This window comes from Ctenopharyngodon idella, chromosome 5 (assembly GCF_019924925.1).
Source record: "Ctenopharyngodon idella isolate HZGC_01 chromosome 5, HZGC01, whole genome shotgun sequence".
NCBI classification, from domain to species: Eukaryota; Metazoa; Chordata; class Actinopteri; order Cypriniformes; family Xenocyprididae; genus Ctenopharyngodon; species Ctenopharyngodon idella.
In genome coordinates this window covers 4,993,636-5,065,724 of record NC_067224.1, presented here as the reverse complement: position 1 = coordinate 5,065,724, position 72,089 = coordinate 4,993,636, and positions in this window count along the sequence as shown.

Genomic DNA, 72,089 nt, shown 5'->3' with positions numbered 1-72,089 from the left:
ATGAACCCATTCTTGAAATTCCACCCGCCTCTACTACTAACCTTCACAAATCCTATCCCTACCCAGGAATAAGAAATCCTCAGTCTGAATTTACTCCCGACCAGCGAACCAAACCACACCCCAAGGAATTATGGTTCAATAATCCTGGCCAAGCATTGTACCCCCAGGAAACCGTTCTCTTTTTCAGACCCCCCTTTTTCTTAAAAAAGTCTTACGATTCCAACAGCCATCATTAACTCTACTATTAACAACAATCTCAAATCCCATCCCACCCATAACTATCCAGGAGTGCAAAATCTTCAATCTGAATTTACTCCTGACCAGCAAACCAAACCATACCCCGAAGAGTCATGGCCCAATAATCCTGGCCAAGCATTGCACCCCCAAGAGACCGTTCTCCTATGGCCCACTCCCCTGTAAGGGGTAAGTTTTAGTGCTTGTTTCAAGTACAAGGATAGCCCAATTGCATTAGAATTAAGTTAGGGTTAGGGAAGTGGTTAGGACTAACTTTTCAGATAGGAATCAACAAAATGTGTTTATCCAGAAACGTCTTACTTGGCAAAATCATGGTGAAATATAGGAAAATCTAACATATTTGATCGGCATGGGCTGATTCACAGAATTCGGGTATTAGAATCGGATCTGTAAATTAAAAAGTGCTATTGGTGCACTTATACCCTGAAAATTCAGAATTGTAATAATGGTATATTGTGTGAAAGCTTAAAAAATGCTGTTTTATCTGTTTAAATTTCTATGAGAGGGTTTGTATTACCCTGTGTCATTTACATATGTACAGTAAGTGTGCACTCTGATGCTAATGCAATTAAGTGTCGCAGTGTCTTTAAATTAAATGAGACTGAACTAATAGAGTGGAATTTAACAGTATGATCTTTCAAAAAAGCTAATATAATATAAATGATGGTTACACTATTTTATGGTGTCCTTGTTAAAGTGTAATTATGCATTTGAGAATTGAGTAATATTAATTAACTACATATACTTACAATAGGGTTAAGGTTAGGATTTGAGGCTTGGTTTAGAGTTAGTTGCATGTAATTATGCATAATTTATAGTTATTACTATAGTAACTATATGTAACCTGTGTAACAAGGATACTGTAAAATAAAGTAAATAAAACTGTAAAATAAACTAAATGACTCCTTTATGAGAACTTGGCAAGTACACCAGCCTTACTGTTAATAATGATGCTACTGTATATGGCAGCAAACAGACCATTCTCCTGGTTACGGTTGTTTACAACATGAATATTAACATATTCATAAAATTAATACATCTTATAAGTTTTGACCCATAATTTAGCTTACAAAATTTTGTCTACTGTTTTTTTCTTACTTTAATGTTAATATTTTTTTAAGTATAATAATATATCCTCTGGGTGCTCTGGTTTCTCACACAAACCAAAGATATGCAGGATAAGTGAATTGGAGATACTAAATTCCTCATAAGTGTGAGTGAGTATGTGAATGTGTGTTAGCCCTAGCTGTGAAGTACTGGCCATACATCCAGGGTAGTTCCCTGGGGATCCGAAATGCTGGGAAAGGCTCTAATATCCCTGTGATCCTATAGGAAAAGTGGTTTGGAGAACGGATGGATATCAAAATATCCTCATATTTTATGTGCAAATAAAACAAGTTTGACATACAACTCTTTACTGTTACATTAACAAAAATTTCACCAATGGTAAACAGTTCCACATTTTTCAAAATACAGCACTGAATATAAACTAGTGTAAAATATTTTGTTGTCTGGCTGCCCACCTTTGGTTAAAACCATGGAGAAAGGCATCGAAGTGGAACAGCAATGAAAAAAAAAAAGAAAAAAAAAAAAAAAAAGAATGCATTATAATGAACAGAACTGTCTTATTTCTACATTTGTTGCAGCTGAAATGCAAATTACTTTATTATTATTATTATTTATTTTATTTTTTTTTTTTTAGCCATCTTTTGCAACAATTCTCCAAAACAAAGGGAACATTTAAGAGGTGTTCCTCCTTTCTAGCCACACAGTACCAGGCTTCGGGACTGCACGCAGCTTGGAAGTTCCAGTACCTCAGCTGTGTAAATGTTTTTGGTCGCTGGGCGACTAAAGCTGGGTTCTTTTCTTTTTTTATTTCATACTCTCTTCCTCCTTTATTTTTCTCCTTGTCTCCTTTTTCTTATCTAGAGCCAAAATAAGCCTAGCTCAGGTTGTTCTTGGCAGTTGCTTGGAATGTCAGTATGACTTTTAAAATATGGTACTTTGTAATTTGGAGAGCAGAGTGAAAACTGAGCTGCCTGTACATTTTGTGATTGCCTCCTTTGCCTACACCTACATGGAGGAAATTCTGGCATCAAGAATATATTTAGAGAAATATGGTATCAACACTTGTCCAACACACGAATATATGCTTTTGTCAGAGTCTGAACTTTAAAAAAAAAAAAAAAAAAAAAATTATATGACATTTATGACGGCATACTTTTTAATAAAAGCATTATATAAAAACACACATGGCCATACTGATGACACACAAAAAGTTATAAACTGTGCATAACACCATATGTACATAAACTGTCTCACTGAATGCAATAATGCACATACAAATATGACCGATTTATAAAGAAATTCTTGAATAGGATTTTAATAAACAATTTTATATTATATATACATTATATGTTGATCCAGAGAGCAGGCCTTTAATTGAGTTTGCTTATAGATTAAAGGCATCTTTACACAGCTGAGTTAAGGCTGCTGTGTGTGTTTAATGAAAATGGCAGTATTTTTATTGTTTGTTTATTTAATTATTTATTTATTTATTTATTTATTTATTTATTTGAAAAATACTTAAATACTCCATAGTTACCGCATGTCCAGTCTTGGGAAAAAATGTTTTTTCATGTGGTCCATGAGGTTGGTGATCCTGTCTCTTGTTTTTTCAAAAACTGGTGTAGACAAACTCATTCCAGAGGACAGAGGCAGCCTTTGCAGTTTGGAGGCCTGTTTCAAACAAACAGCTCTGACAAAGTTTATCCTTATGCAGCAATCTCATAATGTTTAATTAATGTTTAATTGATGTCTGGGCAAGAGCTGACAGGATTTCTTGAAGCATGGTGGACTGCAGTTATGATTTTATCAGCTGCAGGTGCAAGATATAAATATAGAAAATAAAACAATATGGAAAAATGTAATGAAACAAAAATTGCCAGTAGGTGGCGGCAAATCATTGTCTTAATGAGTGAGTCATTTAATCATTCAGTCAAACGATTTCTTCAAAATGCAGACTCATTCAGTTGCTTGGAGATGCACAATAGATCTACTGGCATAACCTGATATTGCTGAGTTCAACATGTTCCTGGGTCAACATTTTTGTTGATCCTGGAACAACATTCAAATCAACCAATCAGATTTGAGGGACAAGTTTACAGATTATGTCAAGTTTAGGCTTAAAAACATGAATTGGTGCTTCTACATCAATATTATTCATCTATCATTTCCCTCTGATTTTTGGGATTACTTATGGGTAGGGTTAGGTTTAGGGGTAGGAATAGGGTTAAGACAAAATTTTCAGACTAGAATGTTGTTCCAGGATCAACAAAATATGTTGACCCAGGAACGCATCTAACTCAGCAATATCAGGACGTGCGATCTACTGAGGATTTGTTGCGAAACAGAGCAAAAACAGACAAGGTTCTAAATCTAAAATGAAAGTCACCTAACATTAACTTCTTGTTTATTGAAATGTTGTATAAAATCAATAGGCTATCACATTTGCAATTGTGCTGATATTCAGGAAAACAGCAATCTGTATCTTGTTACAAATATTAAAAACAAGAACTCATATACGGCCATTTTTGCCCATATATCTTGATTTTTGGGTGGCGTTTCTGCCCCAAGCCCCAGTTAATTTCTGTGATGGCAGGGGGCGGGGTTCTTTTTTGAGCGCAAGTGGACGGATGGAAATTGATGGGTATAGCAATATGTCTGAATATTTCTCACTGTAATTATGTTCTGTTTTTAAAGTTCTCAAATTGCATTATACAGGTGTAACAAAATGTAGTGTAAAGTCTTAACTATGCTAAAAAGAATTCTACAAGTGTACACAATGGAGAGCTGCAGACACTGCCATGAAACATTCAAGAACTGCTTACCATGTATGCAAACTATGCATGAATATGCGATCACTCTAACAATAGATACTTGATGACAATAAAAAAAGCAATAAAATGATCATTCACATAGCTGTGCATACAGGCATCATTTAGATCTTTTTGCAAGAAATTTCTTAGGAATCCTCAAGGCTACATTGGAAGAGGAAAATGTAGAGAGATGCTTCTACTCAGAAAACATCCATCCAGGCTTTTGCAGTGATTGGTATCAGTTGATTTTATTAATTCTGTCTTAAAGGTCTATTTCCATTTCTAAATGTGTGTGTGTGTGTGTGTGTGTGTGTGTGTGTGGAAGAAGAAACATAGAGAAGATGGGAAATAGAGGACAGGAAGATAAAGAAGAGGAGAGTTATGAAGTTAGGGAGGTAGGGATAGAGTGAGGCAGAAGGGATATGGATGAGTGTTAGCAGCTGATTAGTATTCGAACGGCGTGCAGCTCCAAAGAGGATTAATGGACTCTGATGCTTAATATCCTGGAGAACAATTAATTTGCCCACAGTTTTGTCATGGTTGAAAGTCAAATGCTGGAACGGATCGATGTGGCCCGGCCCGGCGGTGGAATCGTGCGAGCCCCTTCTGCTGGCTGCAGAATTTTAATTTCATCATCATCATTTCGCCTGCCAACATCTCATCCCCCCCCCCCCCCCCCCCCCCCCCCAACCCCCTCCCCCTGCAGACAGAGAGAGCTGTGCCTGACATGGTTGAAAGGGTTGGGGTGGGTGGGGCTTTGTTAGACGTACACACATACATAGATACAAAAATCCTCAAAGGGCAAATGCGTGCTTATATCCAGCTTGAAGGAGACATGTAAGTGTGTGTATATTTTGTGAAGTAAAACGAAGCAAAGCTAATACTCTCTTACACATATAATCACATTCAAATCTACAGAACAGAAATGACACATGTGGAGCTGGAAAGAAAATCCTATTAGAGCCATAATGTAACAGGGTTCTGTTCTTGTGTTTCTGTTGGGTGGGTTTTTCACGTTTTGGTTCTGTTTCTTGTGTCTGTTTTCTTGGTTTCTTATTGATTGATTATGTTCAACACCTGTGGCTTGTTTAGTTGATTGATTTGGTCTTGTTTATACTGAGCTTGTTTTACTTCAGCCTTTGTTCGGTATTTGTCAAGGTAAGTTGGTTGTTCAGTTCATATTAGTGATATATAGTATTCGGAGAGTTTTGTACCGTTTGAGTTTTGTTAATAAAGAACTGCTGCGAATAGATCCAGCTCATCTTTTCTTCCTGCATTTCAACCAGTCATGACACATAAAGGTGTAGTTTTGAATAGACTCTAACTCTCTGCATAAAGTCTGGTCTGTATTGCAGACACTTAGACTCGAAGGGTTCAACTGACTAACATGTAAAGTGAACAACCATGTTTGCATTTTTACAGTCACATTTAAGGGCTGATACAAGCATCAACTGAGCGGCACCCATTCACTTGCATAAATGGACTCACAGAGACGGACTGTTTTACTAAAAAAATAGTTTGTGCTTATCTGAAGAAAGAAAGTCGGGGATAGCATGAGGTGAGTAAATGATGAGAGAATTTTTATTTTTGGGAGAACTATCCCTTTAATTTGAACCCACAACATTTCTTCAAAACCTAAACGTGAGCTGAAAAAAAAGCAGCTTGTTTTATCTAACACCACTCTCTCTCTCTCACAACATGAGACATTCCTCTGCAAGTGTGGGTAATTACTGCTACATTAATGTGATAATGAGAATATCCTTTAGAACAGTGGTGAAAAATTAACCAGGGGTTTTGAGCTTAAGGGCTGAAGAGGGGGCTCTCTGGCAGTGTGTTTATTCCAGAGTTACGCCGAAATCCTGACCCCTGCCAGATTATTATTGCTCTCACTCCTAGTATGGTTAGGTTTAAAGTTAAGTGTGGGGGTTAGAGGGATCTTTAGGGATCGTGTGGCATGCTGCAGTGCAGAGAAGACCTAATCATTAGGGGGCAGTCATGTTTCATTCTTTGAACAAACACAGCTTGCTAGTAGATACAGTAGTTCTGTATTGTCAACATATCGTTAACTGTCCTCTAAGGGTATTTTCATTTAGATTTATTTAGCAAATGCTTTTATCTGAAAAAAGTACACTGCATTGATGGCATACATTTTTATCAGTTCATGCATGTTAACTTAGCTGGCAATCTACAGTACTGTCTACTGTTTGAGCTTGGAGTTTTTCCACACTTCTGTTTACAATGTTAAAATGTTTAAAAAAATAAATAGTTATAAAACTGTTTTATAAAATTTAGTTCTGTCAGACCACTATCGTCAAAGATTCATGAATGATAACAAAGAATGTTAGCAATAAAACAATTTAAACGATAGCAATATGCAATAATGATAGCAATTCAAGGTTGGTGGTATGGAACTGTTCTGGGCAAAACTCCCCGCTCATTCAAGCAGCTATATGCCTGGACAGAGCAGGGAGCACAGCGATACATTTCCCCCCCGGAACCAGAACAGTTCAGCAAAATAATAGAACACAGACACCTCTCAGAAAAATACATGTGAACATCACCTGAAAGAGAAATAAACAGACATGAGAAATTAATAACAACAAAGATAATATAATAACCCAGATTACCCGAGCAGCGGTGCGGTACTGAGCCACGGTTGCAGTCAAATATTGGAGGAGTAGGGGATGGAGGCGGGTATGACGAGTGCAATGCGGCGATCAAGCAGCTCTGAATGGCTGGAAGGTGTATTTGAAAGATGCGGTCTAATCTGAAAAGTATCTCTATTGGATGGCATGGATCAGCTGAGCTTGACTGACGTGCCTTGCCAGAACTGATGCTATACGCTTGATTTTGTAAAAAAAAAAATCAAACAAGTTCCTAAATTCAGTTTTAAACAATCATGTTCTCATGGTTTTTGTAATGTGTGAGAACTATTGTTAAGATTAACTGTTTTTACAAGATCATTTTCATAGTGTCATTTCTGATTAATTATATTGAATCTAATTATGGTCAATTTGACCCACTCCATAATAATAGTATTTTGATCATTTTAATTTGATAATACAATGGGTATGTTTTTTTCTAGAAATCAGTAGACAAAACCAAGAGACAAAAACAAACATAAATTAAATAAACGTAAATTGTGTGTTGTTCTCTAATATTAGGAAAGAGTCTTTTTTTATCTTTAGATATTCTAAGATGACTTAAACCATTATGGACCTAGAAACAAAATGTTTGTTGAAGAGTGGAAAGGACTTTTTTGTTCACAGATCCAGTAAAGTGGACTCGGTGCTTAGATCAAAATTAACAAAGTAGCCTGTAAACATAAAAATAAGCATTAACTGCATTTGATACTATTTAAATACTATTAATATTATTAATAGTATTTTTATATATAAGATATACAAACTCCTATTGGGGGATTTTTTTTTTTTTTTTCATTTGGGGGGAGTGGATGGCGTATTTTAGACATTTTATAATTAAAAATGTAATTAAACATTACAATTAACTCAAATTAACATTCTAATTGCACACACCTGGTCACCAAATACCTGCACATCAACAACAGCATTTATTCTCTGCTCACACACACATTCTTTGTCTAGTCTCGTCTACGTCACCCAAAGATGGTTCAGACTCTCTTATTAATTTTAATTTTGGACAAGCTCACTTGGATTACTTCATCTTCTGCTTTTTCACCTGTTCTCCATCATCTGCTCTCTCGAGGGTTGTACATGACACCATTTTCAACTAAAAACGGAAAACTTTTTATACGTTTTGGCCGTTCATTTACACGACAACGGCATTTTGGTGGCCTGAAAACATAAACTTTTGAAAACAGGTTTCAAAGTGCAAGACTTTGAAAATGATACCATTGTCACCTCCATGTAAACTGCAAAAATGCAAATCTGTGAAAACGTGATGGCATGCACATGCGTATTACGTGTTTAGTCTATCCACCTTATTTGTCAACGTGGAATTATGGTATTTCTGTGAATGTGCGAGGCTTCCGATTTATTAGCCACTATAGGGAAATAATGAGAAGAATATCAAAGTGCAGTAAACTATAAAAAGTGACATCACCAACTACTTGTCTGGCATGCATAATACAGCATTTTTAGTCATTTTTGCTGATCCGTGTGAACGGGGATAGTTTTGATAACTTTGTCATCTGTATAAAGAAAAAAAACTTTTCCGTTTTATAGTACATTATTGTCGTGTAAACGTACCCTAAGTCTGGTCTCCTTGTGTCTCATCTCACTTGCTAACATAGAACTGTTGAACTCAAGTTAAGTGCTTGTTCCACCCATTATCAATATACTTATCAGAAGACCAGACAATCACATTGATGGATCCAACTCAGCAGAGCTGGATATCATCACAATTCAGAATTCAGCCTCCCTCAAGGAACACATTTGTGGTTTTTACATCAGCCTAATGCATTGAATTGTGAAGATGAGACTCGCCTTAGTTTAGTTACTAATTCCTCAGATCACTGCTGCCTGCCAGTGGTCCTCGAGGGATGCTCTGCCAGTTTTAGGATCTGTTCCTTCAAATGAGTTGATCCAACTTCACCATGGGAGTAGTGGAGGAGGACCTCAGCCATGCTAATACAGTTTCTCCAGAGCCTCTACTCCTGTCATCCCAGAACCTCCAGAATCCACTCTAGATTTCCCTCCTGTTGACCCCTCTAGCTCTCCATCCTGCAGTCCGGACACCCCATTGACCCCAGTGCAGAGAAGGAGGCAAAAGAGGAAGTCCAGCTCGGAAAACTCTGGAGAACTGCCAAGTTTGGTGGTCCCAGAGCACCCAAGTCTGATGGTCCGGTGAACCAGGTGGTCTCAATTCAGGCAGTCCAGGTGGTCCCAAGTTCGGTTATCCCTGTCTCGGCCACGAAGGCCGTTCCCTCACCTCGAACTGAAAGGCCATCATGGCGACAGAGACTGAGTTCCTCTTCTTCACCAGAACCGTAGTAGCCCTAGTCCCTCCTCCTTCAGTTCCATCTGGTCCACCCTGGTCCTTGACTCTACTGGTTACCTTGTGGTTGTGTCCATCTTTGCCACTCCACCATGGTCTCCTGCTCAGCCAGCTTTCCTAAGGCTCCCTGCTCTGCTAACACAGCAGTCATCTACTGCTTCTGGCACTCCTGACATTTTACCTGTTGGATATACAGTACTCACCTGGATTACTTCATCATCTGTTTTCCAACATGTTTACTGCCTCATTCTGGTCTTCCCGTGCACTCATCTCACCTGCCAACATAGAACTGCTGATCTCAAGTTAATATCAAATGTGATAAGACATTACAGTTTTATTTATGTCACCATCTTTAATATGTCACAATGTTGAAAGTTGATAGTCACAAATAAAATACTCCCGTTGCACGTTCATACAGACAGTACTCGAGACGCTACTGTAAGCTGATGTGTGAACTGGACATTTCCGAGACTCACACCTGTAAGTAAATGCAGTTGCCAATCCTAAGCACAGACAGTGTGAACGTAGCCATAGATGTATCCTTCACTGCCTATGGCATCCCACTATCCTGTGTGTGTGATTTGATTCTGTGACAGTTGAGGTTACTGTTGTCAGCCCAATCCAGTCTGTATCCGGGCCAGATGGTGGAATTGCAACCAGCAAAAATGCTTTGATTAAGCAGTCACATCCAATGCTGTGTGGAAGAGTGTGTAAAAGGACTGCCTGATGAATTCTGGCAAATATAACTAAATTCAATAGATGATAAGCTTTACTTATCTTTAAAAGAGACATTAGGCTAAAACACTAGAAGACAGGACAGAAGAAAAAATATTTATAGAGAAGATGGTAAGAAAAGGACAAAGAGGGAGCCTATGGGATTTTGCCTGTAAGGAAACCAACCAACAAGTGGATCACATCCCTTTCTACCCTTAACCTCCTTTGCTCTATCCACCATTGATCAAATGATAGGAATATGTCTCAGATGACTGCAGTGGCCAGAGGCATTATATGTCTGCAGAGGCAGATGCTCTGAATGTGTATGTAAGCATAGACAGACACACTTCATATCAGAAGTAATCTTTTTGTCTGTTTCTTTAGAAGTCAAAGTCAAAAGTGGGATTCTTGTCAAAAGGAAATATGACTGAGCTCCTAAACAGGGATATCACAGTTAGGTAGTAATACAGAGTTTTACACAACAATAAAATCCCACATGTACACCATCAAATTCATGTCCAACAAATAAACACACACACACACACCGAGAAAAAATAAATAAATAAATAAAATACTGGTATTACTATTCTTGTGGGGACATTTGGTCCCCATAACGTAGAGGATACCAGGTACACACACACACACACAAACACACACACACACACACACACACAGAGAGAGAGAGAGAGAGAGAGAGAGAGAGAGAGAGAGCGAGAGCATTCACTCATTTTGTCCACAATGCAAGAACTCATTGGGTAGGTGTGGTTGGTAATAGGAATGGACCAGGATCAATAAAGTGGAGGATGGGCCAAATGCAGATGTAATGACTTTGGGCTTCTCAGTGATTAAGATACTGTCACCCTACTGACACTAGAGGTCAGTTACTCTTTAACCCCCTGTTAAGTATGCCTGTTTTTAAATAGATTGTCTCTATCCAATAAAAAGCCAAAAAGTGAAGAGGACAGGAAATTGCGGGGAAAAGAGATCAAGAAATACCATAAAATATATTCAAACTTGCATCACTGACATGAGCCTCACAGCTCCATGTGTCAAAGCACATGTACTGAAAGCAGCGATGCAAAAGTAGGCTGTAACTGCAACCTCACAAACTTGTATAGAATTTTCTCATTTCTTATACGTAACTGTGGATTTAAACTTAAAATGAAGATTTTTACCACACATTTAGAATTATATCGAATTTTCTTTAATAACTACCTACAATAATTTTATATTATATTATATTATTGAGAGTTGGTAGTTGAGAACTAATTTACATGAGATCTACACAGAATGGAACTCTATGTGTAGCTATAATACTTAAATTGTCTGAATTCAGTCAGACTTACTGAATAAAAGTGGCTGACAAACGTATTTCAAACAATTGCTAGTTCAGTCCCTTATATTATGTTGCTTCATAAAAGTCAATATTCCAAAAAACTTTATAGTTTATAGTGCATTTTCTTTTAGGTGCTGTAATTCTGCTGGCAATGTTTTTGCTAAGAAGAGCCATGCTGCCAAAATAGAAATGTTTGAGTTACAAGCTTCTTGTATATTATCATCAAAAGGATATTCACCATTTATTATGTCACAAATGTATAATAAAAAAGTACAAGTCCTGAATGTAACTTTAAATCACTATTTTATCTGTGTAATCGTAAAGATTTAGGCTGAATTGTAATGCTGCTTATTTGGGTTTTGAAGCAGCCATGTCACATTCCTGAGGCTTTCCATGCCTATGATCAATAATGGATTCAAATCTTCTTCCTTTTCCCTTCAATTTCCAATTTCCCTCACAGCCTGTGAATTGCATCTTGCCTCATACTCCCGCTCTCTTCTCTCCCTTCTACTTTGCCATTGGCTGTCACTTAATGGATTAAAGTGTCCCACAATAGGCTGATGCAGTCCGTCAAGACGCAAGGTCATGACCTCTCACTGTGAGCGTGAGAGAGGGGTGGGGGGGATGCAATTCATATCAGCCAAGCCAGCTGGCCCGCTAAACACGCAATCTCATCCAATTCCCAAACGGTCACAATACACAGTCACACACACCGCCACATCCCTGAGAGGGGGGCGGAGTAGGCAGGTTTGGGAAGATCCTGATGGATTTTAGATTGGTTTCTCCATTTCACTTCACTGGGGAAAGAAGTGAAGAAGATGAGACAGACAAAAAAATGGAAAGCAAACAAAGAAAGAATGTACTCCATTTTCATAAAATATATTTTCACAAAACACCATAAGAGCTCATCCTTATAGCTTAAAAATGATTTTATGCACATTTGCCTGTTGTCAATTAAGAACAAATATGAGTATTTTTTATTATTAACATGCACTTGAAATGTTTAAGATCACCTATTATCAGCCTGCACAACAGTTGAAAATAACCGACTTTCATACCACTTTGTTTGAATGCTAGTCTGCTGATGTATCTTTATAGATCGCCAATATTCTTATACACAACATGAGGTGGAATGCATAAAACCCCATTTAACCCCATTTTTGTCACACTTAGATGAACACGCATGAATCAGATACAAATAAAGAGTCTTTTAATAAGTAAGGAGCACACACAGGAGTAACAGAATCACAACAACACATACATATAAACAATACCAACAAAACTGAGGAAATGAGTAGGACAAAAACAGGTTTGTGGGAACTAATTAACAGCCAGGGAAACTAACTAAGGAACTAACGGAAATGGTAAACAAGCAAACAGAGTAAAAACAAAAACAAAATAGAATGTAACAGAGCATAACCATTACAGTATGCCCCCCTCCCATACTGGAGGGAGGAGCCAGGTGGGAGCCAGGAGCAGGAGGAGCTTGGTGGGGACCTCGAGCGCAGCCAGGATGAAAGCCCACAGCAGAGTCGATGGAGGGAGGAGTCATGGTGGAGTTTTGGCTGTCAACACCAGGGGGATGCCGACAGAGATGAGGCTGATGGAGGTGGAGCCCAAGGCGAAGACAGAGAGCAGATGGGACCGGGGCGACACCAATGGAGCCGCATTGATGAGCGTCTGAGGTGAAGCCGATGGGACTGAGGACCAAGGCGGAGCTGAAGGGAAGGCGAGACCAGACGGAGCCAAAGGGGTGGAGAGACGGAGTGCAGTAGACAGCTCGGAAGTTTGTGGCACAGGCAGAGTGATGTCTGAACAAAGCGAAGCTGTGAAGCTGTAAGGATGATGGTAAAGGAGCCAAGGCGGAGCCGACAGTTCAACGTGCCAAGGTGGAGTGATGGGGGATCATCTTGACTGGGTAGAGCTGGAGACCAGAAGACCCGAGGGGCTATAGGTGAAGCCAAGAGGCTGAAGGGAATCAGCAGAGGCAGGGCTGATGGACTGGCTGACTTTTAAAGCAGTGGTGGGAGAGGGAGGCTGGGTGGAAACTCTGGAGACACAGGAGACTTTGACCTGGGCTGAATCAGCGGGGACACAGGAGACTCTGAACTGGACTCGTTCTGGTATTCTGTACTGTTCAGATGAACACGCAATTCAAAGATAAATAAAGAGTCTCTTAATAAGTAAGGAGCACACACAAGAGTATCAGAACCACAACTACACCAGACAAAGAGACTGAGGAAACTAAGGGTATATAAAGCAGAGATATAATTAGTAGAACAGAAACAGGTGTGTGGGAACTAATTAAAAGCCAGGGGACTAAGGAAAATGGGAAACGAGCAAAAAGAGTAAAAATGAAACCAAAATAGAACATAGAGCATAACTGTTACAATATTAAAATCATTAATAATTATATTTTAACCCTTTCATGCATGGTGTCCACTACAGTGGACAGAAATTTGGAAGCCATTTTGAACCATTTAGGTTGTAGTACCATGTTCCAACGAATACCCAAAGCCTTGTCTATGATTCCATTCAATTAGTGTCTTTGTATCTCTTTGTTGTTTTGAGATATTACATTATATAATCAAAAAGGCAGAGGGAAGAGGAGATGCACCAAGTACCTCAGGAATAAGTGTTAAATCCTTTTATTCTCAGAAAACCAGACAGGTACAAAAAAATATTTTTCAGCTAAATAGTATGTAAGAAATACCTTTATCCAGATTTTAACAATATTTTTCTTGTACATTTTTTCCTGTGACACAAAATACATCTGTCCACTACAGTGGATGTCATGCACCAAAGGGTATATTATGCCAATTGGGCCTATATGTGGGTTCCTCCTTATTTGTATGTTTTATTTAAAATTATGATATAATTTACACTTAAATAGTTTTATTAAACAGCAATATTAAACAGTCTTCAGATTTTATAATTTATTTTAATGCTTAGGCCTATACAGTCCATATTTATTTATTAGGTCATATAAAAGTGTAGGCATATACGAGGACAGGAATATGTGTGCATGATTGCATTCGAGGGTGTGTGTGTGCTTGTGTGTGTATTTGTGCTCACGTATGATGCTGGTTTTAATAGTTTTAAATAAAAGTTGGCCATTTTTAAAGTAATAAAATGAGTTTCGAGACATAGAATGTTATGTTTTTCAAATATCCTCTCTATTGTTGTTATTTAACGTTCCAAGACTTCTGATGCAAAAGCCTCTAAAAGCCACAGCTGTCAAAAATGAGATAATGATACTGAGTGAATGCTCTCCGCACATACTATACGTTCATCAAATACTTTCACTTCAAACCCGCTAAATCCCAGCCTCATCCCATTCAGAAGTACTGGTACTTATATAGAAACCTATACATAGGAGTCTGATAAAAAAAATGTTAATTTCAAAGAAAAATGTCAGACGACAGAGAAAATGTTTTAAAAACATGCATGTTTTAAAATGTTAAAAAGTTATTGGCATGATTTTTCACTTGTTTAAAAGTAAAAACAAACATTAATATATATATATATATATATATATATGATTTAATAATTCATGCATGAAAGGGTTAAATTTACAGTTTACCATATAATTTGTTTTATATAACATTATGGTTCTATTTAATATAATACTTTATGTATAATACTATGTGATATAATACTTATGTATAATTTGGATACTAATGGCAAATGATTAACATGTTTCAGTGTTTGAAAAGTTGCAGACCTGCTTGATGCATTTTTTCTTTTAATACATTTAATTTTAATATGAATTCATTTAAATACTGCAGGCATATTTTCCTTCCTGTGCCATCCTTCTCAGGAGATGTATTTGTCACTACAGACAAAAAGGGTAAACTTGAGATTCCATGCACACAAATTAAAGCTATATGTCTTTTAGCGCATGCTGTACCAGCGAGGCTGTCAGCATGAGAAATGGTTGACAGCCGCCAACTGTTTGTGGATCATCAGAGAGAGACTGTGTGTGTGTGTGTGTGTGTGTGTGTGTGTGTGTGTGTGTGTGTTGTGTTTATGTGAGTAAGGATACATGTAGGTGTGTGGCGTGAACTTGCAGCACTGATGTGTTTGTGAACAATGGATGCGGCATCATTTGTTTATATGTGAGTGGCATACATGTTGAGGAAAAAATGAAAATGTGTTCCAAAGCAGTATAATCAAAGCCCCCCAAACCCCCAAATCATCATCCCCCCCAACACACACATACACAGTCCCCGTCATTCTTCTGCTAGCTTTTCCTCTTGGACAGTGTTAATTGGACTGCTGGGATTTGCTGCACTATTGTTTTATTATTTATATTAAAGCATGGGGAAGTAAGCAGTGGCCCATCGTTGTGTTTCTATCTACTTGCTGCATGTTATGAATATTTGATGTCCCATCTATTATTTATCAGAGGCAGGCTTTATCATTTATCGAGAGGAAATAAATCCCATATACATTTCAATTTCACCACAGCTGATTTGCATGTTAGGATCCCCTGCGGGCCTTGTTGCAGACTTTGGAAAGCTGGCATGAAAGGACTTCTAACAAATCCCCATTCACACACATATACACAAATTGGCATGGGATTGCTTACTCCCACATGAGAGTCTATGTGAAGTATAGTGGACAAACAACCAATCACCTGTGAGGGTTTGACAGTAAACATCTTCTATTGGAAATGCAAATATGTTTTTTTTTTTTTTTTCGACATGAGCAAAACATGCTAGCCGTCATTAGAAATAAATGCTTCATATAGTAGGAGTGAGCTCACTGGCAGGAAAAAATGGATATAAACAAATATTTGTCCTCCTGATCATAATATTGAGGATATGATATGATCCTCTAGGTCAGTGGTTGGGAACCTATGGCTCGTGAGCCACACCTGGCTCTTTGACAAAAATCAAGTGGTCAGGTCTCTCACCTTTTACCAACAAATGATCAATAAAAAAATTTGACAACACTAGAGATCAGCAACTCCTTTGTTGTAGAGCCTACCAAAGTTCATGAAAAGTTTAGAATAATAATATATTTCAAGCCTACCAGCCAAAGTGTGTGTTCTTAAAATACTTAATTATACTTTTAAGTATATCTCGATCAAAAGATTGAGTACAAGTATACTCCAAATATACTTCAAATACACTTTTCTGTGAGTACAAGTCAAGTATATTTAAGTATATTTCTAAGAAATACATAAAGTATATTTCTGTGAACTACATAAAAAGTAGACTGAAAATATACTTTCTTATTTTAAGCCTGATTTATACTCGACACGTCCGCAAGTTCACTTGGGTGCGCGCAACAAAAATGATGTCATTGCGGTGTTGGTGGAAGTGCACATTGTGCGTGCGAACCCATTTCGCGTGGCGGTGTGCATGGCAAATTTTGTAACTTTCCAAAGATGCACGAATGTGAGGCAAATCTGCCCGAGCATGTACGTCTCTGTAAGCGAATTAGCTCAAATGAAATTATTAATTAATTTATAGGGAATTTTAAACGAGTCACTTATTTTACGACCGAGCAACTGAATCGTCCAGCGTTCATTTGCATGAGCCGTAACTATAAGCTCTGTAGCGGATATGAATATCCAACTATCTTGAAAACACTATTTATCAGCAAGGTAACATAGATCAGCAGTTTAAGACATTAAATTTGTAAGCACATAACACAAGACACTTCTCTTTAAAAATATAAATGAGAATTTATTGATTATTCTAACACATAAACTAATATCTATAACACAAACACACGCACACACACAAACACACATTCACACGAGTTGCAGAAAGAAAGGAAGTGAGGAAAGAATGAGTTTTAAGAGAGTGAAATCATGAAATCCCAATTAAGTTTCTAGCAAAATATGTACTTCATAAGACCTGATCTGAACGAACAATCAATCGTTAATTTAACCCATTTATCGCTGCTTAGGTGGGATTATTAGACTTTATATCAGTGCACCAGTTCGGCTAGAATCTGGAGGTACTTGCGTTTATCGTTTGTGTCTTTAAATGGGGATTCCCTTTGTCAGCGTCTCTGGCTTGGAAAAAGTTGTTTCCTAGGTTCGTAGCTGAAGATCTTTTCGGGTCCGGATTGATGTTGTGGGAAGCCAATCACGTTCTGGTGTGCTAGCAGATAAATGCAGTCACCCTCGTGGCTGAAGTTTAAAGTTAAGGTGGCAAAGACTGTAGAGTCATTGATTAAACTTTGCAGCAAAACTTAACTTAGAGCATGAGACTCTCAACGGAAAAGAAAGAAAACTAAGTAAAACAAAGTGAGTGAGACGAGAGTAAGTTGGATGGCTTGAATGAAACTGCTTGTCTGCTCTTCATCTTCTGCTCGTCATTGTCTTTTTTATTCTGTCTGGTCTATTCATTATGATTCTAATTCTTCGTCAGAGTATTTAAACTGAGGTGTCTGTCCAACCTCTTTGAGGAGTTCTGACCAATTATGTATCGTCTTTGTTTCAGAGGTGGCTTTTCTCCTCCCCTGATCATAAATTAAATGTTATCTGTGGTCTCTTAACTTTCCCGCTCTCAGCAGAGAATACAGAGAGTACAGTTTAGACATGATTTCTCTAAAAAGAATATGATACATTTTACACAGATTTCAGTCAAGCCAAAATTTGAATTATGAATAGAGATTTACATTCATTCCACTTTCAATCAACCATTCAATAGTTATAACAATTACATGAATTGTGAGAGTTCTAAGCATAACTGGTCACGTGTATAATGTGTAGACATGATATAGAATTATGCAGTTGAGCGATGTTTGATAAGTCCGTTTAGAATTATTTTGGTTGGTAGACTGAATGGAGCCGCAAATGACAGATTCTCTGATTTTGGGTCCTGTGTGTTGATTTGGGACCTGGAGTGTTGAGATGAGTTTTGTATGGAGTTATGTATGAAGAGGAGAAGGAGGAGGAAAAGAGTTGAGGGTGTAGGAAGAGGAGAAGGAGCAAGAAGAGTTGAGGGTGTAGGAAGAGGAGAAGAGGGAGGAGTAGAGGGAGAAGAGATGGGTAGATTAGATGGCAATGGAAGAGAAGAAAATGTAAGAAGACATGAACAAAGAGGGAGGGGACAGTGTGGTGGAAGAAGAGAAGGAGAGGTAGAGGGTATAGACGGGTTTCAAATGAAATCAGAGCCACCTTGATTGGCTGAACTCTCTCATGATTTCTAACATGGTCAAACATAAACCGATCCACAGCGGCTTCAATTATCCGCATTTTTTAGATGGAAAACCGGTAAGTAATGATATCATTGTCGTTTTATGAGTCTTGTCTAGAGTTTTGTCTGTTTCTAGTTCTAATTCTCTAGTGTAAATGTTCCTACTTGTTCAAATTGAAGTTCGAGAACATTCAGGTGGACGAGCAAGACTATATTCAAATGAACAAGAACATGCTATTGTTGAAATGGTGGTCCAGAACAACACCATCTGCCTCAAAGAAATTCAGCTAAAAATAATACAGGACCATCAACTATTTCACAATATTCACCAATGCAGTCTTGCCAGGAGTTGCGATTTCAGTTCAGGTACGTGAAAAGCACAGAATTACTGCACTTCTACTGTAAATACAAAGATATGCATTTCCTGGACATTATATGTGCATATACTGTAACAATCTGGAAAAATTCAGGCACCTCTATGTATAGAGCAGTGTCAAAGTGGAAATTCAAAGTTCGGCAACAGTTACAGTGTCAAGTTTACAATCAATGCCATTACTGTAAAAACAACTAACATATTGTACCCTTTGTTTTTTTTGTTTTGTTTTTTTTTTACACTAGAGTATTTTGGAATTGGATAGCAGTGCAACTCATTATGAGTACCTGTATGTTGATGAAGCTGGCTTTAATCTCAACAAAAAAAGGAAACGACCAAGAAATGTGATTGAACACCAATGTCCCTGGACAACGAGGAGGCAACATCACCATGTGTGCTGCAATTTAAAATACTGGTGTTGTGGCACACAATACTGTCTTGGGCCCATACAACACTGAAAGGCTCCTACATTTTTTAAACTCCCTCAGTGAAATCCTCATTCCGCAGGTTGATCAGGAGCAAATGGAGCAAAATTTTGTAGTTGTTTAGGACAATGTCCAATTTCACCATTCAGCACTGGTACGAGAGTGGTTTGAAGATCACTCACATTTCATAATGGTGTTCCTTACACCATATTCTCCTTTCCTGAATCCAATTGAGGAGTTCTTCTCCTCTTGGAGATGGAAAGTGTATGATCACAACACTTACAACCAAGTAAGTCTTCTTCAAGCAATGGAAGAAGCCTGTGGAGATGTTGAGACAGAAGCTTGTCAAGGATGGATTCAACATTCACGCTGTTTTTTCCCACGATGCATGGCTCATGAGAATATATGTGTCACTGTCACCATCTGTCTCACCGTCCCCGGACTACAATATGTTATGATGTAGATGAAATTTTCTGGCCAGATGTAATTGAGAGACATGATCAAAAAAGTTAATTCAATGATTGCAGTACATTAATTCATTCATTCATTTTTAGGCGAAAAGTCATCATTATACAAATAAACTTATCATTAAAGACGGATCTTCTAATTAGGTAATCAACACAATCAATGCATAATTGTGTTAAAGGAATCCATTGCTAGCCTTGGTTTCTTGTAACAGTAACTTGAAAACTTGATGATTTGATTATTGATTGATAATTCTTTTTGTTAAATAAGGATACAATATTTTGTTTGTTACTCAGTAGTATCTAGTTGTTTATTGATTATTATTGTTATTTACAAGCTGCCTAAATAGTTGGTGCATTCATATGTCTGAACTGAAGTAATGTTATTAAGCAAAATCCCATTCACAATCCAGGTTGAGGGATTTTTTTTTTTTTTTTTTAATTACTCTTATCACTAAATGTAAAGCTCTAAAGCTCATTATTACTTCAAAAAGTCAGTGTGTCAAATTTGTGGACAAGATTTGAATTGCAGAGTCTCAGATTTCTTAAACACACTCACGTGAGCGCATATACATACTGTATAATCCCAGATAGCAGTGTGTTAACCTTTGTGGGACACCTTTTACGGTACTGATTTTACTGCCGAGGCTTTCCCCACTCCACTTTTTCTTTTTTTTTTTTCTTTTTTTGGGGGGGGGGGGGGGTGGGGGGGTTGAAGTTGAGAAACATCGGTGACTAGTATGGAGTTTTAGTCAAGAAAAACAGCTCATTTTATTTTGATTCAGAATTGGCAGAGACTGGATGTTTGAACTGGCATGGATTGAAATGTAAATATTATAGCTAGCTAGTGAGAAAGTAGCTTGAGGGATTTGGGGGTTCACTGGCACACAATTATGTATAGCTTTAGGTGTGTGTGCGTGTAGCATGAGAGAAAATCTTGTAACATGATTGTGGTCCGTGTAAATAACCTAAGACAAAATAAGCTAATTATTCTCCCTTTGCTTTTACAGGGAAGCAATTGGTGTGTTAAGCATTAGTTCACCCAGACTTAAAAAAAATCTTTGATTATTTACTCACCCACATTTCATTCCAAACCTTTATCATTTTGTTTTAATTTTTGAAGAATATCTTTGCCTTCATCTCCCTCTCTCCACATTATGATAGTAAATGAGAACTAGGTTTGTAAAGCTCCAAAATGAGTAAAAAAGCACCAAGTATCATAAAAGTGGTCCACCTGACTTTCCAGTCAGCTCTTTAAAGTTGTTTGAAAATGAAAATCTGATCTGATATGAAAATCATGACATCAACTCACTAATGCAAAGGTCTGGTCACAGTGAGTAAAAGCTCCCTAGAGGAGAAGGTTAGTATCAAATAACAACAGTAAATTCACAGTTATTGTATGGCTTCAGCCACATTGAACAAGGGACCTACCTAAGCCATATGTACAGACCAGAATTTAAAGACTTGGGAGTGGGCCTTTTTGATTTGGACTAGTAAACATCCATTAAGAAACCACTTAGAATTCCCCTATGAACCACCCAGAACAACCTAGCAACCGCATAACAACACACTACAACCCTCTAAACACAACAAAGTTATAGCATGTGATGATGTGACTGAGGCTTGCACTGAAAGATTTAAACACACAATTTTCTTCAAACACATTGCACACCTGGCACATTCCCCAGCAAATCATGACTAAGAAATAAGTGTTAAAATGGTAAAAATGTTTGCCAGGCATCCTATAGGGGAGAAATGACAGTGCAAGTGGAGTGTAGGATGCCAAGGAAAATAATTTCTTTTCCTTCCTACTTTGGCTGCTTTCCATTTTCTGCAAAAAAAAAAAAAAAAAAAAGGCGTTAGCCTGGAAAGCTATTAGCTCATTCTGTAATTAAATTGTATTTAAAATGTTATTCTTGAACTATTAATATATATATAGAGAGAGAGAGAGAGAGAGTTTTTTTTTTTTTTTCTTCTTCTTCACAAAGCATCATACAAAACCAGGGAATAATTTTCTGGTGAAGGTTTGAATCTAAGAGGCTTTGTAGTAAATGGATTGGCCACAAGCAAGGAAAACATCAATTTTGGTTTCATGGTTACTCATTACAAATGCAGGGTTTAACAGCTGGTTTCTGGATCTAAATGTGGTTGAAGTAGGTCAAAAGATTCAACATCTATGCCCAGTGGGAGTCAACCACTGACCTCCATGAGGCTGCTCAGTGAGATCTGCCATGAAGTCTGTCTAGTTTTATGTGTGTGTTTTTATAAGTGGTCGTGTTTGTGCAGTGTGCATTGGTATACAGACATTTATCAAATTCATCTGTAATGATACAGTTGTGGTCAGAATTATTGGCACCCTTGATAACTATGATCAAAGATGACTGTAAAAATGAATCTGCATTGTTTATCCTTTTGATCTTTATTCATAAAATTAGCAAAAATCTACCCTTTTATTGAAGGAAAAGAATTGAAATTGGGGGGAAAATCACATTATGAAATAAATGTTTTTCTCCAAAACACATTGGCCACAATTATTGGCACCCTTTTATTCTATACTTTTTGCAACCTCATTTTGCCAACACTGTAAACCCTAATGCTCAAAATACTTAATTGTTTTGAGTAGGACAAACTTAAATTGAACAAATTAGTTCAGTTAAATTAACTGCTATGAGTATTTAGAACTTTCTTTTTCTTTTGAGTTCACAGCACTTACATATTTCAAGTAAACTGAACTATTTCATTGTTTTGAGTTGTATGAACTCATTTCTTTTAATTTAGACAAACTTAAGTTTAACTGAAACTGGACTGGGATTTCTATTTCCCAGCATGCCTTGCCCATGGCACTCGAAAGGGAGAGTAAATGCTAAAATAAAGTATTATATAATGTTTTTTGCACAATATTAATGGTAAGGGAGATTTAGTAGTGATTAATGTTTTGTTATGCTAATTTAGTTTCTGTTAATGTGGGTTTTTGGAGAGTTACCATCATGGTGACAAGTAACGCATGTGGCTTAGTATGAGAGCAGGTAAGTTACATGTTTTAAGTTGCTGTACTCATTCAGTAAGAGCAATACCATGCTATTGTTAACATGTTAACAAATTAGCAAGTTGGCATTTTTTGTATTTTCTTAGGGTTTACAGTGAAGTAAATAAATCATTTGATTTGCAAGAACTCAAAATAAAAAAGTTAATTAACTAAATATTTTATGTTAATTGCTATCAAAATGTATGAATTGGCTAACTCAGTACTTCAAGTTAGGAACAATTAACATGCATGAGTACTACAAACTCAAACTTGATAGTTCTGCTTACTTAAAATTGAGAACAGCATAACTTCAAAAATTTGATGTAACTGATTACCTCAAATTTTTTGAGTTAGCCCAACTTATTCGGGTTTACAGTGAAGATAACAGCTCTGAGTCTTCACCTATAATGCCTGATGAGTTTGGAGAACACCTGACAAGAGATCAGAAACCATTCCTTCATACAGAATCTCTCCAGATCCTTCAGATTCCCAGCTCCATGTTGGTGCTTCTTCTCTTCAGTTCACTCCACTCATTTTCTTTAGGGTTCAGGTCAGGGGACTGGGATGGTCATGGCAGAAGCTTCATTTTGTGCTCAGTGACACATTTTTGTGTTGGTTTTGATATTTGTTTTGGATCATTGTCCTGATAGAAGATCCAACCACGGCCCATTGTTGGATTTCTAGCAGAAGCGGTCAGGTTTTGATTTTTTATCTGTTGGTATTTGTATACATGATACCATGTATCTGAACAAGATGTCCAGGACCTCCAGCAGAAAAATAGGCCCACAACATTAAAGATCCAGCAGTATATTTAATCATGGACATGGGATACTTTTTATCCATGTGTGCACCAAACCCATCTGGTGGGTTTGCTGCCAAAAAGCTCTTTTTTTGTAGTTTCATCTGACGATAGAAGCCGGTCCCGAAGTTCCAGTCGTGTCTGACAACTGAATATGCTGGAGATTGTTTCTGGATGAGAGCAGAGGATTTTTCTTGAAAACCTCCCAAACAACTTGTAGGGGATGTAGGTGCTGTTTTTATAATTTTTTTTAGGCTTTCTGAGACTCAAGACTCAACAAATCTCTGCAATTCTCCAGCTGTGATCCTTGGAGAGTCTTTGGCCACTCAAACTTTCCTCCTCACCATGCATTAGGATGATTTAGACAGATCTTTAGTTGATTGGAACTTCTTAATTATTGCCCTGATAGTGGAAATGGGGATTTTCAATGCTTCAGCTATTTTCTTACAGCCACTTTCTATTTTGTGAAGCTCAACAATCTTTTGCTGCACATCAGAACTATATTCTTTGGTTTTACTCATTGTGATGAATGATTACGGGAATTTGGCCTTTGTGTTTCCTCATGTTTATACTCTTGTGGAACAGGAAGTCATGGCTGGACAATTTCATGTTTATGATCACCTTGGTGTGCTAAAAAAAAATGTAAATATGAACGAGAATATACTTCAGAGATATTTTACTCATAAAAAATACTTGTGGCCAACGTGTTTTGGAGAAAAACATTTATTTCATAATGTGATTTTCCCCCCATTTTCAATTCTTTTCCTTCAAAGAAAGGTTAGATTTTAGCTAATTTTATGAATTAAAGATCAAAAGGGAAAAACAATGCAGATTTATTTTTAAAATCATCTTTGATCATATTTACCAAGGGTGCCAATAATTCTGACCACAACTGTACATGTACTCACGTTAGATAAAAAGTCTTCTTTAAAGAGATACTTTTGTTAGGGTTGGATGAAGGAGATCGAGGACTCAAGCTCAGTGGCTTACTACACAAAGCCAGTTCTCTTTAAAGTCAACATTAATGTTGTTGTTTTTTTGTTTTTTTTAGTTTTTTTACTTTTAGTATGAATATGTTAGCCTTACTGTTATCTATAAGCTAGTGTGCTCCAAAACAATGTCAAAATTGTATTTAGAAGATATAAGCGTTCAAAACTTAGTCTCTCACTTCCGCCAGTATGGATCAACGATTTTGATGACATTATACTGCACTTCAGCTTCTCATCAGATTTTCTGTCCAATCAAATGCTCTCTAGAAGTGAAGTCTGGTTTCACGTTAGTGTCACACGAACCACCGCAGCGTGCACACAGTCTGCTCCGGTCCAGACATACAATAGCACAGAGCGGATCATATGCGTGAGTCGGCTCAGACCACAAAACGTATTGTACCCATTTGAATTCTGCACAGAATGCTATATTTTAAAGTAATATGGTGGAGATTAGGAGGAGAAACAGTTAGAGAATAGAAGTAAACTGAGGCTTTAAAGAGCTCAACGGCTCTGGTTGAGCTGTGATATAAACGAAACACTAAAAGGGGAGAAGCTGTTCAATATGTCCCGCGCTGTCTTCCTGTTTCAATGGAAATTACGTCAACACATTGAATAATGTTGCATGTTCCAAGGCACTATAGTGGGCCTTTAAGTTTACACTGTTCCTGTCCCTGAAAGAGGACTCAGATCCTTCTTTGGTCTACTTAAGTAGTCATGGCATGGGATCTCAGACCGCTTTGTGTTCATTTTGGACCTAGTCCAATTCAAAAGATGATGGCTGAACCTATACCCTCCAAAATGTTCCCCCATTTAATTCCAAGTGCCTGTCACAGTTCCTTTGTCTGCCTGTTTGTTCCTACACACTCACAGCCCTCACGATGACCCAATTACTGATCAGCTGCACCTGACAATCAGCACCTTCATCAAGAGCTCAATATAAGCACTTCACATTCAGTCGGGATCTGGTCTACGACAAGGACTATGAACTACTTACCGGAATACTTACCTCCAACATTTCTCCAGCGATCGCCTACCTGCTCCTTGTGTCTCTGATTCCCCAACGACCCTCTTCTCTGCCAGTAAGCCACTTCCTGTACCTGTATACTCAACTGTTCGGCCATCCCTGGAAATGTGTGCTCTCCATGTTCACCATCCACGAATCCACGATCTCCAACACAGTAAAGACTGGTTATTATCATTTATTCACCCTCATACCATCCCAGATGTATATGACTTTCTTTTTTTCAAATTAATAGCAAAGATTTTTTTAAGAAAAATAATCCATCTCTGTGACTCCATGTAATGCAAGTGTAAAGGACAGTAAAATTTGATGCTTCAAAAACCACACAAACAGAACATGATGGTAATCCATGCAACCCCTGAGCACAATAATTTTAAATAAAATATCCACTTTCTTGATTCATAAAATGCATGCAAGAAATTATATTTTTATACCAGTAACTGTAATGGGATCTTATCTTAATAATATCCTTTACATTTAGACCTACATTTACATTTAGACTTTTTATTTCCTTACTAGTTCTTTAAAGTAAGGAAATGCTATTGAACAAGTACCTTATTTTAATTGTTGGTCCCACTTTATATTAGTTGTCCTTAACTACTATGTACTAACATTTAAATTAATCATTTGATATAATGCACTTATTATGTACATACATGTTTTACATTGTACTTATGTTTAAAAAATATCTGCATATAATTACATATGTAGTTCATTTCTGTAATTACATCTATAATTACACTGTTGACTCTTCCCTTACCCCTTAAACTGAACCATACCACCAAACCTTCCCCTAACCTTACCCGTATCCTATAGCAGCAAAAGTGTTTTACAATATAACATGAATACAATAAGTACATTGCACTTATTTTTGGGTGTTAGTACATAGTAGATAAAGCCACATAATATAAAGTGTGACCTAATTGTCAAAATAATGAAAATTCTTTTGAATTATCCATCACTGTCACAAATTTTAAAAAGTTAACTCGAACACTCCAACTTGATGTCCAGTGTACAATCTAGGATTTGAGGCAAAGTCAGCTGAAAACCACTGTTTTGTAAACAGAAAAAAGTGGAAGATATACGTATAATCACTAACTTTTGGTTAGGACTATGAAAGTAAATAAAATGTGTGAATCCAAGCTAGTCCCAACTTTACCATCATTAGGGTAAAAAAGATTATCTGACAAACCAAAGGCTGTAAGCCTAAAGAAAAACAGAGGCTTGTTTTGAAACAAATGTCTTTGAGAACTGGTGTACATGCAGTTATCGCAAACTAAACTTTGTTTAAATAAGCAAAGGGACCTTCTCTTTCCCCCATTCACTGCCATATGCGCGCGCACACACAGGTTTGTGTGGAATGTTTCAGAGTTCTGAGGACCTCCGCTTGCCAGGTCAGTCATCTGTGTTTATTTGGAAAGGAAAGCATCAGGAAATTGACCCAAAGCCCCCTACTGATCATGGGGCTACCCCTGTGAATTCCTTAACAATTAGACCTCTGTGCCTATTTGGCTCAAAATCAGAAGAAAAATAAAGTGTTGGAGGGGTTTCTACTCTTGACATGGAAGCAAATGTTCTATAAGCCAAAAAAATATTTTAGCTACATGCATGCATAGACATACTTTTTTTTTTTTATTCATTGAAAACCTTCCTTTCTCCTGTAACTCTCAACTCATATACAGGGTCAATAGCATGTTGGACTTTTTTTTCAGTGTTGTATTGCGCTATTCACAATGCACATTGTTTCAAAGCAGTTTACAGAAAATGTATGTCATTGTTTAACAGGAGAACTGTATTATAGTTGGTTAACCCCCAGTGAGAAAGCCTGAGGTGACTGTGGCAAAGAAAATAAAAGAAAAGAAAAGAAAAGAAAAACACCTTAAGGTGGGTATTGAATGGAAAGACCCTTAAGAGGAACCCCATCCCCAGTTGATCTCCATATGGCAAAAATAAGTAGCTCTAAGATGAATAGTGACAAAACTTTCATTTTAGGGTGAGCTTTTCCCTGTATGTATGATGGCACGAGTGTTTCAAACGCACAACCCTGACTGATAAATACATCGAGAGAAAGAGACAGAAGAGATTAGAAGAGATGAGGGGGTATTGATGCAGAGGTAGCACTGATGGAGAGAATTTGGCTCTGGTTCAGATCAGATAAAGCCAGTTTGAGTAAAATTTAGCTGCAGCAATAGTGTAAAAAGACTAAGAGTACAATTAATCAATAGCATTAGATACTTTTAGGGGAAACATGGCATGAACTTATATGGGAACAATATCATTTGGAATGAGAAAATGAAAACTAAAAATGTACAGTAATATGCTTAGTAGGCCTACTCAAACATGCTACTCAAAGGTTTATCCACTATCCATATGGAAAGTGTTACAGCAATAGTTCATTCAATAATACAAACTCTGGGTTATACTTTATTTTGATAGTCCACTTTAGACATAAGTATAAGTAGCTTTGCAACTACATGTCTACTAACTCTCATTAGAGAATTAGACTATTAGGTTAGGGTTAGGTGTAAGGATTAGGGTTAGTGGAATAAGTTGTAGTTGCAAAGTTACTAATAGTTAGTAGAATGTCTGTTGGGGGACCATCAAATTAGTGTTAGCAAATATTAAGCAGACAGTCTACTAATATTCTAATACTCTAATGAGAGTTATAGTTGACATGTAGTTGCAAAGTTACTTATAGTTAGTAGAATGTCTAAAGTGAACCATATATAAAGTGTTACCAAATTCTGTCATTATTTATTTACTCTCATATTGTTCCAAATCCATTTGATGTTCTTTCTTTATAAAAGTTTCATAAAGGTAGACTTTGTGACTTGTATACTATTTTCCAATTCTTCTAAAGAACTCTGAGGAAAAAGTCATTATTTACAGAAAATCATTACCACTGCTAACAGAAATCATGCTACATATAAGAACACCTTTGTTTGCACATAGCCAGATGAGTAATCTTGATACCATAAGATTGGAAGAGGAGGAAACTGTACACAAACGTGACTTTTTGAGTGTATTGATTATTTGGTTGAGGGTATAACCAGGCAGGTTTTTGAGCCCATAAGTCACGACTTCAAATCACGACTCACGACTTTGTAGCGTTCCAGGCAAGTGAAGCCAAACTGCCTGAGTATAAACAAACCAGCATGGCGGACCGTACGGGGCTTATGCTCATTAACAATTATTCCTATCGCCAAAGGTGCTTACTCCTTGCTTAAATGAGGGAAACGGAGGAGGAAAACGACGCATAAGGCAAGAGAAGCTGTTATACCTTTTATTTTGCATAAACACCGCATCCATAGGGGCTGCCATTGTTGTTTCGCGGGCTATGTGACATCAGAACCTGTAACTGGGAGTACATCGATCTAGTACGAGTTCACGGGTGGGAAGTCACGGGTTTGACTGCTGTTCCAGTGCACTTTCACGGGTAGAAGGTTGGAAAAACACGGGTTACGGCATAAGTTATATGGACCAGTTTTGTGGTGCCTTTTTTTTTTTTTTTTTTAAGGAGGATTTGGAGTGTAAATGATGGCAGCATTTTCACTTTTGAGGGTTGATAAAAGCACAACAGGATCTCACAAAATGAGAAAAGTTTCCCACCATCTCTCTTTTTCACACACATGCCGAACAAAACCAAAATGTGCACACACTCACTCCAATTAGGGGGGAAACAGTCCGGTAGCGGTTAGGATTAGAAATGAGGCAGAAGATTATAGTCCTCACTGAGTGTTTGAAATAGAGCTTTATATGGAAAAATTGGATTAAGGGCTCCTGCAAGTGACCACACACACACACACACACACACACACACACACACACACACACACACAATTTACAGTCAGACTGGATTTGCTCCTGCAATGAGTCTTAGGGCCATTGACATTCATATACATCCACATTTAAAGAATACACAAAACACATAAAATGTCTTCACAATGGCAAAACAGGTCAATATTATAAGTCAAGTAATTTGCTTGTGCATGTTGCATGGTTAGAACATTAAAATGGCATTGATATACAGTTGCTAAGGTGTTCTCAGATGTTTGTTGTTCATTGCAAAGCATTTGCTGGGGTGTTCTGCATGGTGTCTGTCATTGCATGGTTGTATTGCTTGGTGGTCAGGTGGCAAGACAAAAAGCCCACTCTCAAATCGCTATGAAATTCTGGTACTTGGTCGTTCACCGGGAGATAATAAATCTGATCACTGAGTTCAACTTTTTTGTCTGAATCTGTTAATTTATTAAAAAATACATATAAAAAAGCAATTCATACTGACAATGACAATACGTACACCTCTTTTATAGTAAACATTTATTTCTCAATTAAAATACATTCTGATATTTGTGGGCATAAAGTCAAAAATGTCTAGATTATCGAACCACAAAGTAATGTGATTAAACCAGCATGAAGAATAAGATGAATCCTGCAGCAGACCACCGTGATTTTATGTCAGCAAATATCTCAGGGTTAGTTCATCCAAAAGTGAAAATTATGTCATAATTTACTCATCCTCAAGTTGTTCGAAACCAATAAGACTTTTGTTCAGCATCAGAACACAAGTGAAAATATTTTTATATTCATCATTTGCCCATCCATTGAAAGTCTAAGCAACCAAAAATTTTCAATGCTACAAAAAGAACAAAAAGATAATCTAAAAGTAATCCATATGCGTCAAGTGGTTTAAAGAGACTAGATCACTTTACATAATGAACAGATTTAAAATGCATTTGTATATTCACATATGAACACTGGCTAACACACATACATAGAGCACATCAAAAATGGTAAATGGATGCACAAATGTGCACTGCTCTAGTTGTTTCTGAACCCCTGAACTTGTTTCCTTCAGAGTGACTCTGTGTTAAGAGCTCTCTTTTTTTGTTTCTTTTCCATTTTGTTAACATAAAAGCACACTTTTGTCTAAGAGAGATCCTTTTAATCCTCCTTGAGCAAGAGGGATTTGCAAATTGGCGCCTTTCTGATCCAGCGACGTAGTTGGCTGTTGATGTCGCACGTCCTGATTTTGCAAAGTTAGAAGCGTTCCTGGGTCAACATATTTTGTTCATCCTGGAACAACATTCATGTCTGAAAATTTAATCCTAACCATATTCCTACCCCTAAACTTAAACCTAACCCTACCCATAAGTTATCTTTAAAATCAGAGGGAAATGATGGGTGAATAACACTTTGCACTTGGTAAAATCAAGTTCTGCGTTGATGTCAAAGGGGTCCACAGTATGAAAGTTTAAAGTTCACAGTAAGTAAAACTTTACCCATGCATTCATGCATACCTTAATAGGTAAGTTTGCATACATTGTTGTGTCACAAACAGCACTCATTAAGTGTATACAAACCTTGCCTTCTTTGCCAAAAGTTTCTCTAAGGCAGCCTTTTAATGCTTTTGCCTGTGCTACCCACATCACTCTCACTAATTAGCTAGAATTGTTAATGTCATGCATGAGCAGTGGTCAGCAAGCACTAATGGCACATAGACTGCTTGCTCAGCAAGCTCTGGACCAATTTATTAGAGCAGCAAATGGTGTGCAGGATTAGGAATTAATGAATACAAGAATTTAATCCCCATCCGGATATATTCTCTAACTCTAATCTTTTCATTGTTAAATCTCTTCTTCACATTTCAGGGCAGTGGTGTGTTCTGATCTAGATGGATGTACTCCTGCAGGACATCTGAGTAGTGTAAGGGGGGATAGTCAGTCCAGAGAATTCTTAAATTTAAAGCAAATTATATCTGGTTAAGTGCAAATTAGACATGACACATTAACAGACAAAAGCATTTATTTGCATTTTGCATTCTAAAAACTAAATTATTAGCACGATGAACAGAATTGATATGACATGACCTGTACTGTTACAGAGATGCACAGCATGGAATTTGCAGCCTTCTGGTTGAGTGTTCACCACTTGTCACACTGTGCCACATAGAAGACACACTTTTACCCTGATGCCGATGAGACCTTCAGGTTAAACGGAACATACAAAAGCAATGCTTAGCATGCTAACCAATGATCTAATTAACATAGGACAAGAAAACACAGGCATGGCCAACTTCATAAAGGTTTTTCTCAGGAACGGTAGTGAAAACCAAAAATCCGTTCTGTTATTTCTTTGCCGATTTTGGCCAAAAAGATGACAAGATTTGTAGAAGTAGTGAAAAAATTTTTTTTCGTTTACTTCAAAATGAAGGAAAATTACAAATGAGATGTCGTCCGAATTGGCATAAACCAATGAATGTAATGACATAAAATAAATTTTGGACAAAGCTTTCAAAAGTTATAAGTGTTTCGGTAAAAATCCTTATATCTCAGGAACACTAGGTGGTGTTGTTTTCAAATCTCTCAGGAACCTTCAGGGCGTGGAGTCAATTATGTTTACCAAATTTTGTGCCGATATGTCAAATCGTTTAGTAGACACTGCAGCTTATGACAGTTTTCAAAATGGCAGACAGGCGGTTCATCTGCTCCTGGCAAAATCGATATAGATGGATTCAGCATGACCTAAGGAATCCACAGACACAGAGACCACACTTTTCTGGCAAACATTTCACAAACTATGATCAACAAGAGCAATTTTTCAGATCTCATGACCTGTTGGTGGCGCTGTTCCCAAATTTGGCAGGTACCCGTATGTTATGGTGCTGATGAAGTATATCAAGTCTCGTTTTGATAGACCACAGTATTGCCGAGATGCATGCTACCTCTCATCCAATTTTGGGTTGACATTAAGTTTGCGTCACCATAACTGTTGAACCAAGATGAATATCAAAATTTGGTTCAGTTATTTCTGAGCAGCTGAGTCCAGACAGTCCATCTGAGCCAATTTTGAAAAATTACAGTGACTACTGTAATGGGTGGAGTCTTAATGTAAGATATTGATTGTGATCATCATGAGAAGAGTAATCAAGTGAACAAAGGGTTCAAAAGTTATAAGCAATAGAAAAGTGAATTTTTAAGCTGGTGCTGAGGATTTGGCCCTAGAGAGCCCAAAATTGGTAAAACTGCTTTTGAGGACCACCAAAAAATTACAATAGGGGCCCCCAAAAAGAAAAGAAAACAAGAAAGAAGTCACAAGAAAAGAAAGTGTTGTTATTGTGCAATGAGCATGAGGGATAGTAAACTAAAAAATAAAAACCAGTCAAGAACAGAAATACAGATTGATCTATGATTTTATGCATTAATGGAAGAAGAGAAAAGAAGTATGCATGCACACATGTGCTGTGTGTGAGTAGAATCTGAAGAGATCTAGTTGGATTTGTCTCCCTTTGGAGGAGTCCATCACAGAGCTTAATTACTTACGCATGTGGAAAATTTTCAAGCCTTTAAAAATGTTCTTCTCTCCAAAAAAAAAAAAAAAAAAAGTCAGACAGGAGTTCCAAACAAATACGGTCTTACAACTATAGCCTCTCTGTCTCTCCTCTGGCAAGTGTCAAAGTTCAAGAGGATCAGACCAATTGGACACAGCCTTCTTGTCTCAAAAGTGGGGGTATGCTGCAGCTGACCTGTAAAGAAATACCCCTCCCTGGATCAAAGCTTAAGAAAAGTTTCATTTCAAACTCCAGAGCCAAAAGATCTGCTGGTTCCGCTGTTTTAACATCTATTCTCCTCCTCTGCATGTCAGACCCCACCCTGCACAGTTTACTGACATATTTCCAGAGGTTTGAAGAGTAAATATGAACCATTTGTGCTTTGAAAAATGGAAATTCTCTGGTTACAATTCCAACCCATTTTTAAACATTCCAGGGAGAAGTGGAGAGACATAAACAGTTACATCTTTCGATTGGTAGAGTTGCTTTAAATTGAGGGTAACAGGAGACCAGACTACGTGACTTGGAGAATATTGTTAGAAATAGAAAACTTTCAGTTAAAGGTGAAGTATGATTTTTTTTTTTTTTTGCATTTTAAAATACAATCTCTTAACCCAGTTTATTGTTCATTGACTACTATTAGTATGCCATTCAAGATTTTATCTTCCCCAAAAGTGTAAACATTGAGCCTCCCAGGCACCATCAAAACATTGAGAGCAGTCCACTCAGATCCGTCAATCTCTTTCTAGCTCAACCTATAGCGTTTGGGGCGTGGTTACTGTAGCAGGCTGAGCCAGAGAGTGTTTAGCCTGTGTGGGACCATGGCTGACACGTTACATGGGAAAAGATATTTAGATGTGCTGAAAGATTAAACAAGTCATGAACATGTCAAAGCAAATGGGGCATTGCTATGCAATGCTCTGCAATGGACACTTCAATAGCATACGACATCGTCATGCATCCGTTCAAAAAGACAAATGTACCAGTTTATATTGCTTACTTTGATGTGCCCAGTGTAGACAGACTCAAACAGTTGTGGCGAGTCATGTCAAAAAATGTGTCTGGTGCAGATTGATGGGTTTATTAAGACACTCACATTCACTCTAGAAAGGGTGTTTTCCTGCTCAGTTGCTTACTCATGACACATAGCAACATAGCTAAAAGAATACCTAATATGTTGGACCTTTTTTTGAAAGTAGCCTACGTTTACCTGTTGAGACATGCCTTCACAAGCACCCATAAGAGATGTTTGAGATGGGGGAGGCACAAGATGCAATAGAGGCATTTGTAAGTTTGTTTGAAAAAAAATGCTTTATATTGCTTTAAGGTAACTGCATGATGAGATGGACCATCAGGGTCTTGACTGCACTAGGCTTCATTAGGGATCTTCTTCTGGCCCTACATGCAGAAAATCATTGAACATTACTAAGAAAAGCTTGTAGAGAGACAAGATCGCCCCTTAAAACCACCGGGTTGAAATGGTGTCCATCGACTTCTCTTGGGCAAGCAGTGGCTGTGAGTGTTTATTCATTGAACTTAAGTTTGGAAATCAACTCTTTTTGAAAGTGAACTCTTCAACTAACTCAGAAATTACAGATACATCACTGGCTCAAGGACCACCCTCTAGAAAATTGGCAGGTGGAAAGATTTTACCAGACGTTACTACAGATGCTCTAAACCAGAGAGACAAAAATCAGACAGGAAGGAGACACTAAACAAACTAATCTTTGCCTACAAATGCACTAAATGTCACTACAAAGTCATTGGCTTCTCACCCCTCTCACATTATAACTCAGGCCACTAGATTTAAGCTGTCTGGTAAAGTGACCAGGTACACACAGCTGGTGTGTTTTACACACTGACCTGCACATACCAATTGGTGTCTGACTTGAAGCCAGTTGGAAATGTTTTCAGATTTGAGACGGCACCAATGCCACATCACTGTGTTTGTGTACTTTGATAAACATGACACAAAGTAACATTAAGACTATTATGAAAATGTTTACAGTTATAAAAACACGGATTTGTGAGCATTAGCAAAGCCGAAGGTGTCAGAATAATCATGTAACACACATCATTAGCAAGTGTTGTTATAAAGTTACCAATGGCTTCACTATATACTTCCATACTAATGAGTGATTTAAAAACAGCAATGTTGAATAGGAGGTGAATAATTATGACATAATTAATTTAAAAAAACAAAAAAAAAAAACAACCTATAACTCAAAAATACTACATTATATGGAAACACTTTTAGGGTCTAATTGCCACTATTAAAGGAACACTCCACTTTTTTTAAAAAAGGGCTCATTTTCCAACTCCCCTAGAGTTAAACAGTTGAGTTTTACCGTTTTCGAATCCATTCAGCCGATCTCCGGGTCTGGCGGTACCACTTTTAGCATAGCTTAGCATAGTTCATTGAATCTGATTAGACCGTTAGCATCTCCTTAAAAAATGACCAAAGAGTTTCAATATTTTATGGCCTAGAAAAACTTTTCATTTTCCGTCGGTCTTAGTACACTATGTAACTACAGAAGAGTCAAGTTTTAAATAGGAAAAATATCGAGACTCTTTGGTCATTTTTGAGCGAGATGCTAACGGTCTAATCAGATTCAATGAACTATGCTAAGCTATGCTAAAAGTGGTACCGCCAGACCCGGAGATCGGCTGAATGGATTCGAAAACGGTAAAACTCAACTGTTTAACTATAGGGGAGTTGAAAAAAAGAGCCTATTTTCAAAAAAAGTGGAGTGTTCCTTTAACTAGTTGCTTTTTAGCATGCATATTACTAGGATATTGGCTGTTTATTAGTACTTACTTATAAAGCACATATTAATGCCTTATTCTGCATGACCATATTTTACATCCATTAATCTTACCCAATACCTAAACTTAATTATCTTACTAACTATTAATAAGCAGTAATTAGGACTTTATTGAGGCAAAAGTCATAGTTAGTAGTTAATAGTGTAGTGACAATTGGACCCTAAACTTAAGTGTTACCCACTAAACTGTTATTTGCATTAGGATTAGTCTATAGTATGTAGTGGTTCTGAATGTTCACCTCAAACACCAATCGAATACTGATATAACTTCAAAGGCTTCCATGGTGACCATATTGCTCAACACAATTATCCTGTAGAGCCCCTTGCTGCATGCCTATTGCATTGTGCCATTTCTGTAGATGTCAAAACTGTAGTTAAAATACACAGACACACACACACAGGTGTGAGGGCTGAAAATGCTGAGACGTGTGATTATCCTGACACCTTGTTCACACTTGACCTAGCAGTCAGAAGTAGATCAGTCATAGCAGTGGAATGCTCTCACTGTGGTTTAATGTACATGCAACACCCTACACTGTGTGAAAAAATTCCCTTAACTCTAAAGGGAGTGGAATTTATAGTAATGAGAAGTAACTGCTATAATGTGAGAATTGCTAAGCCACCAAAGTAAGCAGTTTTGGGATAATGATGAAGGCTTTCTGTCTCATAATCCTGTGTGTTTGTAAGATTGTTTCTATGTGTGACATGCTAAGCCTTGAATTTCTGAATTCATTTTTCCAACGTACATATAAATAAAGTTATGCACATCAGGATTAGATGTGTTCTCTTCCATGTCAGGAAGTGTTGTTGGCGCTCAACTGATAAGTGGAACTGATAAGTGTTTTCCGAATTCCTGCTCTAACAAGATAACCACACAAGCAGTGCTGGTCAGTAGTGTCACTACAAGCAGTGAAACCATAAGTTTAAGTATATTTCTCAGTAGTGAGGTGCCATGTAGCTTTTCAAAGACTCAAACAATTGAAAAAGTGAATGGGGCTAGCAACACTGTGGTCTTGGGTAAGGTTGCAAATGAATGATAGCCTGAACTTTGAATGAAATGAGAGTCATTTAGGACAAAAGGTGCCTGCCAAATGGATTAAAGCAAATGTATTTAATGTACTAAGACATTTTAGCTATTAAGCAACAGTGTAGTATTTACGCTTGCTACAACAGTGAGTACTGCATGAAATTGTCTTTTTTTTTCTTTTTTTTTTCTCAAATCCAATGTAAATTCGTGTTCAATTTACACTTAATGTTGGCACACTTTCCAGGTTAAAAAAGGTAACACTTTATTTTGATGGACCCCTTTAGACATTCTGTTGACTAAGAAATGTTGCACCTACAAGTCAACTAACTCTCATTAGAGTATTAGTAGAATATCAGTAGACTGTTTGCTTAATATCTGCTAAAATATTATTTTGATGGTCTCCCAACAGGCATTCTACTGACTATAAGTAACATTGCAAGTACATGTCAAATTAGAGGAGCCAGGGAAAAGACGACGGTGGGAGGAGCCAGGGAGTAACCCCCAGCAGGAGCACCAGGATTCAGGGGAAAAAGAACTGGGTAGCTCAGGCAGGGGGTTACAAAATGGCCTCCTTGGCCGATAAAGGACAGGCAGAGAGTTCAAATGCAGCCTCCTTGACTGATACAGGTGAGCATCATAGACAATACTAGCTCAGTACTGGGCAATGAAACAGGCTTGGTACTGGGCGGGATCAGTGATGACAAGAGACTTTGGGAAACACCCTCCTCCAATTTCTCACATACACTATATATGTGGACATTAAAAACTCCTCACCTTTAGTAAAGGGAGTATGGGCAAGGCTCCACGCCATGCCCGCAAACTCCACTAAAACCCCCTCTGGGATGCACCTGGTCAGACATTTTGATGGGCTCGGGCTCCAGGATGAAAATTGGCTCAGGCATTGACTCAGGCATAAGCTTTGTGGTGGGCTGGGGCTCTGTGTTTGCGGTGGGCTCTGGCTTGCAGTCCGTTGGGGCTGTGGCTGACGCTGCAGTGTGCGCTGCAGGCACTAGCATTTTGCAGTAGCACCCAGTCCACATATTCCTTGAATGTCCCTCGCAGAGGCTGGCGTCAACGTAATAGAGGAAACGGGTATATTTCTTATTAATGCATTTTAAGCATTTACATTTATTCTAAAATAAGAACTTTATGAATGCAGTAACACATTTCAGATTACATCTATATTTTATTTGTAAATAGTCAACTTATTTTTGGATAATCAGTCATCAAAGCTTGGTAAACACTTATGGGCTTCAGACAATTGTCACCTGGGGGGTGTTCTCATAGAGGCAGCTACTGATGCTGCGTCAAGTAAACCTATGAAAAGGAAACATTTATGCAGTTTTCTTAATATGTTCTACCTATTTGCCCCATGTTGAGAACCTGCAAGTTTGGTATTCTCAGATAATGTGACTGTTTCCTCTCATGTAGCTCATTCACAGAGGGCTTTGGCTTTTTGTTACAGCGCACTGTGGGAGATAAAAAGATGCAACAAGTAAAGTAAATTATCTATTGGCACATTAACTTATATCAGAAGGACACAATAAGCTTTCTTATTTTTGAACAACATCCACAACAGGACTAGGAGAGCATATCAAGAACATAAACATAACTCAGTAGTCTTGATACACAGTTAGAACCTCCTTACTTTAACCAATTCTCTCCACAGTAACTGTTTTTAATAAGTCTTCATATTTTCCTGGTCCTGAAGCAGCAAAGCAGCTCTGAGGAATGTTAAACTCCAGCCCTTCACCATAAGCACATCATTCGCATTCCTCTCCACAAACACAACAGCCATAACCATGACAACCTTTGCAAAAACATGGCGGCTGGTTTGACTTTGTTTAATTGCTCCCCCTCACTTTGCTTCATCACTCCATTACTGCACATACATTTAAATGTGCACTCTCAATATGACTTTGGCAAGTTCATTCAAGAGGCCCAGAAGCTGTCATTTACTTCATTTCAAAGTACTTCTGTGATTGGAATGTTTAGATTTAGTTGCAGTGATTCAAATGATTTAAACGACACCATGAGCCAAATGTGACAATACTGAATTAATTGTGTCATACTAAAGAGCAAGATTTTGTCACAATCATTGATAGTTATGTGTGGAAATTATTGCCAGCCAATCACAATGTCTCTTCCATCTTTAAAACCCCCACTAACACTTTCTCTGTGCTAGCAGTTCGCCGAGGCCGTCTTCATCCGACAGGCTCTGGTGGCTTTTCCGTGATTCATCAACTGGCTACTTAATGGGGACCTGCATCAAAAGACTTTGTTTTATCATGTTCTAATAAAAGAAAGCTTATTACACAAATTTCAATCATTATATATTACAATATTGTTATGACTTAGGCATACACAAACACACCACTTCATATGAATCAGTAAAAGTACAACAAATTGTTTTTCCGCATAAAATGTATTCCAGTGACTCCGTTGTGCTCAATCCTAAAATCTACAATATGCTTTTAACAACAGTCTAATAGTGGCCTTTCCCACACTTTTTCCTAGAGCCACTCAAGTACAGGAGAGTTAATTTACATCTGCTGCTTGGCTGATGATGGGTCCTCATGGGAAGAATAGGCAGATTTTTGGAGGGATTGACTTTCACTACTTCTTTCTAAACCATATTAATGAGAACAGAAAATGAAGGCATTTCAAAACCAACATCATTTTTTCTTGGATATACATCTATTCATATTTTTCTGATGTGGAGTAAGAAGACTTATAAGGGGGTATCAATAAGTCAGGGCTACATATATAGTATAGTGATGTTCAGAACAAAAAGTTTTAGGCTAGATAAGTTGAGGTTATTGCTCTTAAAATGTGCAAATTCTCATCAATTTTGTGTTGTTTTACATGCATTTTGATAGTAACCTGTGTGTACATGAAGTGCGCACACTTCAAAAACTTGTAAGAACATGCTTTTGTGTTTACATGTCCACATAAGTCACTGCTTTCTCATCCTTTAAACGGCATAAACAAAACAGCATTCATGTTTACATGATGTTTCAAAAAGCTGCTATCCGCAAAACTCCTTGAATAAAAGGAATGCTTATTGTGACCAGGGGCTGTCAAGCTCCAAAAGCACAAAAAGTTCTAATAAGGTGTCATTAATGTAGTTCAGCTCATGCAGTTTATTCTAAGTCTTTTGAAACCAAACTTTCTGTCAGTATTCACTGAAAATATTGCCTCGGATATTGATTTCCTTTATACAGTATCGAGAGCGCTGTGGTTGTATATTGATTAGAACTCAGAGGCGTAAGATTACCAGTGAAGAACAATTTGTGGACTATTTGGTCATTACACTTATATTTCTAAAGGAGGATCATGAGAAAATTGAACACCTTTGCCACCTTTGCCTTTGTCACAGTTGACTGGCTGCCATAAAGCACACGACGATTAGAGAATATAATAAGCAGTCTTTATTAAATCTAACAGGTAACACTCAGGCGATTACTGGGGAAAATAAACACAACCACATATAACATAGACAATACTGGAACAAAGGACTAAGGAAACTAAGAGTTTAAATACACAGGGACAGTTAATTAACCAGAACAGAAACAGGTGCGGGATTAATTAACAACCAAAGAAACTAACCAGGAACACAGAACACAGGCAAATGAGCACAGGGAGAATTACCAAAACACAAAGACATTAAATATAACTAAACATAACTCCATCTTATAGCACTGACCAAATGCATCTCCAGGCACTTCCAACAAACACCGGAAACAGAAAAGGGTTTTAAAGAACACTTTGGCATTCTCTCGCTAAACTCCTCCCCACAAGTGATAACTGTTATTCAAACAAAATCAAAATATTTCACCTGAAAAGCACAATTAAACTTAATGTACCCATAATTAATGATATTGCATATATCAATATATCATTTTGCCATTAAAGGTGATAGAGTCTTTCAAGTTGCATTTTCAAAATAGGAAAATCCAGCGGAGAATATAGCACAGAAGAAAAACCCGGCCCATCAACACCACAATGATAAATAACAATTAGAATAATTTGTCAAATTAATCAGGGACCAAACCAATCAATGAGCTGCATTCTTAAAGAAAGCTGATTGATTGCTATATGAGGGCAAGGTAATTGAAATGATTACCACAGGCACATCGTACATGGTTGCATTTCCCAACAACAATGGATTTTAACTCTTAAGAATGTTTTCTATATGTGAGGTTACAATCTTTCATAACATTTTTATGCGTTTCCCAAAAAGTACACTTAAAGGGGACCTATTATGCAAAATTCACTTTTGCATGGTGTTTGGACATAAATGTGTGTTGGCAGTGTGTGTACACAACCACCCTATAATGATAAAAATCCAACCACTCCTTTTTTTTAATCCCCATAAATCATAAGCAGTGTCTCAGAACAAGCCGTTTCCAGATCCCTGGCAGTGTGACATCACATTAGCCACAGGCCCCGCCCACGAATGTTGACAGACACTGATGTTTGAACATAGAACCGCCCTCTCCATTTACTCCCTAAATCTGAGCCGCTGAAGACGAGGTGGATTCATTTTGTTTTCAAAGAAAATGCTCCCTCAACTCTACCGAAATTCGTTTATGTCTGTGCGAATCATTTCACACCGGACTTCTTTGTGAACGACTGTCAATACAAAGGGACAATACAAAACAGAGGTTGTGCTAAAAATTTGTTACTCAAGGATAGATCAGTAAACTGTTCATGATCCAGCTTACAGTCTCCAGAGTGATACTGGATATGGCAGTAATGAAGGTGAGAGCACTTTATTACAGTTCATCGGAGTTGATTTATGGATATAAAGTTTACCAGTTTATTAAGCACCACCCAAAAAGGCATAAGGTCTTTACATATTTGTTTACTGTTAGTTGTAACGAGTGTTTCTGTGTACTTCGCTGTGTATGTTGATGATAATGCAAGGGAGAGAGAGAGAGTTTATGGATAATATTTGAATGCACACTTGCATTGTGTTTCATTCAACTCTTACCGTGATTTTCTAGAATGAAAACAGACGCTTCATCTTTTGTGTGAAGTACAATAAACATCATAAAACTCATCTGTAAAGTTTTGGCCATCATTCGGACGGGGTCCGGTACAACAGGCTTGTACTAATATAGTGGAAGAAGACAATATAAGTTATAACTGTAATTGAACTAAACTATACCTGTTCTATCTCCATGCAGCATATATTCACAGTTTCTGACATTATAGCACGTCCTGACTGACTCCTGACACCGGAGAATCAGCTCTTGAAGCTCCGCCCTCTTAGGCCGAGCGCAGCAGCAGCTCATTTGCATTTAAAGGGCACACACTGAAACACACTATATCAACCTAATTCTCTACATAATCTAATTTTATGTATAAATCATTATTTTGTGTGGAACAATCTATTACTTATACATAATTACCTTTTTTCATCTAATTGCAATTTGCAATATTTAATTTTCTCAAATTCATGTGTGGATGAAGGCATGAATTTCTAGAAAGAGGGGAGACAGGAGTTACCCACTGACTGATTGCCCTGTGACTGATCCTGGCAATGACAAGAATACTGAGTAAAGAAGTTCACAGTGTTGCCAGTATTGTGAAGTAGTTTCACGTTAAAGAAGTGGAAGCTGCACTTTAGTAACATATCAAGCAGTGGTCTGCTTTTTAAAAGTGATAATAGTGACATCAGTGCTGGATAACATCACAGTGATGGCAAGAGTGTCACAGAGGAAGAAGAGAGGTTATTTTTGTTTTGTTTTTTTTTCCAGTCTGCAAAGCCATTGGAACATTTTTTTAAAATATAACGTCTCCACTGCCTTTGAATTTCATGTATAAAGTTGTCTGTAGCAATCATAACACAAATTTGTTTGCGTCACACTATGTCCACACACACACACACATACACACACACACACACACACACACACACATTAAAACCAAGAGTACTTTACCCATTCCTGGCTGGGATAGGAATAATCAAGAGTGAGGAGTTGGGGTGGAGGAGGGATGCTGGAAAACTGCTTGGGGTGGAGGAGGGATGCTGGAAAACGGTAAGTTAGCTCTCTTTATATGCCTCCTCTTGGGCTGTATTAAATTGCAAAGTTACTTATAGTTTGTAGAATGTCTAAAGTGGACCATCGAAATTAAGTGCTACCAAACATAGGTAACAGAATATCACTAATGAAAAGGCTTAGATCAGCATGAATTTACAAGCTGATCAGCTCTGGTTTGGTGCTGGTCTATCTAGCAGACAAGAATACCCTTGCAGAGGCATCTTAACATATACTATTAATGTCAGTGGGCAAACGTTGCACTGAGGAAATAGCCCTTGCAAGCAGAACCTCAATGTTTTCTAACACTTTCATTGTTCTTCAAGTTTCTTCAAGGAAAGACCTTCAAGAGACAACCTAGGCTGCTTATTTAAGAAGTGCTGGCTTGTTGACAGGTAATTGAAGGGCCATGTACTGTTAGTAGGAGGGAGTAGTCGAGGTTCTGTCACCTTGAAGTGTGACCTTGCTGACTGTTCTGCAGCACTCTGAAATCAATGAAGAGAAGGCCAAGTTGATGTAGGGTTGCTGTCAGAAAAACTGATGGTGAGAATGAGAAAGAGAAGGAGATTTAGTTTTAGATTGTTGATTAGTGTTATAAAGGTGTTAGCATTGAATCCATGTACCATCGTAAAAAAAAAAAAAAAAACAAAAAAAAAAAAAACGATGTATTGGATAAGTTGGGATTTGAGTTCTATAGTGGAAGATTTTCAGTGAATAATGAATTAATTGCCGTCCCAGATCTATATGTCTTGCTTTCTTCAGATGAAGACAAATTAAGATTTTTAAAATAATCAATCTCTGTGAGTCCATATAATGCAAGTGGATGGGTCCAAGCAAAAGAAACACAATGGTAATCCATACCACCCCAGTTGATAAAGCAAAACGTGTGAGAAAAATACAAATATTTTAAACTTTTTACACTATAAACCATCACTTCTGACAAATGGTCAAATGTGGATTCATGATTTCATCATTGACGTAAACGTCTGCACGTTGTGAAGCATGATGTCCCTTTAAGTCAAGTGGGAACTCATGAACCCACGTTTGACCGTTGGTATATTGACTTTGTGGGGCCTGTATTTTAGACATTTAAACATTAATATTAAAAATGGAAAGTTTTTAACTTTACATGAGAGCAAATTTAAATTTTCCATTTCTCTGTTCATCTTCCCATCCTATTGTTAAAGGAAAGAGTGGTTATGTCTCATAGCATATACATTAGCTAATAATAATGAATACCAATATCATTAATATGGAGTGTTGTTAGTTAAAGGTGCAATAGGTAATTCTCTACAGAAACATTTTTATACTGTTATACTGGTTGAAAGTCTCCTCATATCCTGATAGCAATCACTGATGTATTTTTATAAATATATATCGTCTGTGGAAGTGTAGGACCATAAAATGTTCATCCAATTATTATATTCGGCCCGAAAGAAATATTTTATGAAACGATGGTGTCATCACACCACATGTCAACCCTAGTCAGACACCGCTAACAGCACAAAACATCAACAACAACAACAATAGCGGACTACATGCTTGTGTTCGTTCTGCAGAAGCTACTGAGCCTATTAACTTTACTAAAATAAAGCTTTATTTCTAAGCTGTACTAAAGTTTGTATACAGCACTCCAAGTCTTATTCTCCATTTTTAGTGTATCCCTGTGGCAGAATTACAGCGCCACATACTGATCTGGCATGTATACTACATCGTTTTGAGTCGGTTTCAGTGGTTTCGTGTGTACGCAGATATTTCTTGACACGAGGGGAAAAAAAAAGATCGGATAGGGAAAGCTCTGGCTTCGTGTGGATATAGCCTCAGATTTATGCATCTCCATGTCAACACCAGTCAGGTACAAGCTCTCTAAGTTGTTTACATTCATTATTATTTTATTAATTTTATGTGCTTTGAGACATGAGGTAGTTTAACGGTCCTGTGACGCTTTGCAGAGAGCAGCTGTGTGTGCTCGTTCATGTGTTTTGGATGAGGTGTGGCTTTGGATGGCCATTTGCAGAGAGGGTGGAATCGTATGCTTTCAGTGCTGGCAGGCTAACGTTAGCATTTCCCAGATCACTTACTGCACCTATAAGGTGTAGAAAGTGGAATGGAGTAAAAGATAAACATCAAAGGTAAATCAAAATAGACAAACACACACATAGCATGCTGAAAATGCCATAGTCTGCAATTCAGTTTATGACTGACAGAATTTTGATTTCTTACAGAAATTACACACTTCAGCTCTCACTACAAACAGGTTAATATAATACAGGGCTGAGCTTCTTCATCTCTCAATGTATTTCTAGTAATTCTGGATTAGCTTGTTCAGGTGTGTTTAGATTTTGTGATTTAGAGTTGGAGTTAAACTCTGCAGGACAGTGGATCTCGAGGGCCAGAGTTGCACAACCCTGATAAACGTATTGGATGTCTTGCTGAAAAAGCTTGTGGTGTTTTAGACATACTGTATAGTTGTTTGTTTTTTTTTTGTTTTTTTGTTTTTATTAATTTTTTCCAGAATGTTGGACATACATGCCAGTTTAGCTTAATGTAGTTAAGATAATCTTTAGAACATGGTGGCCAATCAGTCAATGATTAGCTTAGACCACCTAATGACCAGCTACCATCCTAAAGTAATATGTCCTAAAAACGAAAACTATGAGTATGTTTATGGGCGTTCAATAAGAAGAGTAAGGACTTAATGTGAGCCCAGCTGATACATATCTGATTTTCTTGCTAAATGGGGTTAGAGAAAAGAAATAAGGAGCAAAGGGAAGAAGCTTCACAATGAGACAGGGAGTCTATTAGAGTGCTATTTTGTACAGAAGGTAGTACAAAATTGTATCATATGCATTTGTTGTTGGCTGAAGAGGGAGGGAGAAAAAGAGAGAGAAATACATTTTAATTGGACGATCAGTGGGAGAAGGCAAACCCAACCTTATTTTAAAGTGAACTGCCTAAAGCTTGCATGTTGGCCCCTTGGCACTGCATCCATGACATGATTACTAAAGATCTCTCTCCAACCACCTGCTCCCTCTGTGTGTCTCTATTCTTTGCTCCACTCTACACTCCACTGCTTGAGTGCTTAATAAAGCATCATCAGCCCTGATTGAGATAGATGATTCCATGGCTGAGAGAGCACTCACATGTGTGTAACAGTAAATTAGAAGAGGGAAATGAAGTCTGCCTGAGTGTGTGACTGTACCAGTTTATATGTCAGTATCTTTGTGGGGATGTTTTACACCAAAAGCATTTAGGACTCAAGTGCCTTTTTTCTTATACTTCTTCAGAATATGCTTTCTTTTTGAACCTGTGAAGAAAGATAGCCCATATTCCACATAAGTTCAATGACCAGAGATTTAAAATTTACATTACATTTAGCAGTTACACTTTATTTGGTAACACTTTATTTTACAGTGTCATTGTTACACATGTTACATGCAGTTACTGTAGTAATAACTATAAAATATGCATAATTACATGCAATTAAACCAAAACAAACCCTCACCCCAACCATAAACCTAGTGCATGCAGTTAATTGTTATTACTCAGTACTTAAATGTATAATTACACTGTAATACTGACACCTTAAAATAAAGTGTAACCCTTTATTTTAAGGTGTCCATGTTACAGTGTAATTATACATTTAACTACTGAGTACTTACTATAGGGTTAGGGTTAGGAATAGGGGTTGGTTTAGGGTTAATTACATGTAATTATGCATAATTTATAGTTATTACTACAGTAACTACATGTAATGTGTAACAAGGACACTGTAAAATAAAGTGTTACCTATTTAGCTTCAGAAGACTTGGAACATGTTGTATGGACTTTTATGTGTATTTCATGGAAATTGTCATTTTTGGATCTTGACAGTCCCTGTCCCCATTCATTTGTATTTTTCATTGCATGGCAAACAGCAGCGTAAATATTCTCCAAAGTATTTCCTTATATGCTTTACCAAAGAAAGCCATATGCTTTAGAAACAAATAATTAAATAATTTACATTTCTGTGTGAACTATACCTTTAAAGAACTTATATATTTAACATATAGATCTATTTCTTCAAAATGGCTCTATTTGTATTCCATAAAAAAAAAAAAATAAAAAAAAAAAACCCTGCAACATATAACATGAGGATGCATAATGACAGAATTTTCATTTTCATATCTTCAACAGCTGCATATTTATATTTCTTAGTGTGAGTCTATCTCTTTTGGCATTGAGTTTCTGGCCTTGTTCCTATCTTGTGTTTCCTTCCTCAGAGGAAACTGAGAACCATGCCAGTCCCGAGACAGGAGGCATGGGCTTGCAATGATAATACAAATGAATTATCCCTACAAATAAACAAGTACATAACAGAGTTGTGCAGGAGGTAAACACAATGCCTTGGCATATCTGACAGAGCACTGACCCAGAACACTGATCATTGACGTTTGTATAGTTTATATAGTATAGTTTAGTATAGTTGTATAGTAGACCAGAGCAATGCCTGGGTTTGCCATGACAGGAATAAATTACATTTAAATATATATTGAAATATGAAATTATTTTATTATGAATTATGAAATTATTTTCTTCTTACTGTATTTTTGATCATATAAATCCAGCATTGGTAACCAAGGGACTTCTTAAAAAAACATTAAAAAACATAATTATTCCAAAATTTTGAGTTGTAGTGTACACAGAGATTATGCGATTTTGGACGCAGCCACAGCATAGAACACACACAGACAATTTTACCATATACATCCTGGATATATGTAAGCAATAAGGTACGAGAGGCTGTGCTGTATCGTGAATAAGTCAGCCGTGAATTATTCATGATACAGCACTAGCCTTGAGTACCTTATTGCTTTTATAAAACGGTTACCATACAATACAAATATTAAAGCCAAAAATATGTATCAATGCAACTTTCATGAAGTAAACTCACACTAAACGCCTTCCTTCCGCCAGGAAAAATAGTCCCTGACCGTGAACAGCAACAGAAGTTACATTATTACGCCATTAGATGGCAGCAAAGACTGTCTTTATGAGAGTGTCAGTCAGTAGCGAAGACTTTTACATTAAAAAAAGACTGAATTGTTGTGAACACGGAACACGACACAACTGACAAATGCTTTGACTTGTGCTGTCAGTCACGGGAAAACCCCATAACTGTTAAAAGGATAAGATGATACATCGGACATTCAAATAGATTTTTTTATATAGGACTGACCTGAAGGAAAATGCTAAATCTGAATGCAGGTAATGAACTCGCTCACTCGATCTCTTTCTCACAATACTCTTCTACAGTAAGCTTCAATGAACAAAATCAATTGAGAACAAACAGTTTACATTGCTAAGAGTGGTTGCTAAGGGTGTTGTGTAGTGATACACACAACAGTTGGGTGAAGCGGTCATAACCGTGTTTTATCGTGAATAAAACACAGCTATTGACCAATCAGAATCAAGGACAGGAACTATATTTTATAAATGAAAATAACCATATGAATATGTTTGGAAATGTAACACTGTTTAAAAACATGATGATAATGTTTATCACACTGTATTAGCCCCAAACCACATGTACTCTCCTTTTCTTTTTAGAACATGACAACAGCTTAGGCTTCTAATCTTGCAAACTCAGATTTTCCTCCAGGTTTAGCTTTCGTGTTTTTAGACATGGTGGTTATGTATCTGTGGAATGCCCCTAAAAAACTGCCACCCCTGTTTGCGCCTGGGGGCTGCATTGTCATTTGCATAAGTTCAAATATATTGGTCATGCCCAATTACTGTAGCTACATCAATGGATTTGAATGCTTGCTTAATTAATTGCCTACCCCAGAGAGAATAGAGAGGTTTTTTTTTTTTCCTTCATTTATGCAAGGAAGTAGTTATAATTGGCTTGGGAGGTGTCACAGACTAGCCTAGTAATGTTCAGATTCTTATATCGACTCGATGCACACACATAATCATATCACATATTCTGATTATTGCCAGCACTGAACATCTTGATCATATCAGAAAAATGTGATCATTTGTGGTGTTTTGTCCTAGTAAAATATCATTGTTATTAATAGGCTTTGCTTTTCTGTATGTTTTTCTTGTCTGCAATATTTAATACATCCAGATATGTTTTCAGACTGCAACTCCTACCACCTAACATGACGTATCCCGATCTTCAAGCAGAAGGAGCTGGATGAAATATTTTGAATGATATTAATCCACAATCTGACTTGTGATGCAGCCTGGATTCATAAATCATACCATGTTCATTCATTTGGCCAGAGGAGACTGAGCCTGATTTTTCCATTTCACCTGATGGAGTTTTGGGGCCTCATTTATAAAATGTTGCATAGAAACCATCCTAGATTTGATCTTACGATCATTTCTCAAATGTGTGTACGTGTGATTCAGTACCTTAAACTGAATTGAGCTGAATGACACAACTTTTTTTCTAAAGCAAGGCTGCTTTAAAGCTGATTCGACTTCTTTTTACAATTGACGAGTTTTGTAACATCAATACTGTTATTGAACTGAATTGACTCAAAGTGAATAATGACACTGACTTCTGTAGAGCTGCATAGATTTCATAACTGTAGATTTCATAATTGATGAACTTTACACAGTTATCGAACCAAACTAAAACACTGAACTGACTTCAGCTGAATGATGACACCATTGTGTTTTTTAGAGCTGCTTCACAGCAGAATTGAATTCTGTTTGCATTGATTCTGTTGTTTTCCTGTTTATCACTGTAAAGCTGCTTTGAAACAACATGGTATAAAGCGCTATATAAATAAAGGTGACTTGATTTGATTTTCTTTTCAGGTAATGCCATAAACTGTCTCATTTTAGTCAAATTACTTTTACAGTATACAATATGATTCAAAATGTACAAACCCGATTCCAAAAAAGTTGGGACACTGTACAAATTGTGAATAAAAAGGAATGCAATGATGTGGAAGTTTCAAATTTCAATAGTTTATTCAGAATACAACATAGATGACATATCAAATGTTTAAACTGAGAAAATGTATCATTTTAAGGGAAAAATAAGTTGATTTTAAATTTAATGGCATCAACACATCTCAAAAAAGTTGGGACAAGGCAATGTTTACCACTGTGTGGCATCCCCTCTTCTTTTTATAACAGTCTGCAAACGTCTCGGGACTGAGGAGACAAGTTGCTCAAGTTTAGGAATAGGAATGTTGTCCCATTCTTGTCTAATACAGGCTTCTAGTTGCTCAACTGTCTTAGGTCTTCTTTGTCGCATCTTCCTCTTTATGATGCGCCAAATGTTTTCTATGGGTGAAAGATCTGGACTGCAAGGCTGGCCATTTCAGTACCCGGATCCTTCTTCTACGCAGCCATGATGTTGTAATTGATGCAGTATGTGGTCTGGCATTGTCATGTTGGAAAATGCAAGGTCTTCCCTGAAAGAGACGATGTCTGGATGGGAGCCTATGTTGTTCTAAAACTTATATAAAGGATATACCTTTCAGCATTGATGGTGCCTTTCCAGATGTGTAAGCTGCCCATGCCACACGCACTCATGCAACCCCATACCATCAGAGATGCAGGCTTCTGAACTAAGCGCTGATAACAACTTGGGTTGTCCTTGTCCTCTTTAGTCCGGATGACATGGCGTCCCAGTTTTCCAAAAAGAACTTCACATTTTGATTCGTCTGACCACAGAACAGTTTTCCATTTTGCCACAGTCCATTTTAAATGAGCCTTGGCCCAGAGAAAACGTCTGCGCTTCTGGATCATGTTTAGATATGGCTTCTTTTCTGACCTATAGAGTTTTAGCTGGCAACGGCGAATGGCACGGTGGATTGTGTTCACCGACAATGTTTTCTGGAAGTATTCCTGAGCCCATGTTGTGATTTCCATTACAGTAGCATTCCTGTATGTGATGCAGTGCCGATCACGGGCATCCAGTATGGTTTTCCGGCCTTGACCCTTACGCACAGAGATTGTTCCAGATTCTCTGAATCTTTGGATGATATTATGCACTGTAGATGATGATAACTTCAAACTCTTTGCAATTTTACTCTGAGAAACTCCTTTCTGATATTGCTCCACTATTTTTCGCTGCAGCATTGGGGGAATTGGTGATCCTCTGCCCATCTTGACTTCTGAGAGACACTGCCACTCTGAGAGGCTCTTTTTATACCCAATCATGTTGCCAATTGACCTAATAAGTTGCAAAATGGTCCTCCAGCTGTTCCTTATATGTACATTTAACTTTTCCGGCCTCTTATTGCTACCTGTCCCAACTTTTTTGGAATGTGTAGCTCTCATGAAATCCAAAATGAGCCAATATTTGGCATGACATTTCAAAATGTCTCACTTTCAACATTTGATATGTTATCTATATTCTATTGTGAATAAAATATAAGTTTATGAGATTTGTAAATTATTGCATTCCTTTTTTATTCACAATTTGTACAGTGTCCCAACTTTTTTGGAATCGGGTTTGTATCAATAAGTGTATTATTTGTAAGTTGAACTGTAGGGTATTTGTTTTAATAACAGAGATTCAAATCTTTTATTGTTTAAATACTTTGTATATCTACCTTAATTTTTGATGACAGACTCAATCCTCCCCTGTGGATATTAAAATTACACACATTTATGAAGATATTTCTTTTCTAGCTCTTTGCTGCAGGGTTGTGCTGCTCTACCTATCCTTTTAAAATACCCCAAAGTGTGTTATTGGATTTAAGTCAGGTAAATACTTGGCCCGGTCATAGTTCCCATTTTTTTTTTTTTTTTCTTATTTAGAAACTGTTACGTGATTTTGGCAATGTGCTTTGGATCGTTATCATGCTGGAATAGTCCTCTTCTGCCAAGCTTTTGGAGACTATAGGAGTCATCTTGTCAGCCAGAATTTTGAACATCCACAGGCATTCATGGTGCAATCTATAAATGTCATCTCCCCAGCACCTCATGCCGCTCCATATCATCACACTCCCACCTTCGCATGAAGGCTGCATTGTGGTGGGCTATTGTTGCACTCTCCTGATTTTTCTCTCCATTTTGTTTTGCAGATGGACATGTTGGATGAAGGGTTGGGAGCTGTGTTGTCCCAGGTGGTGGAGGGAGAAGGTATCACCCGCTGGTATTTAGCTTTACAGCCATTTAAATTTCAGGTGATCCAGAGGATGTTGGCTGTGGCCGACTTCCTCTTCAGGCTGGGTGGCAGGCTGGATGACTACCCTGCTCGAGTCGGGCAGTGGGGTCAAGGGGGACATGGTTTAGCATCTGCTTCAGACGGAGAAAAAGATCAGGAACTCAACTGGTAAGGGAAATGCCTCTGGTTAACTAGAACTATCAGGTGTTCACTTTTATAAAACTCTTGTCCTAGGGAGGGATCACATGGAGAGCATGCGGTGCTGTGGAGCTACTGTAGATTTGATGCTGAAAAGCCCTTGTGCTACATTTTGTTTTGGTGAACAGTTTGTGAATAAAAATACTTTTGTTGCACACCTGCTCTCTGACACCACCTCCTTCATTTCCCGGACCTGAAGATGTAAAAACATTTAATAGGGTAATTATTAAAAAATGCCCTTACACATTTATAAAAATGCCCCTGGAATTTAATTCCAGGGGAAGAATATTTTCTCTTAATGGAAAAATTTCTGACCCTATAATTAGAAGGTTGCAGACTGGTAGAATGGCTGTGGTTTGGAAGTCTGATGGGGGCATGATAGATGGCATACTTTCATTATGGCATGGACAGTGTGCACGCACACTTTCCTATAATGGCCACACACACACACACACATTATGAGGACATTCCATACACAAAGATAAACTGTATATTCTATCCCATAAACCTACCCATCACAAAAAACTTTCTGCATTTTTACATTTTCAAAAGACATGTTCTGTCAGGACCACTATCATCAAAGATGATTGACAATTAACATACAGTTTGGATTGGCGGTATGGTTCTGTTCTGGGCAAGTATTCCCTAACCAACCGTGCAGCCTAGCAGGGATAAGAGCAGGGAGAGCAGCAATAACCCTTTATAAACAGAACAGAACCAACATAAATGTATTGCAGATCATTAATGTTTAATAATTTAATGTGCAACATAATTTGAGAAAAAATTTTAATTTTTAATTTTTAAAATAATTAGCTCCTGAACAACAAGACAAAACTGCTGATAATACTGAATGACCTTATATATAGAATGTGGTGATATGCGTTGTATTCCTATAGGTAGACGTAGATCAGCTGAGAGTCAGCTGATGCAAGCTTGACTGACGTGACCTGCCAGAACTAACACTATGCTTGATATGCATAAGCTGTTTTCCTCATGGGAACCAAAAAAATGTCCCATTTGGTCCCCATGACGTAGGGAATACCAGGTACACGTGCTCACACATGCGCTCACACACACACACACACACACACACACACACACACACACACACACACACACACACACACACACACAAACACACACCAGGAAAGTCTGGAAATAATTTCCAAGACTTTATTTACACAATAAGTCAGTTCTTGGCTTTGGCCCTTGCTGTAGGGCCATTCAGAACTGGCATGGTTCACTTAAAGAATGTGAAAGAGTGGTAAGGTGCCAGATATGCAGAAAGCTCTCTTGCAGGTTTTGATATGTTTATATCAAGGATTAGAATATTACTGCTATGCATTTAAACAATATTGAGCTGTAATTAACCTGTAAATGTTGATTTTACTCATGTCTTTGAGACTGCAATTATTAAAATACAACAAAAATATGGTCCATGTTTTCAAGTTTTCCAGCCCAGCTTGCCAAAATAAAGGAACAAACATCATCATGCAGTCTCTTTAATTAATAAAAACAGGGTTAGACATAAGTTTAGATTGTTAGCCTTCGAAAATCTTATTGGCGATCTCATTCTCCATCCCACATATTCTTCCACATCACACAAGATCATCATCACACTGTGTTTCCTACTAGTCTGAATGTGGATTCACTGAAGATCAGTGAATCAAAATGTCTCATGAGAATTGGAATATAGTCCATGTTATATGGAATTATTTCATGGTGTTTTATTGTGTTTTTGGAGCTTGGTATGACTATGAACTGTGATTATGAACAAAAGCTGTGTAAAGATTCTTCAAAAAATTCTCTTTATGTTCCTTGAAAAACATAACAGAATACAGATTTGGAATTATGGGTCTTTGACATGAGGGTAAGTGATGACAGAATTTAAATTTTTACAACCTCCGCAAGAGATACAATAGCCAAGTTTCCATCCAGTTTTTGTGCTGTTTTGTTATTGACTATATATATATATATATATATATTTGCGAAATTTGCCGTCTAGCGGCTGTTTCCATCCAGTTGGCCTTTTAACGATAAAATGGTGTGTGTGTGTGTGTGTGTGTGTGTGTGTGTGTGTGTGTGTGTGTGTGTGTGTGTGTGTGTGATGACGTCATCCCTAAAAAAATGCATTGTCGCAAAAGTTTTCTTATATCGCTAAAAAAAACCTGCTCTTGAGCCGTTTCCATATATACTTCTGCGTATATCGCAAATTCGTAGCTATATTTTGCATCCCAAATATTTGTAAAATGTACAGAGTAATGAGACAATTGAAATTCGCCAGTGCTTATTTTCACATATAATGTTATTAAATATGAAATATAAGAAGGCAAAGGTGAAGTGGAACAGCTCTCTGACAGCACTTTACTGCCTTTATTTGACGAAGCGCAGGTTTGGACACAGAGCAGCTCATTTGTCCGGTATGCAAAAAAAAAAAAAAAAAATATAGGCTCCATAAAAAGACTGGTACAGTGAAATATTAAGTCTTTGCATATTGCAACAATCTTTAACGCCTTGAACATGCAGTCAAGCCAGTCATGGTTTGACACAGCCGCGGGAACGCATTCAAAGCAGATTATTCAAAGCAAAAAAAGTTATTCGTTCTTGTTTCAGAGTTCAATAACATCAAACCGATCAAAAACATAGAATCGCTGTTGATTTTTTTTCCAGACAGATGCAGCTGTAAACATTTTATTTGCATATTTAACCTTTTTTTTTTTTTTTTAATTGTCTGCATTAGCTAAACTGACGCTTCACATTAGAGCTTCTATTAGAGCTTTGTTTTCCAACCACTTTATTTTCCTAATTTATTTGAAATAAAATTCTATAGCCTATTAATAAATTGCACTTTTAAAATTATTTTATAGTGTCATGTTGATTTTCATGTAGTCTGGAACCACTTCTGATCATGAAATCGAAACACTCAAAATTTTACGACAGCACTTTTATTTAATCAGATACAGAAGTAACATTTCTGTATGTTATTTTACCTTTCTATTTGTCAGCGTTGAAAACTCCAACAGTCTTCCTTAATTTGACAGAAACCCTGCTTATTTTTGTTGAGCTGCAGAGATTTTCCTCATCCTCATGATGCATCTTTGAACTACGGAGAAACGGTGCTTTAACGGGAGCAACACCACGAACGCGGACGCTGCATGCTATTGGCCAATTCAGTCATGTGACTCCAAATTTACTTGCGTTAAAGTCATTTTTCTCGACAAAAAGTGTTTCCAAACCCTTTTTTTTTTTTTTTTTTTTTTTGACATTTGAAGTATCAACATAGAATTTTTTAGAAATTTTATCGACAAATGGCATTTCCATCAGCTATATCGTTAAACATTTTGAAGCACTAAACCTTTTTTCGCAAAAAAAACAAAACAAAAATCCTTAGATGGAAACCTGGCTAATCACATTTCCACCACTGGAACTTTTCAAAGGTCTTTAAATGGACCATACCCAATAAGTGGTAGGTTTAAGTCATTTAACCATAAGCTGGGGGAAGGGATGGTTGTTGAGATTACCATGACAATGAGTAAAGACTACTCAATGTCTACCAATTGTATCACTACTCCAGAGAAAATGACAATTTAATTCATTCCAGGCAAGCCCACTGACATTTTATTTCTGAAAATGTAAAAATCTAGTATTGAATAATAATCAGATTTCAGAAGATGGTTTCATGCAACATTCAAACACTGCCTTTCTGCCCAACACACACTCTTGCCCCATTTTGCTTTCAGGGGAGTCACATTCCACACCTAAAATATGCAGTTCAGAAGCCTCTAGGCCCCTTTTTGAAGAGAAAAGGTTTGGTTGCTATGACAACAGTGAACAACACACACATCTGGATGATGGAAAAGAAACTTTGAGAGCTGCTCACACTGATGCTATTTTGATTCAGAACATTTCCAAAAAAGTCATGGGGGGAAAAAACAATTACTTTGCCATTTCTGTTGATTGATATCCTCACTCTTGTCGCATCCCTGTAAAGTCAGAATTATAAAGATCACTCATTGATTCCAGGATTTTATGAACCAAGCAAATCAAGATATAACACACAAAACATGTTAATCCCCTTAATATGTATGAATGCTATAATGATATTAGTAAACAGTTGCTTTGTTGCAAAGCCTAGCAAGTAGCATTTTAAGACACACTGTAAACCCTAGCGCTCAAAATTAATTTGTTTGAGTATGACAAACTTAAATTAAACAAATTAGTTCAGTCAAATTAACGTTTATGAGTATTTAGCACTTTCTTTTTCTTTCAAGTTCACAGAACTGATATATTTTATGTAAACTGAACTGTTTCATTGCTTTAAGTTTTATGAACATTTCTTTTAATTTAGACGAACATAAGTTTAACTGAAACTGGGCTGGGATTTCTGTTTGCTTGCTCGATATTAATATTATAAAGCGATGAGAATATTTTTGGTGCGCCAAAAAAAAACAAAATAACGAATTATTTAGTGATGGCCGATTTCAAAACAGTGCTTCAGGAAGCTTCGGAGCGTAATGAATCAGAGTGTCGAATCCGCAGTTCGGAGAGCCAAAGTCACGTGATTTCAGCAGTTTGGCGGTTTGGCACGCGATCCGAATCATGATTCGACACACTGATTCATTACGCTCCGAATCTTCCTATCCTAAAAATATTCTCGTCGCTTTATAATATTAATATTGAACCACTGTACTCACATGGACTGATTTAAATATGTTTTTAGTACCTTTATGGATCTTGAGAGAGGAAATGTCATTGCTTCCTAGGCCTCACGGAGCCATCGGATTTAAACAAAAATATCTCAATTTGCGTTCCGAAGATTAACGAAAGTCTTACGGGTCTGGAACGGCATGAGCGTGAGTAATAAATGACAGAATTTTTATTTTTGGGTGAACTAACCCTTTAAGTGTTATATAATGTTTTTTTTGTTTGTTTGTTTTTTGGTGCAAGATGAATGTTAAGTGGGAGATTTAGTAGTTGTTAATGTTTTGTTATGCTAATTTAAAAGAGTTTCTGTTCATATGGGTTTTTAGAGAGTTGCCATCATGGTGCATGCTGCTTGGTTTGAGAGCGGTATGTTTAATGCTTTATACTGCTGTACTCATTCAGCAAGCAGGGCCGTGCGCAGGAGGGTGGCCCGGTGGCTAGAGCCACTGCTCCTCTGCCCTCATCGGCTGAGGTGCCCCTCTCGCCCCCTCCTCTACCTTCGACAAAATTCCCATAAAAGCGTTCTGTTATCGCTCCGCTAAAGATCCACTAATCCGCTCCGTGTTTTCCCGCTCACTCCCCAGTATCACTCAGAGTCTGTGTCCGTGCTCAGGCGAGTGTGTGGAGATGACAGTTCCAGAAGTTCGTCCCATTGACAGGTAGATGCTTTATAATCCACATTACAGGCAGTGATTGGGCCGCGGAATTAGTAATTCGGTAGTTTGTTTTTGTATTAATGTTTTGTCGGCTTTTTGCTGCCCTCCTAATACAAATAATTTGACAGAAACTTTCCTTTAATAAGCCTTTATCTGAGTGAGTTCTGTGCTCTGAATCACTCACAAATCCTTTAACAGTTCAATAATCTCTATTAGCTCTATTAGTTTCATGCTTTTCATCTCCGGGAAGATCATTCTTCCTCTCCACATTGCACAAGAACTGTGACTTGCTTAATAATGTGGAACAACTTAAGTGGGTTTTCCATTTACCTAAGAAGACCTGGCAAACTGATTCAGTTATCTAAAAAGATATGAGAAATATTTTTATATATTTTATATATATATATTTAATTAATTTTATTTTACTGAAATCATACTGATATGTCATTTGGATAATAATTTGGAACACAATGTATAGATTTATGCTTTATAATATTAAATTAAATGTATTATACTTCCATAAGATGAAGCTGAGGCAGGCGAATCAGCCCAATCAGACAGTGAGGTGGCTAAGAGTAAAAGAATATGCTAGAAATATGCTAAAGACAGACAATAAATTATGTGAAATCAATTAGACATAAATTGAATTAGCACTAATCTTAATTATGTTTAAGATATAATTGTAAAAGTTTTGTTATTCATTCTATATATTAAGATGATATAGCCTAAGAGTCAACTAAAAAGAGTCAAAGTGAAGGTGCTGGTGCCCCTTTTTTTTTGTTGTTTGGGTCACTGCCCCTTAAAATGTCTGTGCACAGCCCTGTCAGCAAGTGTTATACCATGTAATTGCTAATTAGCAAATTACCAAGTTAGCAGAAAACACTAAAAGATGCTTTATCTAGTTATAGCTTGCCAAGTTTACCCAACAATAAAAATGCTCACGTTGGGATTACATGATAATTTTAAGTTTAATGTATAAATTAGTTTACTTAAATATTTCAATTTAACAACAATTAAAAAGTTGGAGTACAAAATAAACAATCTGCCAGTTCTGCTTACTCAAAACTTTGAATTTCTTAATTTTTTTTAGATTTGCCAACTTATTCGGGTACAGTGCATCAGAGGCACTCTCATCATTGAAATTTTGTAAACAGTTGGTAGGCAGTATAATTATGCAGCCAATTTTAACCAAATTCTCAGGCATCACTGCATGTATCTTTTGCAATACTAAATCGACTGTAACAACCTCAGTGAAAATATAAAGATGGCAGATGTAGCATGAAAAAAAAAGTTGTTAAGGTCTATTGATATCTTATTAATAACTCAGACTGGTCAGCCGACAAAGTCCTTCCAATTTATATGATTTTCAGTTCTTTACTGTTAAAATGGTGACATTTCTGAGCTGATGCCTAGAGGTAAAAGGAGGAAGGAGTCATCTGACACTCTCACAATCCCCTTAAGTGACATGTAACCCAAACTCACAACATAAAAACACTAGTAACAACATGACCCAAAGGTCTAATTTTACTTAAAAATAAAAATATATTTTTCACTCCACAAATCCCAAAACATCAATTTGTTCACAAATCCCTCATTAACAAACAGACATAATACATAATACAATGTTGACTATTTTTCAGAGACAAAAATGAGATGAATTAACCTCAAAACTGTTTTGTCTGACTACTTCTTACAAATACAAAGTACTGTCATGAGGGTTGTCTTGACAGAAATGTTGATATTCAGATAAATGTGTTGAGATGAGATTTTGTGCCATCTATGGTCAAGAGAGAGAAAAATAAGGTGGGGGGAGGGGGGTTGGGTAATCTTGCCACAGGGACATCTTACTGTCTTACCATATACCATGACCATAATATACAAATTCATGACATAGAGAAGTGAATCCCGGAAGGTTCATTCAATGAATAGCAGCATCACTAACTGTATGTGGCACTGAATCTGTCGTACTCTTTCATCTTTTTTGTTTCTCTTTTCCATTCCCCAACCCCCAACGTAATCCCACAGAGAAATATACAGTATGACTATCCACACACAGAAATGGCATTTCACTCTTGAAACTATAAAATAAAATTTCTGCTGAAAATATATATAAAATATATTTTCTATTCTGATAAATGGCCTCATTAAGTTGTCTGAGTGGCTTTAAAAACGGTATTACTTTTTTTTTATGATTATTTTATTTTTATTATTTTTTTTTTACAGTGTATAGAATCCATGATGACTTAATGCACAAGTGTTTGTAGTAGGCTACATAAACCAATTATAAAATTGTCATTAGGAAAATAAAGGGGGAAAATATTAACAAATTATTGTTTATTGTTCAGCAGTGTATTTCATTTATTAGCCAATTGAAAGCAAGAAATCAGGGAAAAAAAATAAAACTTGTCAATTAGACAAAGGTCAGAATAAACTGATATGACACTTCACTTCAAAAAAAAAAAAAAAAGTACACAACTGTTTTCAACATTGATAATAATAACAAATGTTTCTTGAGCAGCAAATCAGCATATTAGAATGATTTCTGAAGGATCACATGACTGAAGACTGGAGTAATAATGCATATTTATATATATAATTAATTATATAGCGTAATGCTTCCTTGTTATTTAGTAAAAATATGTGTTGTACATTTAGTATGCCAAACTACCTTTCATAACCCCAGGACTATGATAGCTGTGTGGCATGTGGACAAAGCTGGTAGCAGTTGTTAACAAACATGCCCAGATTTCCTCCACACAGTGGTCAGGAGGTTGGTGGAGAAGTTAGCCTGAAGATTTATGGCTCTAAGAGAGTGGAAGTGTGCTATAGATAAGTGGTTTAGCTGGGGTGTAGGGTGGACACAGCAGTAATTAGGAAATGAACTTGAGCTTCATTAATTTGTCTACTGTGAACAACACTGGAAAAACACATAAGTTTGAAAAGCAAAACCCAACAAGTCATTTCATTTCAGAAAACCAGTTGCCTTAAACTTACATTTATGAGTACATTTTACACTTATTTAATTTGAATTCACTAAAAAAAAAAAAACCAACAACAACATATTATTATTAAATAACTGTAAACTCTATTCTCATACACTCTGTAGCTAAAACACAAATTAATTAAACGATTAGAATTAGAAATATCAAAAATATTCATGTGCTGCAAAGTTATTGGTTTTCAAAAATAGAAATAACATGCAACATATTTTTAGTATTCATTGACGCATCCTTGAAGGTTCTACTCTTCAGCACAATTTTAGCCCCCCAAACAGAAACTCCTTTAAATCCCATCATAAAATAACAATAAACAACATAAATCCTTCATATCAGTCTTGTGCAAAAACACATAAATAGCATTCATTTCGACATTTTCTCTATATAGTCCGCAGCAAAACATGGTGAGAACTAGAAATCTGCTGTTAGTCAGTTTGCGTTCAATTCAATTAAATTCACAATTATTTGTATAGCGCTTTTCACAGTACTGTACATATCATTTCAAAGCAGCTTTACAAAAAATGCATGTGTCTACATTACAAATTAGTGTGATCTCTTATCATAGGTGACTGCTCCATATAATCAGTTACTGAATTCACTTAACTTTTTTTCTATTAAGTGTGATCAATTTTGTCACATTTGAGTGAAGTGAATGAATGTTAGATAACTATGATGTTTTACTGAGCCTGTGATATTTTAGGTGCTGCTTTACCCTGCTGAATTCCATGCTGGTCCAGGTGGGTTTATGCTGGTCAGTGCTGGTTTAGTGCTGGTCTAGTTGGTGGAAATGCTGTTCTTAAGTAAAACAGAGCTGGTTCAGGCCAGTTGTCCATATGCAAGCATTGTTTTGGCTTGTATATTTCTGCATTTAACACAATGATGTAAATGAAAAACAATATAAGATCAAAACATATGATTTATTGTAATAATTATAACTTTGTAATTTCTTTTGCTCCCTTTGTTGAAAATAGAACTGAAAATTTTAATTGTTTTAGTTATGATTATAGTATTAATCAATCTGAAATTTTGAATAACAATGTAAAAATTAAAACTTGTGCAAGGATTTATCTGCTGTACAAAAATCAGTTAAAATCAATTAAAAAGAGCTTGTGTACATTGCAAAACAAAAACATTTAGAGATATGAAAACAAAGAAAAATGCCAAATAAGAGCATTATCATTAGTTGTTTGCTCAATAACATGAGTTATGAGAAGAGCTCTTTCAACAGTCAATAGCAACTTGATAATGAAAGATCAAAATTGAAAGTTTCTGTTTTTAAAGACTTTAATGCTAATTAGTGAACTGACATGTGTCAAAATCCAGCTGTCAGTCACTGATTTCAAAAAGTGCACATAGTAAAAGGTATGTCATTGCAGTCAGGAGCATGAAATATTGTAAACAATAGTAATAGCCTGCACTTTCAACAACTGTTGAAAGAGAATTCAACCAAAGTCAAGGGCCAAGTGCCCAACTAATGAAAACACTAATCACCATAATGGCGACTTCAAACAGACTTCAGCAACTTTTATACATGTACCATATTAAAGAAATAAATCCAAACTGGTTTTGGAGTTGTTTAAGCATCCTCTGCTGAGATATTTTATTTGCAGTTGATTTCAGCTAACGCTCTGTGGCTGGGAGTCAGTAGTTGTTGTGCTGTCTGTTTGTCTCTTCTCTTTTTTCTGTTCTTTTTTTTTTTCTCTTTTCTTCAGTGTTTCTGGTCCCAGCATGCAAAACATACATTATGCTGGTGACCAGCAATGCTGAATTTTTCAGCAGGGTATAAGGCAAGTTCACAATGAGGGAAAACAAGCTCCTGGTCTCGGGAGGTCAACTATAGGCTAATAATTTCTTTGTCCTTATCAAACCCTATTTGGCTGTCATGTGCCAAAAGAACAAAGAACTTGGACTGGTGTAGGAACTCACGAGGTGAAATGATCATATCTGTTTCCTGTACATAGGTTATGCTGTTGTCGTGTGACAAAAGAACGAATGACTCAGACCAGAAGATTCAGGAGGTGAACTAACCATTTTTGTTTCCCGTACAGAGAATATGTGGTTTTAAAATGGCCAAAGAATGAAGACATGGCATGATTGAATAATAAAAAATAAAAGATCCAAGTCAGAAAAATTTTACTCTACAGCATATTCAATTTTAGTCGTGGATTGAAAAGGAGACAGAATTCAGAATTCAGTGTTTAGCATGTCTTATTCATTTTTTAGTTTTAATCATACTTGCACAGTTTAATTATAGACACAATCAAAATGGGAAAATGTTGCTATGCTAATCACCATTTTTGGAGTGACATGACAAAGACATGAATTACTTATAATTACAGTAATTCAGCAGAATAACTTGTGTATTTCTATACACAAATGGAACCATAATTTCAGAGATTTACTCCTGCATGTACATGTTTTTGTCTCTTTCTTTAACTATATTATTTCTTTAACTATATGTACAACAACTGTATTTCACACACCATGTGAAATACTAATCAAGTCACATTTATTAATATCATGCTTTATACAATACAAATTGTTTCAAAGCAGCTTCATAGTAATAAACAGGAAATGTCAATGTTGCAAAATTCATCAATTATGGAACGACTTCAATTTCAGTTGTAAAGCAGATTTACACAAGACAAAGTGTAATTATTCAGCTCAATTTAGTTCAATGTTCATTCAGTTCAGTTCAGTAACAGTGTTGGAAAGTTAATCAATTATGAAACATTAAGTTCAGCTATGAAGAAGCTCTATGGAGGACAATCATGTCAGAATTCAGTTCAAGTCAGCTCAATGTTGATTCATTTCAGTTCGCTAACAGTATCGATGTTGCAAAGTTCATTAATTTTGAAAAAAAAAAAAAAAGTCTTCAAAAGCAACTCTACTGAAGACAGTAGTGTCATTATCCATCTCAATTCAGAATTAGGTGAGAACATTGGTACGGTTGTAGTCCGTTCGGCATGTTGAAATATGCAAGTAGAGGGTATTTATAAATTTCAGTGACAATGTAGCCTTCTTTGCTAATGGTGATTTATTTATTAGTGTTGATGTCTAAACTGTGCCCTTGAATGTGTGCTTGATTTTGACACTTTCCTCCATCATTTGAAGTCCATTTAGTGAATTACTGCTGCAATTATCAATAGAAAATGCATGCATCTCTTTTAAATGAAAGCCTGCTTTCCATGGGCAGTAATAGTGCAGCGTTAAAAGTGCCAAACAAATTGTTTTTGAGAAGCTTTAATCATGCATGGTTGCATGGAAAAGAATGACAATGACAATTTGAATAGTAATAGCAAAGTGCTTTTTCAGTGTATTAAGAGCCCGGATAAACTGGATTGCATATGGTCAGTGACGTGCAATGCTTTGTAGTCAATTCACTTAATGTGTAAAGGAATGTAAAGGATGAGAAATTTATACAATAGAATTGCTTTTGCTTCTTGTAAGGCATTCATATATGAAATCTCTATATGACCATTAGAGCCAGATTCCAACATGAAGCCCTGGGAAGTTGATAAAGAATGGTTGATAATTGCATGTGCTTGATCACACCATTACTTCAAATTGATTCTAATTAGGTAGGGTAAACTGGGCTGAACTGGGTGCAAGCAATTTGCAAACCTGAGGGGCACTCAGCTGGATTTAATGCCAGTTGCTTGATTTGCCAGAGAAAAGTCATCTGTTAACAACATGCTAACAGGGTGATAAAGGTGAACAAGCCATTGCTAAGCATTGCTAGAGCCAGTAATGAAATACCTAAATGAAAAATGCACACAAGCACAATTGCAAGCCTCACTTTGGCTTACATCCAGGAGTCGTTTTATCCAATTAGTTTTTATCTTTTAATGGATATGACGGGATGAAACATCAAACAATTTACATAAATAAATAAAAAATTAATCATCATAACACAATATAAAATACATGAAAAACAGATATTATAAATATATTCATTCATTCATTAATTCAAGAACTTTGTGATTAAATACCTTGCAATAGTTCATATTGATGAATGAATGGATTTTGACTAATCAATTGTAACAGTCGACTGTTGTATGTCATTAATCCCTAATTGTGAGCCAAACCAGCATACAATTGTAACATATTTAACAGCCACAGACAAGGCAATAGTCCAACCAGGAGCTATGTGTCAACCAATAGGAAAGTTCAAATTCCTTATTTTATGATACCTCTACATGCCACTGAAATTGAAATTTGTAAGAAAGAGTGAATGCCTAATATCTTTGCCATGCACTTTTTCTAGTCAAATAATTTTCAAGGAATGTGAACAGGGCTCCTGTTGAAATTTCTTTCATATTTTGTAACCTGTCCCAAAGAATACTAATGGGATAAACATTTTTAAGAGCCCTCTAAGTATACTGGATAAAGTCCTCTAGTTTTAATATCTACTTTTATTTAGTGTTAAGTTGGAATTAAATCATATGAATATTTTAGATTTAGATAATTTGTCCCAAGCCAGGAAAAAGGAGGAGGGTTGGGCATAGGGCTAGCAACCCAATTCCGTAAAACCTTTTATTGCTACAGAAACAGTGTTTCACTTACCAGTGTGGCAAACTTCACTACCCGTTTCCAATCCAGATACACAAAGACCACGGTGATATAGGTCTATGCATGAATGGGCTCTGCATTGGTAACACTTACTTTGCCCGCAAGACGATTCATAAGGAGACCTGGAGATCACCAGACGGCATTGCCCTCAATGAGATAGATTACATCTGTTCCAGTGGATAATGAAGATCGGCCTTAAAGGAATGTCAGATGATGGTTCTGATCATTACCTCTTACTCACTAAGAAGTTTAGAAAAGATCCAGAAAAAGAAGCTGCCCACCCATTTGCTGTAGAGAAGCTTAAGAACCACGCCATTGCCCAGGAATTCCAGCTGAAGCTGGAAAATAGGTTCCAACTCCTGCAAGGCCACAGTGACATCAAGGACCAATTGACTCAGTTCCAGCAGGCAGTGGTCAAGGTCAGAGAAGATACAATTAGTAGCAGATGAGGAACCTAGAGAAAGCAGTGGCAGCAGGACAGGACCTGGGAGTTAGTTGATGAAGAAGGCAAAGGAGCAGAGTGACCTGGCAAAAACAGATGATGAGAAGGAGGTAGCTGCAAAATACCAAAGGCTTGATCATGAAGTGAAGCACAGTTGTAAAGAAGATGAGAAGGATTGGCTAGAGCAGAAGTGAGCTGAAACCCAGGATGCGGCTGACAGAGATGACTCCAGGATGCTATACCACATTGTTTGAGATCTTACAGGGGTTAAGAGCAGATTAAGAACAGGATGCCTAGAAGAATGGGATGCCTGGTTGGTTGAGCACTTCAAGATGTTGACTCAGCCCACCTCAACATCTCCACATGATTTCAGCAGCCCACCAGTTGTGGACCTGGCTGTGTATCTGGGTCCCATTACAACTGCCGAAGTGGAGAAGGCCATCCGTTTACTGAAAACAAGGCACCAGGAATGTGTCAGATCCCAGCTGAACTCCTGAAAGAGGGAGGAGCCGTAGTGACTCAGAAGCTGACAGGCTTGCTGAATGAATGCTGGCAGGGTGAATGGAAAAGATGCAACTGGAGATGCATCAACCTCCTCTCATGTCCTGGTAAGGTCCTGTGTATCATCCTTCTTTAGAGGTTGCAGAATGAAGTGGATTGGCAGCTGCCTGAAGAGTATGCAGGATTCCAACTTGGACGCTCTTGTAGTGGGCAGATTTTCATGTTATGGAACATCATCGAGCAGAGTATCAAATTCCAGAAGTCGATGGCAATAAACTTCATAGAATTTAATAAAGCCTTTGACTCCATTCATTGAGAATCATCATGGAACATCATGAGATTTGATGGTTTCCCAGGCCAAAACATCAACATTGTCAGGAACCTCTACCTGAATTCCAGCTGTTGCATCAGGACTGTAGGTGGGGTTACCGACTCCTTTAACATCGATACTGGAGCCTGGCAAGGATGCATATTGTCGCCATTCCTCTTCCTGATGGTCATGAACTTCACTATGAAGAGAGCGATGCACCAGCCCATCTTTTGTATTCTGTGGAAAGACCAATTCTGCCTCACTGACCTTGATTTCACGGATGACATCAAGGCACTGGCTGAGACAAGGGAGTGTCTGCAAGAAATGACCACCAGCATGTATGCAGAGGCCAGCAAGATTGGACTGAGAATTAGTGAATAAAAGACCAAATTTATAAAAGTAGGAGGTGCACAGACCAATGTTCCACTGATGGTTTGAGGACAGCTGATTTAGGAAGTGCAGTAGATAATCTATCTTGGAGCATAGTGGCCACTGATGGAAGACTGTTTTCCAGAGGATGCGTCACATCTGGACTATGTTGGCCATCAGTGCAGTGACCAAGGCTAAACTGTCTATGCTACACAGGAACGAACATCGCCACCCAAAGGCATCTATCAATTGGACGTCACCAGGAGAACGCAGGAGACAGGGAAGACCAAGGAAGACATGGAGACAGACATTCCAAGAAGGCCTGAAGTACATCAGCATCTCAGGGGAAGATGTCGAGAACGTGGCCACGGACCGCGCTTGTCGCCCAATGTGACCAGCACAGGACTTGATGATAATGTTCACTGCTAACCAAACACTGACTTTTTCAGCTACGCTAAGTCTTGAACTCTCTAATACACTTCAGTGTTGAATGCAACCTTTAAAACTCAAGAATGTAAAATGTATTAACCCTTCCCTGTCAAAGCTTAACTGTTTAATTCCAATACTAGAATCTCAATGGATTACTGATATCTCAGAAAGGCTCTAGCATTATTTGTTTACAAGCCTTTGTTTTGGATGTATTTTGTGGCTTTAGTGTGTAAATGTTTTGAGGCCACTGTATGAATTGAAGGCATAAAAAGAACATATTCACAAAACATGGATTTAATATAATTTACAGACATATAATCCGCATATGGATTATTTAATGATACTGGTTTGACAGAAAAAAAAAAACATGTAACTATATTAACTATATGCAATAGACTTACAGTAACACTACTGTATGTACTTGGAAAACGTGTTTAGTATCTACTACTTCAAAGAAGGAAAAAAAAAAAAGCTGTGGCAAGAGAGCTTATGTCCTGATGTTCGAGTAAGAGTGTGTTTTATAAGAGAGACAGAAAGAAAGTCACTACTCTGTGACTGATCTATTAGAGGGGGCATTACTGAGAAACCACTGCCCTAGCAAAGATCGATGTTATGTTATTTGTTTGTGTGTGCGCAAGTGTACAAATTTGTGCTCTCTTACCCACCGACTTAGAATCCTGAGAGTAAAGAGACAGTTAGGTCAGGTACAAACTGGAGAATAGAAAAAGAAGAGCTGCACTGGCATTTCCATGTCTATGGGTATGACGACCTGTTGAACTTTGTGGCTGATTTAAGGCTAATATATGGCTGATGTGGTGTAGAGCAGTGGTTTTCAGTCCAGGAGTTTGCTCTTCGTAACTCACTTAATACGTCTGAGATGATTTGACAGATGCCAGATCTTCTAATCATGATAATTGATCTCTGAATATTTTGGTTCTTGAAATGAATTTGCGGATTTGATTAAAATATCAGGATTAAGTTGTCTGAGATTACTGGGTGTTCTTGTGGTCATTGGACAGAATAGATATATCAATACTGGAAATCATGGCTTGGCTGACGTCAAGACAGAAATGTGGTTTGAAATCCTATTAAAATCGTAATTTTGTTTTTAAATCTTTTTTAAATCTTTTTTTTTTTTTTTTTTTTTTGTCTTTTTACAAGTTAATTTAACCAAAAACATGTATATAATATATATATTATGTATATATAATACGAAAAACAAAACAAAAAATGTTGGTGAATGTTTAATTTAGTTCATTTAGTTTTTTAATTAATTTGCTATTTAAATTGCTTTGCTTTTGATTTTTTTTTTTTCTTTGGAGAGTGCTATTTACTTTCAGACAAACTGAATGAAACCATGATTTTTGATTAGAACAATATAAAAATGCACTTTAAATAAATTACATGGTTGTAGTAACCACACTGAATAACCTAGAAACCATCTACCAAAGGCCAACTCATCATTTTCTACATGCAATTTGAAGACTAGCGCTGTTTTTTACATCTTCCTTTTGCTTGCAGACTCTGTTATTTATTTATTTATTTTTTTTCCAAGCAAGAATCCATGACTTCGATCACAAGTCTGGTGTCTGTCAGTCATTTTGTTAGTGGATGGCTCGCCAGTTCAATAATGTCAATGTGGCATCTCAGACATTGACCTAAACACCACATCAACCACTTCCTCTGCCTCCTCCACTTCACTGCTGAGCTTTTTCACCTTAGGAGGAATTTATTAACATCATTCAATACATTAACTCCAGCCAAGTTCAATACACAGATACAATCCCATAGTGGGAGTCTACAGGGATGGAGTAAAAAATATTAACACAATACTGTTAATATTTTTTAATAAATATAATAAACCTTTTAATGCAACATTCATTTTTACTGTACTACACAATAACCTTTGGAGCTTTACAGCCACAAGTAGCCATCCACCTTTAGATTGAACTATGATGGATTCAATCAGCTTTTACTTACTAGGGATGTTCTTTTTATTGAAAAAAGGGAGGCACTCGCTTCTGTATTTTCTGCTATCAACTTTTCACACATTTTCCACCCCCTTCCCACAGAGTTTAAATTGCTGATTGATTTTTTTGGAGATCTAGGCTCGATTTCCTGCCCCTGGCTCACAGTCTCCGTTCATTGATCTCTCCCCAGTCTGCTGACTCTGAAGTTAGAGGACTCATCTTCTGCCACCATCTGGAAATCAACTTGTTAGATGTTCCCACCAATTTATTGTTTGCAAGAGTCTGAAGGTGTGTGTGTTAGTTTATGTATGTGATGGAGAGGGTAGGACAAAAATAGTTTCTGAAAGCACATTTGTGATTATCAAACAAGCTTCGAGATTTATCAGTAGACAGACTTTGCTGTGTGTGCACATTTAAAGGGTAAGCAGTTTTCGTGTGCAGGTTCACGATGCATGGGTGCTGACACTTTTTTCTTTAGAGGCACTTGTCTTTTAGATTTTCCATCATGTTTGGAGATGAGTAAGACAGCTAATTTATTAGTATTGTATAATACATTAGGTGATATATTTATACGCTTGGCAGCAGTGGTGCCTCATAGATTATGAGGCACACTAATTGTAGCAGTCTGGGGATCCTCTCCTGAGGGTTATTTTTTTTTTATTTTTTTTTTTTAATTAAAAAAAAAAAAGAAGAAGAAGAAAATGACACACAGCAAGAAAGTATAAATAGAATTTCACTCACCTAACCTATCACTTGAAGAAAAAAAATCCATCCTTCTGTCCTTTTAAATGTCTAGATTCACACTATTGGTGTATTTCAGTATGCTTTGTAAATGACTTTCCTAGCATATGTAACATTAAATGCCATGAAGCTTGAGCATATACGGTTGTAGTCAAAAGTTTACATACACCTTGCAGAACCTTCAAAATGTTAATATTTAAACTGCCCTAAGGCTACTTAATATAACAGATGTTTACATACAGTCCACAAGACAAAGTAATGTCTTGAATACACTGATCAAGTTATCTTGTTTTTATTAAGTTGTTTTGTCTTCTGGGATATATATCTTCTGAAGCTTCTGAAGGGCAGTACTAAATGAAAAAATATAATCTTCAAACAAAATAAGACAAAATTACACATCTTTATACCTTTCAAAAGTTTATAATGTCAAAGTCAATAATCATTCTGTGGAATTTATACATAAATGATGGTTGCTATTTAAGTTTGGACCTCATGAACATGACCTTTACTACTCGAATTAATCTCAGGGCTAATTCATAATAAATGAAAAAAGAAAAAGGAAAATGGTCTTGATATTGTGTATCAGTGCCAAGGCAGCATGGAACTTGTATGTCTCATGAATATTAAATAGGTTACATGACTGAACTGTCTAGGGAGATTACCTAGCAATGTCAGCACAAGTTAATTAATATTCATGATTGCAATCTTACCCATATAGTGACATCACTATTCACTCATCTTTATGCAATTTTGATTTAACAGCGTATTTAATACAGTTTGCTCCAGGGGGGACTGTCTCTAAAATTATTGTGTATTTCACATGCAGTGAATGGAATGTGTAGAAAAGCTGGCAAGTAACTTTTTCTTGCATGTTGATGTAACATGTTTAAAGGTGTCATGACATGGATTTTCAGACCCGACCCTCTGAAATTATTCGTTTAAGGGAGTGCTCCTTTAAGGCTTGTCAGTAAATGGCCACTGTCTTGATTGGCTAATGTCATTGCATATGAAACCGTATCAACACTGACTCGCCATTGCACGTGAGTAAGTTTTTTGAAAACATTATTCATATAAAACCATCCTTTACAGACAAAGCATTATGAAATTGTTTACTTACGGTTGTTGATGCTGTCAGAACCAATTCAGCTGTCAGCTTTATCTTTAGAACTCCCCATTACACTGTGCCTCATTTACAAAACAATCTGCAGTCAAATTCTCAGAACAAACATATAATCCTCAAACGCATTTAATCCATGACACCATTAAAAATAACCCATCCTTGTTCCTGATGCTGATATCCTTCTGAAGTCTCTACAGAAATGAGCAAATGAGCTGTTTAAACAGCATGCGACAATAAGAACATTCTTTATGCTTCCATTTACTCTTCCGTTTGTCCTGTTGTCGACAGACTCAAGCGCGTTGAGTACATCAGAAAGTGAACAGGCATCTGTATACGGTATCCAGTGTAGACAGCCTCAGTGATTATAATGGGTTCTATTTGCTTTTGACGCAACGCGATGCGATGCTCTCATCCAGTCATAGGCGCCGATTTATGTTTCAGTGGGTGCCCACACTCCATACCCCCCACCCCTGCAATGAGAAACACTGCTACGTCTCTTATTTTTGTTTATTGAAAACTTGCAAGTACAAACCAAATATAAACATTTCTTTATTCTCCTCTGTTTCCACGATTAAATGATAACTGGGCTAAGCAAGGTGACACATACGCAACAAATGCTGCTTAATACATTTTAATAAGCTTTAAGCTGTGAAACTTGCAAGATGTTTTAATGGTACAAAGACCTCTTATACACTATATTGCCAAAAGTATTGGGACACCCCTCCAAATCATTGAATTCAGGTGTTCCAATCACTTCCATGGCCACAGGTGTATAAAATCAAGAATGAAAGAATGGGTCGCTCTCAGGAGCTCAGTGAATTCAAGTGTGGTACCGTGATAGGTTGCCACCTGTGCAAGTCCATTCGTGAAATTTCCTCACAACTAAATATTCCACGGTCAACTGTTCGTGGTATCATAACAAAGTGGAAGCAATTGGGAACAACAGCAACTCAGCCACGTAGTGGTAGGCCACGTAAGATCACAGAGCAGGGTCAGCGCAGAAGTCGCCAACTTTCTGCAGAGTCAATAGCTACAGACCTCCAAACTTCACGTGGCCTTCAGATTAGCTCAAGAACAGTGCGTAGAGAGCTTCATGGAATGGGTTTCCATGGCCGAGCAGCTGCATCTAAGCCTTACATCACCAAGTGCAATGCAAAGCATCGGATGCAGTGGTGTAAAGCACGCCGCCACTGGACTCTAGAGCAGTGGAGACGTGCTCTCTGGAGTGATGAATCACACTTCTCTGTCTGGCGATCTGATGGACGAGTCTGGGTTTGGTGGTTGCCAGGAGAATGTAGAGAATGTGGGGTTGTTT